Source organism: Pinus tabuliformis, chromosome 2_1, assembly GCF_031772625.1.
Source record: "Pinus tabuliformis cultivar Carrire ecotype Pingquan chromosome 2_1, CPIR1, whole genome shotgun sequence".
NCBI classification, from domain to species: Eukaryota; Viridiplantae; Streptophyta; class Pinopsida; order Pinales; family Pinaceae; genus Pinus; species Pinus tabuliformis.
Window position 1 is genome coordinate 457,812,863 of NC_142299.1, and position 72,089 is coordinate 457,884,951.

Genomic DNA, 72,089 nt, shown 5'->3' on the forward strand with positions numbered 1-72,089 from the left:
TTGGGATTGAGCTCAGAGGTTGCACAATGTGCAGTTGGGGCCAGTTTAGAGGGTTGAATTGCACAATTTTGGAGGCCAAGGCTCGGGCTTAAGCACTGAAACTTCCTAGTGCGCAATCTTGGAAGGCAGGAACTATGCATTGAATAATGTCAAGAGGTGGGGTTGTAGCTTGAGGGTTGGGGCTGCGCAATGTGCTGTTTAGGAAGGCCTGATGAGGCTAAGTTGCTTGGAATTTTCTTAAATTTATCTGTGTTGGATCACTGAAAATGATGTGAATAGTGATAGGACTTGACTGTGATCACACAATTAGAGTTCTTGATGAAACAACATAGATCATCCAAAACACATTCACAACATACTTCCCTCAGTGCGACAACCTTCACGACAACTTATGACAAGTGTGACACTAAGATACACTTTGCGACGACCGTGACAATGCTTGTGCAACAATGCTTAAAACTTTGGAAATGAGTGTGAAGGGGGTTTACATGGTAAGATCAAATCATTTACACAAGGATAACCTCTTGAAACCTTCCAAAGAAAGCTTATGTGCATTGTGCGACACTTAACATGCCAAGATAAGACAAGTGCTAAAGTGCGAATGACACTTGTGATATGTGAACGACAGTGAAAGAAACGAATGCCAAAGTGAAGATAACATGAAAAGAACACTAATTAGAGTGAAATAAAGCAAAATTAACAGCCAAAAACATGAAAATGACACTTACGAAAACAAAGGTGTGCGAAAGCGATAATTGCAAAACTCACCGAAATAGAAGTACAAACGTAGCTAGAAGTGAGAAACTGTTGATGTTAGTGTGCACTGGCTATTGACATAGATTGTACATCGCGCATACACTATTTTTATGGACCATGTTATTCTTGTTAAATCTTGCATGAAAGAATGTGCTCATGAACTTGTTGCAGACTGAGCATGTGTGATCAAGTAACCTCAACACTTCCAATCCAAGAAGGGATCTGAAAATCATCAACTAACCAAGAAGTGACTACGGAATGACCGACCGCAAGATCCGCAGTAGGCTCCAAAATTTGAGTGTAGTAAACTTTTGGAGGGTGTTTATCGCAACGATAGCATAAACTCTCTACTAAAATCCATTTCCATACATAGTCATGCATATGTACATACATTGAAATTCTTTGTTTCAAGAATTCTAAAGTAGAACCATTCAAGATTTTTTCCATTGGCTCAAAGAGAGGATACACCCTAAAAATGTAAGAACATATTTGGGAGTCTAACCCAAGTGGACATTGATGTTAAAATAACAATCAATGGATCAAAGGAGAGAATCCTTGACTTCATGCATAAAACATAATTGCCCCAAAACCAAAATATTCAAGCAAAGATCCAATCCTTGTTTTCTAAGAGATTAAACTTAGGGTAGTGATGCAAATTTATGAAATCCCAAGGACTTGATTAAATTAGTTCTTTTCAACACCAATTAAATGGTTTATGTATCAATATTGATGATAAAATCAAATATGTACTTGAAGAAAAGTCAATGTAGTGACACTTCAAAACATAAAAAATTAAATGAGGGATTTGACAATTAAAAAAATAAAAAAGAAATCGATTTAGTACAAAAAGAAAGTGATGTGGGAGTCAAAATGGGGAGAATTTGTTTACTTTCCCTTCATCGTCAAGAGGAAATGATTCAATTTTTTAACCTTGGAAAAGGATATGAGATATATTGAAAAATAGATTTTACTTTTGAAATAGTCCTCAAGAGCCTGTTTCCATGTTCGAGAGATCAATATTGTTGTCAAATCATTAAAAGAATTACCAAGATTAGGCAATAAGATATATGCTCAAGTAACACAACATTTATGACTCTTCTAAATAATTTCTTTGAAAATATCAATATGTCTATACTCCTTTGTTTGTTAAAGAGGAAATTCTACAATGGTGCCTCTTCTACTTGTGGCAATGATTATACCTAGAATATTTCCTAAGGTTTAACCTTTGTGGCTCACAATGGCCCTTCTAAGCCTACATCAATGTTTCCCCATTAACCCAATACTTAGATAGAAATGGTGGTCAGGCCTAAGGCCTATGTTGGGTCTATTGCCTCCTCTGGATATCCCTCATGCGATTAGTAGGTTCCCAACATTGTTAATTGTCTTTTAGATGGTGTTTACTTCAAGATTGCAATTCTTCAACAACCTTCAACTCATTCCTCCTCTCTTTTGTTGAATGATTCCCCCTCCATCTCCATCGCTATTGGTTCTTATGCATACGAGAAAGTTGATTTTATTTTGTTTGGCAATTTGGTTTACCATTTATTTGGGTTTTGGACGTGCCTTGTTGATATTCACACCTAGATAGTGAAATATTAGATTCCTATATTCACACCTAGACAGTGAAATACTATATCCCTATGATCAAGCAAGAAGTTTTCATCCACCTAGTGCAAAGGGATTTTTTGTTGTTGAATTTGACAATGCAAAAGACAGATATTTGATCCTGAACTTTGATCCATGGTTTTGGGGCAATGAGTGCTTATGCTTGAAGCCCTAATCTTCCTCTTTCAATATTTGATGAAGTTTTTAACTTCAACTCTTGTTTAGGTGTGGTTCTCAAATTTGTTGTGACATCTTTGGGGTTTATCCTCTTTTCAAGCCATTGGGTCCACTCTTGGAAAATTCTATTATGTTTCTCGTGAAACTCGAAGGTGATGTATTGCAACATATACATGAATCTGTCTAGAAATGTATTTTAGCTTAAGGTTCTTAGCTAAAATTATTTTGATTGGAAAATATTTTTTCTAGACTCATAAATTGGACTATATGTGATCCTCCCTACAGTGTAGGGTTTGTTTTGAAACAATTCATATAGTTTGTAAATGTCTAAAGGGGTTTAATAAAAATGGGAAGCAATAAAGTAAATCAACTTAGTGGATCAATTCTTCCAAGGATCACTAGCTAGTTCTCTGGGGTAAATCTTTGCTAGTCACTCCCCACTTCAAGAGACTTCAATTTCCCGGGAAAAGTAATGATAATAGGTTTCCCAAAGCCCAAATACATAATATATTATCCCACATGACTTTGGCCAAGAATGACATGGTAAGTTAGGTCCTTAGCCATTGGCAAGCTAGGTAGATCAAGCTAATGAAGCCAAATATTTAGCTCAAGAAGAATCCCTAGTTCAATATATTTCAGCCCTAGAAGAACATGCAAGTTCACCACTTACATCTAAAAGAGTTTAGACAAAGGTAGGGAAGAAAAAGACAACATCTCATCTTTAATCCTCGTCAATGGTGATAAGAAGTCATACTCAAAAACCAGTTTAATCATATATCTATTTTGTCTACTAATGTACTCATGTGAAAAATGTTGAAATGTAGTTTTTTTTAGTATTTGGTAAAATAAACCAATCACATTTTTCTTAGGTGTGTTAACAAAATCTGAACGAATTTCCTACCTTAAAACTTCGGAAAATTATCATGGAAAATTATTATTTTTTTACCTACTCAGCTATATGTTCGACTACAAATTTTGCTCCATATAAATTTCCCACTTACAGTTCGCAAAATCAAGCCAAATGAAAGTGGATCTTAGGGGGCAACCAATATTTCCAAGTTTATTGAGCCATAAATACATGGGGCTAGTATATGTCCACCGTAGGATAAAAACAGGGACATTATTCAACAATGGGCATATACTACCTCGTGTATTAATGGCTCAATAGATCGTGAATATGCCTTACCGTCTTAAGGTTCTTGGAAAGTCATAGAAGGTAACGTACACGTGTAGACAATTTTTTTATTTCCATTGTTTATTATTTCCTGCCACAGGCAGGTATATCACGCATTCGATTTGCATTGACAATCAAATAAATTGAGCGTTGACTAAAAATTAAATGTATATGATATAATGTTAATATTATAAAGGCAAAAAAAAATATTATTTTAATTTTTTTTTCAAGCTCCTCATTGGTTAATTTTCTTGAGGTCTTATTGTGTAATTATAATATCGTTGTTGATTGGACTGACACACCTGAACATTTCTACCAACAATTCTGCAGGATTTGTAATTCCCAAATTGAATGCGTGATTGTGAATGTTTGCTTGTTGTACTATTTAAGAAAGGACCCTTGACATTTTAAAGAGAACAAAAATCAATGTCCAAATCAAACATTCATTAACGTCCTTCCACCACTCTTAAATATTGTACACGTAAACAATGTGCAAGTATAATTTTAATGTGTTGTCTTCATAAATATTTTCCCACAACGAATGTCAAATTCCCACAACAAATTAGGACTAAAATATAGTTGGACTTATTTGTGTGATTGGATAGTTAAAAACAATGTAAACAATTGATTTTGTTAATGAGCATTTGAATGACACCCGTGCACAATCTATTAAAAATGCTCTATGCCTGATTGGATAATTAAAAGCAAGGTAAACAATTGATTAAATTTAAAATATGGAAGTATTATTTAAATTATATTTTAAACAATTTCACTAAATTGTCTAATTAAATGATACATTTTATTTTGAGAAATGTAAAAATTATTAACAATGTAATAGTTAACTAAAGTATTATTTTACAATACTTAGTTTACATAATTTTTGATTTATTGATTTTTGAAATATACATTTTTCATTTACAAAGATTTTAACATATTTTTTTCCAAAGTCATTGATATAATGGTTAGTTAAACTATAAATATATATTGTTTAAATGACATTTTTAATATCAATTTTGCCAAATACTTTATTCATTTTCAAAGGTTATGAGATAATTGATGCAAATGTTTTTGTTTTTGTTTTTGTTTGTTTGTTTGTTTGTTTTTGTTTTTGTTTTGTTTTGTTTTGTTTCGTTTTTATTTTTTATTTTTTATTTGACAATACATTGGAATCTAGTTATGTAAGTCATGGTTAAATTGTCACTAGCCAATTTTGCCTAAAATCAAATAAAAATTAATTGAAATATCTTTAAATTATTATGCATTCAAAAACACATTGTTAAAAAAGTATCATAATTTTGTTAAAAATTATATCACCTAAAAATAATAATGTAATTGTGCCTTTATTACATAAAACATTACAAGGTCAACATTTTCTTAATTTATTAGTTCGTTTATTTTAATGTTTGATAAAAATCTCTACTTAAGTGTTTGTTTCACTTGTGTAGAACATATACTTTTGTTCATGTTTAGTATATTCATATATATTTTTGATATTTATCTTGAACATATTCATATGTTTTGGTACAAATGTAATTTTGTGTAAAATAGAATTTGATGAGAGGTTATATATATATGTTTGCAGTTTTAGTTAGCACATTTTGTTTGAGGGTCTACGATCTGTTTAGCTCATGTAAGCATGGGAGCTCCCCAGGGATTACACAGGATTTGAACCCAAGACTTCGGTTCAGTGAGACTTCATTTTCCAGAGATTGAGAGGGAAGTTTTTTTTAGTACTTTTGGTAGAAACATTTTTTGGTTTGGAAATATGGTTCTAGAATTTTGGTTCCAAAATTCAGATATTATAAATCCGAAGTCATTCATAATATTTTATGGCTACTAAAAAACACTTTGTTCATTCATTCATGTATGTTTTTATTGTTTTTTACTCTAATTTAAAGATATTTAAACTAAACAAAAATATCTACAACATAACCTTTGTTCAAATACCAAATTTAATTCATACTTTCAAAGTTCAATAATTAAATTAAACTACGAAGAACGTTAACTATACAACCTTATTTTTATATACATATTAGAAATATAACGTATATGTTTTAAATCCTGAAATATAACGTATATCTTTTAAATCCTGTAAGAGTTTCCGTACACTGAATAAACTTAATATAAGAGAAGTGGAAAACGAATTTTCTACTATGGGTCTCTGTATCGGAAAAAAGTAGTAGATTCTTGATAATCTTTGTCGGCACTTTAATGTAGACTTTTTGCAATGTATCGAGGTATGGTTCATGAATCTTTTGAATGAATTATTAGAACGTTGTTTTCTTTGTCCAGCTAATCATGATAGTTTGGAATAAAGAGGAAAATGTGGTCTTCTTTGTCCAGGGAATCATTATAGTTTGGAATAAATAGACCAATGATCTTTTAATGAATGATTCAAACTATATTTTTTAAGTGTTTGCAAAAGGGTTTTATTGTATGATTTTAGGTTAAGAGGGTTTGGTTATGAGAAAAAAAATGTTAGGTTGTTTTAATAATTTTTGAAGGTGATAATTGATTGTGTAATTTATTTTATTAAATTTTTTAAAGAGGGATTTGAGTATGCCATGATGGTGTTTACTTTACTTTTTTGTGTTTTCATTTATAATTTTATTTTTAGGCGGTATTAAAACATATGTCAAAGTGATGATATCAAAGTATTTGTGAAGATTATATATATAAAATAAGGTAGTTTACAATAATCGTGAAAAGTTTGGCATTCATTTTCCATATTTAAAAAAATGTTAATTTCTAAATTATTTAAAATTATGTTTTATCATTTTAATATTTAGTGGTCAAAATTGTATTTTCTATTTTAATGTTTATTTTTCAAGATAGTTTTATTTAATAATTTATAATAATTATGAATATTGAGATTCCCCTTTGTCATCTTTTTACAGAACCTCATCATTACATTATATCTAGATTATTTGCAACATTGACATCCATCTTTCATTTTGTAAAAGGAAAAACATATATTTGTCTCAAATCCAATGATTTATTTGCAATAATATGCTTTTTATTTTATTTTTTTCCTATATTTAATATTTAATTAATTTTTTTTTTTATAAAATATAGGATTGTGATCTTGTAGTTTTTGTTTGGATTGTTTTTATTTTTGTGGTTATAGAGATATTGAAGCTTTTTTCTTCCTTATAAAGAAATATCCTTTAATAAATTTATGGAGGTTTTTAGTGTTATAAGTTTAAGCAAAATTATAAAAGAAAATTATCAATTCCTTCATTATTGGTAGCAAAGGTTGTAGATGAAAATTTTAATGGATTTTCACTATAATTAAGAATAATGAGTAGTCAAAAATTATAAATGAAGTTTGTTTAACAACAAACTTAAATCACTAAAATGCATGGATGCGACACTTATCTTTATAATGCATCAATGCTCTAAGTATTCATATGTAGTGGTGTCTCAAAATACCATAAAAAAAACACTTGTATGTACAACATATTTTAAACATCTCATTGCATATTTTAGATATTGAAAGCATTAGAGAACCTGTTAGGTTCCTATACCAATAGCAGTCATAATTTTTGAATGATTGAGATTAAACCTGTAATATGTACATACATTTGCTTTCTGCAAATGTTTTCCATATTCAAAAAATTAAAAAATGTAAAGAGGGTATGTCCTAAAAGAATAATAAAAGGAAAAAAAGAAAAAGAATAAAAAGGTCAAAAAAGATGAAAAAATATGAACCCCAAGAAAAAAAAGACCATGAAAGTGAGCTAGTAAAAATGCCACTACTATTTACTTTTTGTGCAAAATAAATGATTGTGTGCAGCTTGTAATCTTTTCCACAATTCATGATAGTCAAAATTTTTAAACTTGGCTATTTCATGTTTTCAATTTCATGTTGATAGTTAGAGAGTAAAATCTGACCAAACTGTTTAATCTTGGCAGATAAGTAGATTAGGTAGAGTAAATAAAATGAGATCAACTGTTTAATCTGAGCCCTTGGATGTAATAAGGTTATATTTAGTTAGTTTACTATTGTAAAGAAAAAGAAAAAGGTTTGATAAGGGTTTGCTAGCTCAACTGCACCTTAATAAAGAGAAGTAAAAATGGTAGGATGAGTAGATGGGTAAGTAGAAGAAAGGTTGCAGAATTTTGATGATTGATTAGACAAAGGCATGTGTATCATCTTTGATTAGGCACTCAAGCATGCAGATGGATATCAAAGTCAATTAGTTAACTCCCTTCATTCATTTTCACCTTTTACTTAATTAATTTCCCAAAATAAAAATCAAAGTACTTAAAAACCCTAAGTCAAAGAGGCTTAGAGCATTTCTCTGACTTTTGGAGGGACCAGACCCTCGGCTCAATGACTTATAGGCTATAAGTATTAAATCCCCTCATAAGCATTCATTCCCCCCCTCATATCATTCATCTTTCCTAAAGGTTAAATCAATTTTACCTAGGAAAAATATTAATTCCCCCCACATAACCCATTTTCACATCAAAAACCCAAAAAACATTATATCCTAAGTCTTTATGTGATTATCGGAAAGCAATAAAAAACATGAAAATCATATGCTTAGGGTATGGTCCCCCCGCTCATTTGACTAAGTTACTAATTTATTTATTAAATCCCTAATAAAACCCATTTCCCGTATATATATATATATATATATATATATATATATATATATATATATATATATATATATATATATATATATATATATAATCCCGCAATATTATTTAATCCAACCCCAGTTTAATTATATAAACTAAGGTTTTTACCCCGGACCCACTAATTAATTGATCCTCCATTAATTAGTTACTAAAACCAATTAAATCCCGCCCGATGCCTTAAGCCCTGCCTTAATCACGCATTTGATCCAGGTGGATATTGGTGGCCACCTGCCAAGTCCACCTGGACCCCCACCATTGTCTTTCTCAGCATTTTCAGTTTCCTTAATTGTAGCACCACTTACTATTTTTAGCAGTTTTTCGGGTCCTGAACTTCCGGAGCCGTTTTGAGGCCCTAAACGACGTTTTTTGGGGAATCCGGGGGCAAAATGGGTCCAATGTTGCCTGTTCCAACAATGATACTGCTCAGATAGATATTTCTAATGAGCTATTGTACGCGTCAAACGGAGATCATATGCCAAAGTTACGACCCCGGGAAGTTGATGTACCAATTTACCCCCAAACGGGGCCCACAGTTTGGCGTTTCATCTCCTAGGGTTAGGTTTTGGAATGTTAATGGTTTTCCATTATTTCTCAACAATAAATAGGCCTTCGAGCCTCATTGTAACATAGTTCAGAGGCATGTAGCCATCACATCTCTTCTCAGAGATAAGCTACCATCGCCCTAGCTGGTTTATTTCCATTTTTGGTTGTAAGCATATTTCAGTATTTTCCATTAATGAAATGAAGTATTATTTCCACTGAATCTTTTTGTATATGGTTATCTCTGTAATTTGTTGCGTTCCTGTTTAAATCCGGATCAGTGGTATCAGAGCGGTCTACTTTTTCTCTGTTTTTCTTTGCATGTCCCCAACAAGGTCGGGATATAAGGAGTTAGGGCTTGAACTGGTTGAACCTTTGCAAGACCAGCCTCGCAAATCCCGACGACCTCCCATGGCGGACGAGAAGAAAGACGAGGGGGCAGGAGATCCCATCAAAATCTTGCTCGAAGAAGCCCTCGAGCGACAACGGAACGCGATGATGGACAGCTTTGCCCAGATCCTTCAGCGGCTACCCAGAAGCAACGCATCGGCTTCCAGCAGCTACTCTGGAAACGCCACACCCTTTAAGGTACAAGTTAATTTTGAAATCCCCATATTCGAGGGTCAGATAGACGCAGATGCCGTAGATAAATGGTTAAATCTGCTAGAGGGTTATTTTTCTGTTCATGAATTTTCGAGTCGGGAAAAGATTGTTTTTGCTCTTTTCAAAGCAGCCCCCCACGTCAAGGACTGGTGGGAAACCTACTGCGAGTAGAAGGATGAAAGTACTGGCTCACTATTTTCAACCGCACCCACCTGGGATTCGTTCCGGGATGCCATCAAGGAGCAGTACTACCCTGTCGGAAGCTATGAGGATGAATACATAAAGTGGACCACGCTGCGGCAGGGAAGGGACCAAGACGTGCCGGAGTTCACCAATCTTTTCCATACCCTTCGCACAAAGTTGGGTATCAAGGATTCGGAGCAACATTTGATACTCAAATATCGTGGCTGTCTGCACAAGTACATCCAGGAAGAAATACAATTCCTAAACATCCCCTCGCTCGGCGCAGCATACCGATATGCCGTCAAGGTCGAGCAGAAGTTTAAACAAAAGAAGCGAGACTTTGGATCTACGAATCCAAAGCAGGGGAAAGGTGCCCCTAAACCACAGAACAAAGGACAAAGCCAAGGCGGGACAACCCAATACAACCAGCCGAAGTTGCAAGAAAAGAACAGCGTCGCGAAGCCGAGAAAGGACACTGGAAAATGGTGCGAGTTCCATAAGAGCTCCACTCACAACACAAGTGAGTGTCGGGCCAAGCAGTCACTGGTGGCTGAGCTAAAGGTTTCAGAATCAGATGCATGTTCCGACTCTGAGTCAGAACCTGATAAGGGGTATGAAAAAGGGAAGCAGATCATTGATGCGGATCCCAGCGCCACAGTTGCTACCGCAAAGATCCAGAAAAATGAACCCGAAGATCCAGAGGAGGAGGAGCGTCTCTTCCACTCCCAGATGTGGGTAAAGGGCTCCCCGATACAGTTCATTGTTGATAGCGGGAGTCAAAAGAATCTCATTTCGGCAGAGGTCGTGAAGCGGTTGGGCTTACCGACCACAGCACATCTGCAACCATACACCATTGGGTGGCTTCACCAAGGACGAGATCTTCGCGTGAACCAGCAGTGTCGCCTTCCATACAACATCAAGCCCTTCACGGATGAGGTATTGTGTGACATTGCTCCCCTTGAAGTTTGTGATGTATTACTAGGACAACCATACTTGTGGAAGCGACATGCTGTGTATGAATCAAGGCCCCGTGCTGTTATTATTACATTGGGAAATAAGTTGTTCAGGATACCAGAGGTAGCACCACCTGCCGCCGTCTCTTTGATTACTGCAAAACAATGTAGTAAGATCATTTTCAAAACCAGGAAATTTGTGTTCCTGATGATACGCCCTCAAGGAAAGAAGAAGACAGTGGTCGCGGCCTCCAAACGGGGTCCCTCTGCACGACAACTACAGATGGACAAGGTTGTGGAGGAGTACAAGGACATCTTCACCTCCCCGGCAGGGGTTCCTCTGCACTGTCAAGTCAAGCACTCCATCGATCTGACCCCAGGTGCACCGCTACCCAATGGACCAATTTATCGGCGCCCCGTTTTGGAGAACGATGAAATCAAGAGGCAGATTCAGGAGCTCCTGCAGAAAGGTCACATCCGTCCGAGTTCATCACCCTGTGGGAGCCCGATCGTGTTGGTACAGAAGAAGGATGGGACGTGGAGACTCTGTATTGACTATCGGGCGCTGAACAAGATCACTGTCCGTAATAGGTACCCGATCCCGCGGATTGATGACCTCCTAGACCAACTAAAGGGGGCGAAATATTTCAGCAAGATCGATCTGAAGTCAGGATATCACCAGGTACCAATCAAACCCTCCGATGTGTGGAAGACTGCCTTCAAATCCAAGGAGGGCCTCTTCGAATGGTTGGTCATGCCTTTCGGATTGACGAATGCTCCTGCAACCTTTATGAGGCTGATGGATGACATATTGCAGCCATTCACCAACTCCTTTGTAGTAGTATACTTGGATGACATTCTGATCTTCAGCCAGAGTTGGGAAGAGCACCTCCACCACATCCGACAGGTTCTCCAAACACTGCGGCAACACAAGCTATGTGCCAATTTGGAGAAATGCACTTTTGGCATGACCCAGGTTCAGTATCTGGGATACATCATTCATGAACAGGGGGTGCATGTTGATCCAGCCAAGATCCAAGTCATTCGAGATTGGCCCTCTCCAACCACTCTAACAGAGCTCCGCAGCTTTCTAGGTCTCGCCAACTTCTACCGCAGGTTAGTGTTGGGGTTTTCTCATATTTCTTGGCCCTTGAGTCAAGTCACCAAGGGCGGGGCGAAAGCAAAATTCTTTTGGTCTGAATCTCAACAGAAGGCATGCAGGGAGTTGAAGGATCGCCTCTGCATGGCACCAGTGCTCGCGTTACCAGATTTACAACAACCATTTGAGGTCGAGACAGATGCCTCTGACTATGCTATTGGGGCAGTCCTTACTCAACATGGACATCCAGTGGCATATCACAGTGAAACACTTTCAGACACAGTCCGGAAGTACCCCACTTATGATAAAGAGATGTATTCCATTGTACAGGCTTGCCGACAATGGAAGCATTACATTTTGGGGAAGGAAACGTTCATCCACACAGACCACCGACCTCTGCAGTTCATACAGACCCAAGGGAAATTGCAGAATGATCGCCATCAGAAGTGGTCTACATACCTGCAACAGTTTCACTTGAATATCAAGTATAAAAAGGGCAGCACCAATAATGTTGCAGATTGCCTCAGTCGGCCACCGATCATGGCGCTAACCACCGTGCTCAACTCTTGTGGGCACGAGACTTCTGATTGGCCACTTCTCTATAAAAGCGACCTAGAATTCGGCCACACATACCAGACACTCTTGGAGGGTTGGCATGTTGCAGATTTTCCCCTCCAGGACGCCCTATTATGCCACCTCGGTCACCTTTGTGTTCCTTCAAGCGAGCGTGCCAAGATGATTTGGGAAGCACACTACAGTCGGGCTGCTGGGCATTTCGGGGTCGAGAAAACAGTGGCAGTACTGCAAAATTACTTCTATTGGCCGAATCTTCGACAGGATGTTGGGAAGTACATCCGATCATGTACTGCCTGCGCCATTGCCAAACCGACCATTAAGAAGCACGGCCTCTATACCCCGTTGCCTACCCCTAGTCGACCTTGGGAATCCATCTCCATGGATTACATGTCAGGCCTTCCTTCCACTAAGCATGGAAATGACTGTGTTTTTGTGGTCGTCGACAGGTTCTCGAAGATGGCCATTATGATGGCCTGCAAGAAGAATATCACAGCAGAAGCCACTGCTAAACTCTTCTTTGAACGAGTGTGGGTGCACTTTGGGATCCCACAGTCTATCATCTCAGATCGGGACAGTCGGTTTCTCAGCACATTTTGGTCCAGTCTCTGGTCAATGCTGGACACCAAACTCACGAAGTCCACAACCTTCCATCCTCAAACTGATGGCCAGACAGAGGTTGTCAACAGGATGACTGTGCACATTCTGCGCATGTATAACTCAAATCATTCACGCACATGGGACGAGAGCCTCCCCTATGTTCAGCACAGCTACAACCGAGCTCTTCACAGCTCCACTGGCCATAGCCCTTTTCAGGTGGGTTTGGGATTCCAGCCACTATGCCCCATTGATGTGGCCATGCCCCTTGCAGCTACTCACATAAATTCAGGTCATGTCCAGTCCGAAACAAATAAGGCCACCAGCTTCATTGAGCGCATCCAACATATTCGCCAACAGGTCCATGAAATTCTTGAGAAATCAAATGCCAAGTACAAGCAGCGACATGATCAACACCGGGTGCCACAGAGGTTTCAGGTGGGAGACAAAGTCTGGTTGCATTTGCAAAAGGAATGCCTTACTGGAGCCTATCGGAAATTGAGACCACTCCGATATGGTCCTTACACCATTACTAAGGCTATGGGAGACAATGCATTTGAGCTCAGCATTCCCCATTCCTTGGCCTGCACCCAGTGTTCAATGTGGACCGCCTTCGGCCATACTTTCCACCATTGCTAGACACATCCGACATTGCAGAACAGCTCAAACCCACAGAATTAAATCCAGATTGCATGGAACAAGCTGCAACTGATCGGATCATGGACACACAGATCAAGAACACTCGCCAACAGAATATCCAACTGTATCGAGTTGTCAAAGCAGGCAAACTCCTTCAGCAGGGCAAGTGGCTCACCAGGGAACAAGTTCAACAGAAGTTTCCTCATCTCATGGAGGAGCTCAACGCAATGGGGACCATTGCTTCCTAAGGGGGGAGGAATGATCCAGGTGGATATTGGTGGCCACCTGCCAAGTCCACCTGGACCCCCACCATTGTCTTTCTCAGCATTTTCAGTTTCCTTAATTGTAGCACCACTTACTATTTTTAGCAGTTTTTCGGGTCCTGAACTTCCGGAGCCGTTTTGAGGCCCTAAACGACGTTTTTTGGGGAATCTGGGGGCAACATGGGTCCATATAATGGAACGACCGATGTTGCCTGTTCCAACAATGATAGTGCTCAGATAGATCTTTCTAATGAGCTATTGTACGCGTCAAACGGAGATCATATGCCAAAGTTACGACCCCGGGAAGTTGATGTACCAATTTACCCCCAAACGGGGCCCACAGTTTGGCGTTTCATCTCCTAGGGTTAGGTTTTGGAATGTTAAGGGTTTTCCATTGTTTCTCAACAATAAATAGGCCTTCGAGCCTCATTGTAACACAGTTCAGAGGCATGTAGCCATCACATCTCTTCTCAGAGATAAGCTACCATCGCCCTAGCTGGTTTATTTCCATTTCTGGTTGTAAGCATATTTCAGTATTTTCCATTAATGAAATGAAGTATTATTTCCGCTGCATCTTTGTGTATATGGTTATCTCTGTAATTTGTTGCGTTCCTGTTTAAATCCGGATCAGCATTAAAACTAAACCGCCACGCTTAATTGCCCGTCAGGCCCCCCCATTACCTTCTGTGTAACTCCCGCGCCCAACCACCACACCATATCTCCCCTCCCCATCTGATGGCCCATGTTGATTTCGGAAGGGCTCGAAATCCGAATGATACCTACCTGAAATGGGTTGTTTTCCGTTGGGCCCTCGAAGTGACGTGGCGCTCGATGAATGGAATCAGGCGGTCTCCCCCCAATACCACCAAGCGCCCAAAAGCTGTGCGAAGTAAACTACTTACCACCAGCCCGCTACACCAAAACAACCAATTTTCACCCTGCTATGTAACAAACGACTACTGTTCACCCATACCTGCCAAATTGACTTTTCGTACGTAAATCCAAAAAAGCCCCAAATCATTGTTTTTATCGTTTTTTATAATTGTAATCTTCCATGCACGCGCCTGTGAACATTGAAAGTCGTCAACCCACGTACAATTGCACTCTAAAGATGCCAAAAGCTCCCAGATTGCCTTCCAACCTGATTGAAGCCTTTTCAACCGTTCAAAATTGCCAATTACCTAGTTTACTCCAAATTCTAGGTATTTAAGTCGGAATCCATTGAAAACCCTGTAAATTTCCAAACCAGTCACTAAGTTTTCTTAATTGAAATTAAAGGGAAACTCTGGTAAAGTGAAAACCCACTTGGAATTGAACCACCATTACCTTAAAGACTGATAATTTACCTCCCCCATTCTCAAATCCACAAGAACTGAGAATGGCAGCCCCAATTGCCATGGATGTCAGACCAATTACCACTCCTCACCTGGACCTGGACTACCTTCCCCTTGCTGATAAAGATTTCCAAATAAAGGACACCTTTGTCCATGAATCCTCTCTCAAATTATACTGCCGATACAGAGACCAATACCTAAACCATGCTGGCAAAATAGGTCTTTGGGAGTCTAATTTGCCCAAGTATCAATTTCCTGAGGTACACATCTTCCCAGAAATTGTCCATTATTTCCATGCAAACTACATTCCCAGTCAAAGAGCAGTAATGTCCCCTGACCAAACCATACTTTTCACCATCACTGCCGAGTCAATCAATGAAATGTTGCAACTACAACCAGGGCAGAACTTAACCCCTACTTCAATTGGAGACCTACTAGACATATTCCCCAAGCTAACCACTGCAAAGCTTGCTAAAATGTTCCAATCTTTTATTGTAGAAGAAAAACATATCCCAAAATATCCTCCCCCATACATATATACCATATTTTCTCAATTTGGCCAGGACATTATAGCAATGATATCTAGTATTTTAGGTTATACCACCAGTGAGTACATAGATGAAATCATCTTAGCCTTCATGTCCATTTTCTCTCCAGGACAGCCTCCTGCTGTCATGTATATGCCAAGTTCATTGCTGATAAAATGAATGACCAATTCCTTAGAATGAGTAATGACAGAGTATTCAAGTATTCTTCAGTTTTCTACCACCTTTTCCTATATTACGAAGCCGACAAGTTCCCCTTTACTCTCCAAAAGATTGATACTAAAGGTCTTCCTAGGTCAGTGATTTTCTGGACTCCTTTGATCCATAAGTATGATTCCCCTTATCCATACATAGACTTCATAGATCTTTTTGTACATCCTGTAGTGACCATGCTACTAGGAAGTCCTCCTCCCAAAAGCAGTTTAGATATTAGGAGGATCTTGTAGCTGTTAAAACAACACAAAGTGGGAGATTGGTACTTGTACCAAAATCACACTGAAATTAGAATCTATGGCTGTGAGTTGGCCCCATTTAAACTGCCCAAATACCTCCCAATGAGGTTATTTGCTCTGGAATACTACAAGCAAATAATTAATTCAGATGAGGTGCATTTGTTAAATCCAAAAAGAAGCCCCAGGTCAGAATCAAAGATCAACTAGGCCCCTTTGTGTGTAATAGCCGAGAAGCTAGAAAAGAAGCAGAGGAAATCCTTCAGAGACTTAAACTAAAACAGAGATTCATGTGGAGATATGATCCCCTAGACTTCATCTGCAACAGAAGACAAAAAAACAAGATGGCTCCCTACATTTACCACCAAATCCCTGAAATAGAGAAATATGCAAATTAATTGGAATGTGTGGAAAATACTTTAGTGGACAGGGATAGCACTGAAGTTGCAATTGAAAATGCTCTAATTGATCTAGAGAAAAGGCTTGATGAGGGTTATTTCCTGCAGGTGCCAAGAGAATCTCAAATCCAAGGAGAATCACAAGTCCAAGGAGAATCTCAAATCCAAGAAGAATCACAAGCACAAAGTGAATCACATATAGAAGAAGAATCCCAGGTGCAAGAAGAGGCAAAACAACCAGGCCTATCAGAGGAATTAAATCAAACAGGTATACCAGAGCCCATAATGATTACTCCCCCTACCTTGCAAACTGCTCTAAATGAGGAGAAAAGCCTCAAAAGAAATAGGGAAGTGGCCATTACATAAGGAAAAGAAACCACACAGAGATATGCAAAGACTAGCTTGGTCAAAAGGCAAAGGTTAAATCCTGTCTCTGAATAGGAATTCACAGAAGAAATAGTTGGGGCCACTAGTACAGAAAGAGAAGGAAGTAGGCATGCCACTCCCTCTGGGGGCACACTAGAACCTTCCACATCTCACACTCATATGTTGATAAGGCAACAGAGTGTTGAAGTGTCCTCATTTAGGATGCCAGCTGACAGGGACCAAGACATCAGAGAAAGATACAAGGATATAAAGGCCAGGAATGAGAGGCTAAAAGCCCAAACTTATGCACAGTACTTAAATATGGCACCTACAAATCAAACAAGGCTTATGCCAGCCTATGATGTGAAAGAAGGCAAAATGAAAATGACATTTATGAAGCCTACTACTAAGCAACCAAGAACAACAACAGACTTCAAAAAGATATATTTTGAAGTACTAGCAAAGAACATACATCCTATTGACCAGATTGAGCTGCACAAGTAGAAAAGGGAGATGATTTACTCCACCTTGACAGGAAAGCCTTCGCAGCCCACCAATTGTAAAACTCCATGAATAACATATCAACTCAATTCCAATTGGAGAAGGCCTCTTCACAGGCCAAAGACACTAGAATCAAGTCCCTAGAGGACTTAATCATTGAGCTGGGACATGATCCCAAAGATGTAAAGGCCATAGAAAGACTGATAAAGAAGAAAAATGATGACATAGTTGCTTTGAAGAAGTAACTCAAGATTCCACCATTGCATCACCCACAGACAACAGAAGTCTTGGAGACACAAAAAGGACAAGAAGAGCTTATGGACTTGGTCCTAAAGCTAAATGACCAGCTGAAAGAAAGAGAGAAATAATTGGACACATTGATTCAATCCAAACAAAGTGAATTCGCCACCACTTCTACAACTACCATTCCCATTGTTTCTACCGCAGTTCCTTCAAAATTGGTAGCATCATTGGCACACACAGCTCCACCTACCACAACACTACCTATCACTACTGAATCTACAACAATAGGTACATCTACAAAGAAAATAAAAAAGTTGTTAAAATCCATGGAGGAAATGTCCATCTAAGCAATAGAGATCAAGAGGATAAAAGAGAAAGTGGCAGCTTAGAAACTAACTGTAAGCTTGCCCAAATCCATCAGAGGGGAGAAACATAAAAAGCCCTAAGGATGGGTGAGAAGATCAAGGTCATAGAAAAAGATTTAACTCTACAAAAGCCATTAGGACAGACCAAGGAGATGCTCTGGGCCAATATTATTGACTCTGTCGATGATGTTTGTCCATCAATTCAAGTTATATTTGAGCAGACGGAATTGGTGAAAGTGGCCACTAAGGCTATTAAGAAAGTAAGGGGAGATTTGGGAGATCAACCCGAGGATGCCAATCAACTCATACACTTTTTAAATAGCATGAACAAACATGAGCTAAATGAGCTCGGTATAGAGGATAGGAATGAAGCCATCCTAGAAGTAAAAAAGGTTCTTTCAAAAAGAAACCTCATGGTCAAGTTAGAGGAAAAATGCAATAACATATACGTGGGCATTGATAGATTCAAGGCCAAATTTCAAATTTTGAGGCACAAAGGCCTTCCTAGTCCTATGGTCATCCATGACAAACTTATGACCCAATTGGACTACACTGACAGATTAAGGAAGTTGGCCAAGGAATAAGAAAGCACTTCAGGTATCAAAGCCTTGCCAACTGGGAAAGTATTGTATGATACTTTAGAGAATCTGTTTTTTCTAGAGCATGAGGTGAAACATTTGTTTGTCACCAAGCCTAATTTTTCCAAATACACAGAGGCAGATGAAATCTACAGAAGAATGCTCAAAGTAAAGTTACCTGAGGATGAATGGTGGGAAAAGATGACAGATTTACTATAAGTTACCACAGTAAATCTGAAGGCAGGTAAGAGACAGATAAACAGGGTCAAAGAGTAGCAGGTTAAAGAGTATCAGTGAAAGATGAAAGATAAAGATGATTCCAGCGTACAAATATCAACCAGCTTAAAGGGCTCAAACTCAAATGTAATAGCCAATACTACCACAATAAAAGGGACAACATGATGCAATTTTCCATCTGTCTCTATCTTCATGCTTGAAGATATTTTTATTTCCTTAATTAAATCTCAAACTGTTATGAGATATTTTGTAATATTTTTTGTATAAATACTTCACATTTCGAAGTATTTGGGTGGATTCAAAGACATTTATGTAGACTTTTCGTTCAAATCAAAGTCTTATGATTGGCTTGCTGGATCATGGAATAAAGCTCAGACATTTTACAGGATTCTTGTGTAAAGAGAAATCAAATAAGTATTCTCTCATGTGTATTATTGTTTTTCCTTATGTTTCTTAATAATCATATGTGTTTCTATGAAATCTGAATGTTAAACTAGGAATGATATTTTAGAACTTGCTTCAATGCACTCTGCCTTGACTGTTCACATTCTTAATGTTTTCTGCTAAACTATCTTAGATAGGGAATTCTTAGCTGCTCCTTAGCTTCCGTAGTTTTCCTTGTGGTCTATGTAGCAAAGTATTCTTAATTTCCCTTTGTTGATGATCACCCTCTGTTCCTCATTTTGATCCTGGTCTAAGGATTCTTAAGTGCCCTTTCACCTTGGTTAGAATCATTCCATCCATCAGCCCTCGAATATTTTCCTTTTGCTTTGCTAGCCTGCCATGTAAACACTCCCTTTAATGATCTGATCCAGTTATGCTATCCTTTTATTGACTCCATAGCCCAATGGCTTGAAGAAACTAGCTCTACCCATCTGTTCCTAGAATTCCACCACCCAACCAAAATCAAAACCTTATGAACACTAAGAACTAGCCTAAAATCCCACCCAAACAAAGTTAAATTATAAAGAGAGAGCCCTCTTTGGACTTAGGTTGGCTAGAACTTGAGTCTGAAGATTGGTTTGTGGTTACCTCAGATTATTCCTTCTTTTGATAACTTCTAGGGAAGACTTCTCAGTGATAACAGAACCTACAATAGTATGTGTAGCTGTGCCACATTTACTATATGCATTGATGTGTATTATATCTATTATGAAGCCTTGTGCATATTTTATATAAGGAGAAATCAATGTGTACTTTAAATTTAAAAGTGATTGTGCATATACCAACTTGTGCATAATAAGTTATTGTACTGATGATAATAATATTAAAAACAACAATAATGGTATCATTTAAAAAAGGGTGTGTTTGTCATCATCAGGAGAACTTGTTATTTCAGTTTATTCCATTAGTGCATAAATATGTAAGATCACATCAGTAAGAAGAAGAAGAGGCAGACTAATAGACAACAAGGATGGAAATTGACAAAGTAGTATCTTTCTGGGGTTGAAGAAGAAGATATCAACGAAAGCTAACCAAAAAAATAAGAAATGAAAGACATCACAACAGGGAGACAAACCAAATGTAGTTGCATTAACTTGGCCAAGCACAATCTCCATGCATAAAAAGATATAGCCCTTGAGGTCTCATTGACTTTGGACGGAATTAGAGGCTCAAAGAGAGTGAATATATCTAAGAGATCGAACTCAAACAAAGAAGTCCTACATGCGGGACAAGAGTTGGCCTTAACTCTTGTGGAACCAAACCCCGTTGGCTGGTAAAAAGTGCAAAAAAGGAAACACAAAAAATAAAATATTAGCACTAGTTTCAATCTTAATTTTCTTTGCTCCCTTTATGTTTCTTTATGGATTTTTCTTTGTGGTCCTTAGTCATTATTAGAACCCTCATGTTTATATTTTTTCTCTTTCTAGTTTCATCTTGCATTTTCTTATCATATATGCATACATCCTATGTGTGTCTACAAATTGTAATTTTTATATCATTAATAAAAATTATGGGTTTTTTTCTCTCGAAAAAAATGTGTAGATTGCATTGGTGCATAAATATGTACAAACCACATGCTGGTTTGTTCAAATGAACATAGTGTTGTGATATGTTGTAGCACTTAATTTTTCCATGTTGTGGATATGCATATGTAATTTCTAATATTATATCTATATATATATATATATATATATATAGATATATATTTGATTTTTATATTTTTATCATTATATTTAGATATAAACATTGCAATTAAGTGATGTATAATGCAATATAATAAGAGTTTCATTTTATTATGTATGAATAATAGACTCCTTGTTATACAAAATGGAACAACATAAATGCGTATGGTATTCAAACTATTAATAAATAATGGTTACAATTATTGGTGACGTGTCTCTTTCCAATTAGGACCACATCACTACATGAAATAAGATGTTTGATTTCCTCAAACAAACATTCCAGAATAAACAACTTGTAACATTCAATTTCAATGGTCATCATTTATTGTTTGAACTATTGTTGTTATTCAAGATGCTTGCATGCCACAGAATGTTTTTTTTATTAGATTGAGTTTGATGTTGCGTCTCTTCATATTCCATTTGCAAATATATAAATATTTAGTGTAATGAGTGTATCTTCATTTGTAATATAATATTCATAGTTGCAAAAAATAATTAAAAAGTACCAATATTTGCTTCATGAACAATACACATTTTTTGAAGTCATTCCTCATATTGCCTTTCATGATATATTTGGTTGACTCTACTTCATTCTTTTTTTCCTACAAGTTATATATATAATAACAAAGTGTGTTTGTGTGTATATATGTTTGTTATTATTCTATTAATTATAAAATAAGGGAAATAAAACAACATAGCTACTTACAAATTGTTCAATTAATACTTCATAATCCAACATATAATTGCAACCCATATTAATCCAATATCAATCAAATGTTTTTATTGCTCTTGTTTGTATGTTAGCTCTTATTAAAAACATCCATGGATGATTTTAAATCAATTAAAACATATACATAACCATAAATATGTAATCTTAAGTAACACACATATTAACTAAAAAATTTTGTGCTCAACCCCTTTTTGCGTTGTTCTCCTGTCCTATGTGTTGTAATGGCTCAAACTACAACAAATCCACTTAAATTATACACACAAATTCATAACCATTGACTAATAAAAATAAAGATAGTTTCATTATTAATTACATATCCCATATGAGAGAGTGAGTGATAAGAGTATTGCCTGCAATTTGAAGAAAATTAATTACTTATAAATTTGACAAGGCAATGTTGCAACTAATTGTGGTGGATGACTCTCCACCTAACCAACCCTTTAGTCAAGACAATTGAGATCCCCCAACCCTATATCAACTATCTATTCTAGATTCCAAGCTTTTCCATCGATTTCCAAAGCAATAGGTGTCAAGTATCCTTCTCCACTTTCATTAAATAAAAATTATTTGTCCATCCATGTAAAGAAACTACATACATAGGTTCCACTTGTCATCATCTATTTTTTTTTTCTAAATATTCTCTTGATTTAACCTTTCCATAAATTTATATTTACTTATTTTTACCCTTTTTTAATTAATAAAATAGGTGCTTTGTTAAGATTGCTTGTTATTATCCTCATTTTATAATTTATTTTACATTTTTCAGTCTATGAGAATACCAAACCACCCTCTTCAAAGATATTCACTTTAGAATTTATGAGACATGTTACATTGGTAAATGATGAGTTTTAGTATGGTCACAAGGTCGAAATGCATACCCCTACAACACAAATTAGGGATATTTATTGGCTTTGATGTTTCTTTATAGAAATTAAACCATAGACCCTTCAAAGATTGGAAAATCTTCATGTGTTTTTCATGGTAGTGAAATTACAAACTATATACACAAAATTTCCTACCATGAAACTCTTTGAATATTAATAAACAACTAAATATATAAAGATTATGGAAGCTAAAATATCCTATTCTGCATTAAAAAAAACCCATACCTATGAGATACCCTAGATGGATATAATATACAAAACAATTTATAAGACAAAGAAATGAAAACTAATCAAATATGGCCAAATTAGGATCAATTGTACCAAATTAATGTTAAATAGGCTTAACTTTAAACTTAAAGTCAAATGCATGCACACAACAAATTTGAGATGCATAGATGCATGTACTATATATTTAAATGAAGTTTCATGTATGTGTGTCTGTATATATAATTGTTGTGTGCATGCATTATCAACTTAATGGAGGTTGATATAAAGAAGTATGATTCTTATTATTTATTATTATATATATATATATATATATATATATATATATATATATATATATATATTCCAAGCTCTTAATTAAAATTAGTATTTTTATTTATTATTATTATTATTATTATTTTTCATATATATATATATATATTTATTATTATTTATTTTTATTTTTTGGCAAGCTCTTTGATTCTTAAATTAAAATTAAAATTCTTTTTATTTTTATTTTTATTTTTTAAACTAATATACTAATTTTTACCCTTAATAAACTATTAAGTAAATATTTTTATCGGGTTATTATGTGACTATGAGTATGAAACTTATTTATTTATTTATATATATTTTAAAATAGAATTAACTATTCTATTTTCAACCTTTACAACTAACTAATATTTATATAACCTCGTTGATTTATAATTAATTTATTTTAAGATTTAAATCTCCCTTTATATGATATTTTATTTGAAATATAATTAACTTATATTTATTTAAAATATAGTCAACTATTATCCATTTTTAATTACTTGATTATTTTATGTTTATAGTATATTAACTCACTTATTTTAATATATATTTATAAAATTGTCTATTTACGTTAATAAGAAAATTAATAACCAGATTTAACTGATTTGAATAAAAATAAATAAATATTTTGGTCTAACTAGCCGTTTCCTGGTCAAATCTAGCCATTGCTTAGATATTCTGCCCGATCTATTTATAGTGCATAGCAAGATCTGCTCATTCAACTCGTCCTGACGATGAACCACATTGGTTGGTTCGAAACGCGTCGACAAAAAATTATCTCTATGTGATTTTCGCCAAAGATTCTTCTCTAAAATGATTCTTCCTGTGAAGGCCATGGTTGAATTCTCATTTCTCTTAATTTTTTTTTTCATTTATCATATAATACCACTTAAATCATCCTCTTTACCATAAATTTATTCAAGCCACGACAAAAGCATTTTAGGGCTATGATAGTTAAGATAAGATAAAGGTACTGGTAAGTGACTCTTATAGGAGAAAAGGTAACTCATAGGGATGGTTTGCAACATAGCAATTCCAGTACAGAAGGAATTGATTAAACATAAAGGTGAGGCATATCAATCTCGAGGAATAAAAAGGTTATAATGAAATTAGTTGAAAGTGATAAGCTAATATGTAAATGTATTATTTATCAACATGTTTTCTACCATTTCCTATATGGGGTGATTAGGGACACAATAAGAGGAAGGGAGGCGAGGCCACTACCACATCAGGATCCCTCCACCACATGAATTTACCACCACATCCCATGCAATAGATCCATTAGATGGTTTGAATTAACCTCCAAGGCTCCTCCCTCGTGTAGGGTAAATGTCATATCCATGCCTCAGCTTGTATCATAATGAGTCACAATGCATTACTAGTTTTCCTCTTTCATATCGCTTCTTCCTTACAGAGATGACACTCCATGTTATTATTTTAACATCTCTAGTTTATTTGGTGATGAAATCAGTTGTTTCTTTCTTTTATTCAATTTACTTGAATGTATCTTGGTTAATCCATTGGCATGTCCTTCTGGCCCACTCCTTGAGCTAACTAGCATGACACCTTTGTTTTTTCTTCGATGGATCCTCCACTTGCCTTCTACTAATCTATTTCCCTCTTGGTACCTATATAACTCTACTCACTCCTATCATCCCCCCCCCTCCCCACCAGCCCACCCATATTCCTTCTTGACTCGTCTCCATCACCTTGTCACTATAATGACTTTTCACCATGGTTAGAGTCACCAAGGCAACAGTAGCCAAGGAGGGCATGGAGGATTACATGCCTATTTCTAGGAAGAATATTCAACCCAACAATTCCACAATGTAATTCCTCGAGAATTCTAATAGAAGCTTCAGGAGGCAAAAATAGAAGCTACTTAGGAACAAAAATTAATTCTAGATTTAGATGTTTTAGCTAATGTTGTAGCATGAGTTCCTGATGTGGGACATGCTCGAGGATTCCAGGCCAAGTATCTCCACACCATTGACCTCTACTAGTAGATGAAAATAGTAATTGGTAAGGTTCTTCTAGAAAGGAACAACGTTAAGGAGGAAATGATCTTAATGTTGGATGAAACACTGATACAAGTGAGGAACATGGACATCCGATTGGAGTGCATGGAAGTACACTTGGCCCATTTTCTAGTTCTATGACCAAGAAAAAAATATGGTATAGATCGAATAGAGGTGAAACTCTCCAGTTTTATAAGTTTTTATCTTAATTCTAAATCCTATAACTCTATGGTTTTCTAAATCCTATAACTCTATGGTTTTCTAATCTTCATAAACGTTTTCTGTTCTGCCAGTCTTGGTATAATAGGTGACTAGTTTACTCCAAGTTTTGGTTAAAGAATGAAAATATGTCTAGTATTAATTTTTTTCTTTAAAAATATTATGATAAAAATTCTTCTACATTGTCATTGATTTTGTTTCCTGAGTGGTATACAAGTGGCTTGCTTTGAACTCTTTTTTATGTAGTCATTAAGTGATCTATTTGAAATTTATTAAAATTAACTAAAGAAAACAAAACAAAAAATGTTATCTCATCATCAATCCTAATTATCACATATATGGACTTCTTTGATAAAACATTATTTTGAATTTACACAACAAAATTATTGCTTTTGATATAATTACCTATTCTTATATTCTCTATTTTGTTATATTTTATATTCTTTACATTTATTTTCAAGAGATAAGGCTTCACTTTGAGAATAATACTGAGATTGTAGACAAAGTTTTAGTTGTAATTGAATTCATTTTATATCAACATTAACATAGCAAAAATCAATTTTAAAAATAGATGAGAAATATACACATTTTATGTTGGATATAATAATATATGTATTGACTCAAACTTCAATAAATCCACTTACATAAATTATACACATAATTCACAACCATTGACTAATAAAAGTAATGATAGTTTCATTATTAATTGCATAATCTACATGAGAGAGTGAGTAGTAAGAATAATGCATAAAAGTTCAATAAATCAACATATTTATAATGCTATGAAGGCCAAAAGCATATCACGACTAAATGTGGGGGACAACTTTCCACCCAACCAACCCTTGATCGAGACAACAAATAGCCCTTGATCCCTCAATCAACTATCTACGCTAACTTCCAAGTCTTCCCATAAGCTTCCCCAAGCACAAGATGTCATGTTTCCTTCTTCGCTTTCATTAAATAGAACTCTTTGTATATCCATGCAAACAAACTCCATACATAAGCTCCAATTGTTATCATTTAATTTCGTTTTTGCCTTAACTTTTTTTAGCTTTTCCATAACTTTTTCTTGATTTATCTTTTCTATACTTTTTCTTTATTTAGCTTTTCCACACATTTATATTTACTTATTTTTACCCATTTTCCTTTATTAATATTTAAGTAGCTGTTTTATTAAGACCATTGGTTATTAACCTCATGTTATTATGTATTTTCCATGTTTTTTTTTATTTTTCTGTGCCTTTTACTATTTGTATACCACTTATTTATTTTTATTAATTTTTTTATGTGGTATTTATTATTTTTATTAATTTAAATTTATAATAAGGGTCATTACATGTGATAAATGGGTTATGTTTTTTTTTTGCAACAATAAAACAATTGAAAACACTTATATAAAATGGAACAACATAAAGGTTTATGATATTCAAATTGTCAATAAAAAATAGTTACAGTTATTGGTGATATGTCTTCATCCATTTGAGACCATAATTTGTACATTAAATAACATGTCTGATTTCCACAAATAAACATTCCAAAATACACAACTTGTAACATTTAATTTCAATGGTCATCATTTATTACTTCAAGTATTGTTGTTATTCAAGATGCTTGCACTTGGGTTATTTGGAATGTTTTGTTGGTTGGATTGAGTTTGACATTGTACCTCTTCATATTCCATGTAAAAACATAGAAATAAAGTATACTGAATATATTTTCATTTGTAATATAATATACATGATTGCATAACTAATAAAAAGAATACCAATACTTGCTTCATAAATTATACATGCTCTTTTGTAACCATTTCTAATGTTGTCTTTAAAAATATATTTTGTTGTCTTTGCTCTATATGTTTTCCATGCAAGTTCTGTATAACATAACAAAGTATATATAGTTAAATGTTTCGTGTTGTTTCATTAACTATAAAAAAGGAAAGTAAACAACATAGCTAGTTAAAAATTGTTTGATTAACCCTTTATGGAGCTCCAACATATACTTATAACCCATATGTAATCCAATATCAATAAAATGTTCTAATGGCTCTTTTTTGTATGTTAGAATATATTATAACACATCTAAGAATGATTATAAATCAATTAAAACATATACATAACCACAAATATAAATGTTAAATAAGGAAAATACATTATCTACTCAGAAACTCCATGAGCAACCCTCTGTCATGTTGTCTTGTCTTATATGTTGTAATTGCTCAAAATTCAAGAAATCCACTCACATAAATTAGAACACAAAAATTGACAACCATTGATTGATAAAAGTGAAGATAGTTTCATTATAAATTAACTAATCCACATTACAGAGTGAGTGATAAGAATATTACCTAAAAGTTGAGGAAAACTAATAAAATTGTGAAGGCTAATTCATTACACTCCAATATTTGATCCAACACGTTGCAACCCAAGATGTTGGATGACTCTACACCTAGCCAATCCCTTTTTGACATGCATGGCAACTTCTGACTGCGGTTATGCAATATTTGAACATTGTTGGCCAGAAGTATCCTGCTCATAAAATAATTTGCGCCATAACGTAACTAGATTGATGCCCCCCACATGCGCATGAATGGCAATCATTCAGGGTTTTTTCGGCCTCCTTGTGGGTGAGGCACCTCCTCAGAATTGTATCGACACCACGACGGTAAAGTGTATCACCGACGATCATGTAGTCTTTTGCTTGGTATCGAATGCGTCGTTGTTCCGAGCGGGAGGTATTAGACCTATATGTTTGGGTTTGGAGATAGATTATTATGTCTCCATACCACAGATTGCTTGAAGATATCAGAAACAAAGATTCGTCCACGATCGCTTCTTCTGATGTGACATTGTTGGACGATGATGGGAGATCGCATAGTAACTCCGCGAAAACCAGGGATTTCTTCGATTTGGATTTTATAAATTCCATATCAAACTCTTGTAGAATTACTATTCATTTTGAATATTTACCCGCAAGCAACTGACGTGACAATATGTAAGTCATGGGGTTTCGATTTGACAGAATGGTAGTTTTTCGAAAGAGGATATAGTGTCGAAATCTCTGTATCACTTGAACAGCTGTGAGACCTAGCTTTTCAACGTAAGAGTACTTGATTTCTGTATCGTTTAATTTTCTACTTAAATAATATATAGGATGTTCAAGTCCATTGTCTTCTTGAACTAAAACCATTGCGATGGTCGTATCCGCTGCAGCCAGACACAGGGTAAAGTCTTTTTGATAATCAGGAGCGTACATTAATGATGCTTTTATTAGGGATTCCTTTAAAGCATCAAAGGAAGCTTGCGTGACCTGATCCCAGACGAAGGGTACTTCTTTTTTCAATAGACGAGTATAACCTTTAGCAAGTTCTGCGTAATTTGGAATGAGCCTCCTCAGAAAGTTTGCTTTCCCTTGGAGTTTCTAAATTTGAAGCAAATTTGAAGGTGGAGGCAAATTGATGATTGCCTGAACCTTACATGGATCGAGACGAATCTTGTCCTTTGAGACCACAAAGCCAAGTAAACGACCATAACTGACACAGAACACACATTTGTGTGGATTGAGCCGTATCTTGTAGTGTCGGCAACGTAGAAATATCACTCTTAAATGCTACGGATGATCGGTCCACTTTTGCGAATGAGTCGGAAGATCGTCGAGATATGGTTGAATGATGTTTTTGATGTCATGGAAGGCATAATTCATTGCCCTCTGAAATGTTTCCCCTGCGTTCTTTAAACCAAAGGGTAGCTTGCGATATGTAAATGTGCTCCACGGACAAATAAATGCAGTCTTTGACTGGTCTTGTAGGCGGATATTTATTTGATTATACTCGGAAAATCCATCCATAAATGAGAAGATTTCACATTCGGCGCATTCATCAATTATCTGCTCAATGAAGGGTGTAGGGTAGTTGTCCTTTGGACAACCTTGATTTACATCCCTATAATCGACGCACACTCTAATCGTTCCTTGTTTTTTCATTACAGGAACAATATTCGATACCCAATCGGTTAGAGGAACCAGGTAAATAAAACCAGCATGGAGAAGTTTTTCAACTTTTGCCTTGATGGCAGCGGCTTTCTTGGGGTGCACCTGCCATAGCCGTTGTCGTACCAGTTTGACATCTGGATACATCTTAATTTTGTGTTCAACTATGCTCGAGTCAATGCCTGGAATTTCATCATACGACCAAGCAAAGACATCTCTGAATTCATGAAAAAGAGCGTTATATATTTCCAATTCTGAAGGAGAACAAGATTTGCCGACATGAATATTCTCTACAACATCTGTTTTGGTCGAGATATTTATGGCGATAGTCTCTTCAATATTGGACAAGTTTCGCTTGGAATCCACCGTGTTTATAGTGTTTGATAGAAAATCAAAAACTGAGGGATGATGAAGGTCACTAGGAGTATCTTCTTTGTAATCCAGAAGATGGGAACGATGGTGGTAATCTTCCCATGGTGCCCCGTCAATCATCATTGACTGAACAATTCCTTCATCTGTATAATATACTTGCGACCAAGGATATGAAGGGGTACCATATTCCTTAGACCTATCTATCCAAACGCTTGATGAACGTTGATTTGGGTTTGCCTCCCATGCTGAAAACATTGATTGCTACAAGATTTCCATTGGGCTTGGAGGCAATACCTGCAGATGATCCATGTTAATATCGTTTTCAGAGATATTTTGTATAGAAGATATCATATTGTAGGTTCCCACCATTGCCACTTCCGCCAGATTGATTGGAGGTGGTAGGGCAAAAGTCCCCATAAATATAGGGTCTTTTAGTAGGCCTACTCTGATATTTTGAACCGAATGATGGCTTCCGTGGATCATAGGAATGCTTCCCATAACTTGTGAACTGTTGGGGAGAAATGTTTTTTGGTCGACGATTGTGATTCCTCCTTGAAATGGAAATGCAATATTCTTGAAATAGGTCGACACAACAGCAACCATAGCATATATCCAGGGCCTTCCCACTAGGATGTTGTAATCAAGGTTTTCGTCAATTACTTCAACATCTATTTCTACTGTTTTTCCCCCCAGTTCGACTTGCAAGTTACTTAAAATACCGTATGGGGTGTATGTTCATCCATCAAATCCTTTTAATGTCGTCGAAGATCGCAACAAGCGTGAAGATCCTAAAGTTTTCCAGCAACTCATCGACATAATACATGTAGATGCCCCCTCATCAATAATTGTTCGATGAACAATTTTGTTGAGGGCTTTCACTTGAATGAGGAAAGCTAGTTGAGCTGGTAACTGAGGGTCATATCCTTTGTGATTAAAGGACACAAGATTGGAATCTGTTGGGTCAATCCCACCTATCGCTGATAATAAAGCCTGCTTTTGAGAGGGGCAATTTTGCAGTACCTCAAGTGTCGACATAGCAGATGGCGATTGGGCCAGATCCTCCACTATATTATAATGCTGTGCTGCTCTGGCACGAGGATTAAATGTCGATTTGTGTACTACTCCCTTTGGCGGCTTTATCGTTAGTTCAGGAATGATGGGTGGCACAACTTCGGTCGAAGTTGTTGTCGAACTACTGGGTTGATCATTGGCCTTGTTGTCCGACAACTGTGGATTCCCGTAATCTTTATTCCTTGTCGATATCAAAGCATCGTTTTGCTGCTTCAAAACTGACAACATTAGCACTTGGGACGGGGAAGCATTGTCACTAGCAACTAGATTTGTTCCTGGATTTGGAAACGGATCAGTCAATACTGCCGAGGTTTTTGAATTCTTGAAGAATTTTCTAAGCTCAACTTTATACGGACACTCTCTTATCCAATGATCCTCATCACATATTAGGCATGGACGATTTGGTTTCCTATCTCCAGAAGGGTTTGCAGAAGATTTTTAAGGGGGCGAATCCTCCTGTTTTTTCTTCTTCCCTTTCTTTTTCTTCTTGCCTCCTGGTTGCTTGGTTTCTTTGCCTTTGTCAGTCGATACGGCATTTACTTCCGAGGTGAGAAGTTCTTCATTTGCATTTTGACCTGTAACCGTACGAGCCTTTTTCGACTTAGGCTTTATGGTTTTTGTGCTGGTCGTTCCTATCACGCCGTCTCCAGCATGATAGTCTTTGTTTGATTTAGGAGAGGGAGGAACGGAAAAATACGGTCTAGGAGCATCAAGGATTTTATCGTAGAGTGTGCCAGACTGAGTATAGATCAAGTCTAAATATTGCGCACAAGCAAATTACTTGATCTTCAGTGACGACTCCTCCCTTTGCCACATCTTCTGTAATAAAAGGCAACAATGACTTAATAAACCATTCAGCTAACAATTGATCAAGAATATATGTTTCTACCATTCTACGACGACGTCGCCACTCATGAATATGATCAGATATGTGAGTGGTCGTCGTTTGCTTAAAATTGGTAAGAAGCTCTGTTCCCCTTTCGTACTTTATGGGTAACTGAAAATGGGTTAAAAAGGTTGTGGCTAGGGCACTGAAGTTATCAAATGAAGCTCTAGGCAATTCAATATACCATTTTGCTGCCAGACCAGTTAACGTTCGCTGAAAAAGGCGAAGCCTGATCGAATCATCGTTTAGAGTGTTAGATGAACACCATAGATGAAAGGTCATCACATGATTCGACGGATCTTCACCCGGATTTCCATTAAATTTAGGAATATCTGATGGAAGTTTATGAGGAATCGCTGGCCACCGAGGGGCGTAAGCGATTGGATCGTTTGTTAGCTGGTATAGATATGGTAATTTTAAAGTTGCCATGAAGGGAAACTGTTGATTCAGGTTCGGCGAAGCACACCCAGGATAAGATGGGATTGCCTGAGCAGTGGGTATTTGCATATCATCATAGTGCATTTGATGCTGATAACTTTGGTAAGGTTGATGGGCATAACCATTATGAAATGGTTGATGTTGACCGTTTTGAATATATGGCTTCCCATTACTTGCAAAGACTTGGTGCTCAGATCCTTGGTAAACTTGTTGGAATTGTGGTTGTTGATATTGCACCAGCCATGGTTGTGAGACCATGTGTTGTTGTCCAATACTGGTTGTTTGACCAAGATGAGGGGTAATGGTACCCGTTTGAGCCTGGGTCACTCCAGTTAAGGAGCCACTAACCGATGATTATGGTGGCGTCGCAGGGACAAGGGGCTGTTGGATTGCAACCTCAGAGACTTGAGGTTGGCATACAATAGGTAACACTTGTACTTGCGACACCGTCACAATAGCCGGTGTAGTGGGGATGTTTGACATAGGCATACTTTGTTGCATTGAGTATACAACTCTTGGTTGTTGAGGCAGTATTGGTATCCAACCACTGGATGTAATTCCAGCATAACCTGAATTTTGTTGCGAACCCTCGTATGTTTGACCTCTCGGAGGAGACAATGAAAGGGCATATTGCTCCCATACGACGGTAGTCCGGTGCTTAATGGAATGATTTGCCTTTGAAGACCGGACTGCCCAAATTAACACTGTGAAGGATCAATTTGTTGGGACTCAACATAAGAGATTCTAGATATTATTCTGGACGAACAAACGAGAATAGACCATACTGTCGAAACAGCCTCTGGATGGATTCCATCCATCGATTGAGAGCTAGTCGCGACAGATGGTACACCGATGAACATTGTCGGAGTAGCAACAGGAAGTTCTGCCACTGTTGTGTCAGATGACACAGTCCTAGATGTTGACGGTTGTTCAGACATATCTAGTCTATCCAAAAGGTTTCCTAGTGATTCTACAGGAACTTCCAATAACGGTAGACTAATTTCTGATGAAGAGGGATATAGAGTGACCCCAACTCCAAATTGCGATGGAGTAGTATATGGTGGATCCTCCAGAATCTCTTCTATGGCAATCAAACCGCGTGGAAGAGGTAGAACGTACGGTCCGTAAAATATTTCGGTGCTGAAGAAGGTATAGATTTTGAAACAACTGATGTTTGGGGAACAACACCTTCTGAATCAGCTACAGATTGAGTCGGTTCAGGTGCACTAGGATCAGTTCTACTGTCCTCTAATGGCTGCGGAACTTCTTCTGTAAAGGTAGGGGTACCAGAAATGTTTGGAGTAACTGGAGTCTCCAAGGGTGTCGGAACACTTGTTCCAACCTGACCAGGGGACTTTGAGCCGGTTAAATGAGTTCACTTTGTCTGGAATAGTTTTGATTCTGGAGACAAAGACGGTTGACTCGTAAGCCTCTGCGAACGACAGGGTTTCAATTGAATTTCTTCCACGATTGCGGATTACTCGATCAACTAAAAATAAAGGGGAAAATGTTTCCGAATTAAATGAATTTTAGACGCTTTGACACAACTTGTTTTTTCAATTTTTAAGAGTCGAGAAAAAACAAAAGATGACTCTAGTCGCCTTTGATTTTTAATGAGACTAAAGTGACAAGTGCTCAGATGGACCTTTTCCTTTAAGGAGTCTGAAAAGGAACGAAAGAGACTACTCTGGAAATCTAGACAGAGGGATTACCAAACCAATCGAAAAACTGCAGAATACTTTTTATGGTACAACAGTCAATCTTCCCGAATGTTGTGTTCAGTGCATTGCGATCGATAGGGTGGCAGACATGGCTTCCTATGGATGAAGGATATAGCCTATTGTGGTCTCCCAATATATACTCGACGGTACGTGGGAGCACAAGTCCATACTGGCACTTGTCGTCTCAAAGAGGAGGAATCACCCAACCAACAATGAAAGCGATAGTTACCAGGCTTTACGACACCGGAATACATCTCTAGCCTAGACTTCTAGATGTTGTGCATTAGGTTCCAAAGCATTTTTATGCTCATTGAATTTATTTTACAGTTGATCTTTCTTAAGAAATTTTCCTTTCAGGTTCACCGCGTGATGTAGATATACAATTCGTAAAATGCAATCTAAGATGATAAATAATCGTTTAATCTTCTTTTTTCAATGAAAATCCTAGGTACTAAAGAAAGAGAGACGATGTTCTTTCAACATAGAGCAAAGAGCACACACTAGATGCACTGTCCTAAATCAAACCAATAAGCAGTATAAATGCAAATGCACATGCATGTATTTGTTTTCAGCTTTCTTAATGTGTGAATGACAAGAAGAATGTTAAATACAAATTTGAATTATCTTTTCAAAGCGAAAGTACTAACAAATTTCTCTTCAAAAACGGAAGGAAGATAACGACGACACTTTACTATTTTGAATTGAAAATTGCTTTTGACACTTGAAAAACTACTAATTCAAATCAAATACAAGAGTAACTGTATAATCGGCCATCAAGAACAATAGAATTCGTTTCTTTGACTGAAAACGACACTTGCGACACTTTCAAATCAAAAGACGACAGTTCGACTATGCTACTACTTTGTAAAAGAGAACTGAAAATGGTGCACAATACATAAAAACATTCACAGTTATTTGCACAATGGAGGTGGAAAGATGGAAAGGAAGGGGGTTTCGACAGTGGTATACTGATCATAGACAACAAAACTCCTGAATAGAGTTGAAGAGAGTGAACACAGAAACCAAAATCTGAGAGCAAAAGAGGTCTTGTTTGATCAGTGCACCTGTAACACAGGGAAAGTGAGATGCAGCACACCTACTGCACACGGGAGGTGTGATGCATCCAGATTCCCAAGAGTAGAAGGTGCGATGGTCCAGGGACGAGACTTCAACTGGGTTCCAGGTCACATTTTGCAGCTCAATTCAGGGATTTAGGCCGAGAAAATGATGTACAATAAATATAAATCACAGGGGTTGATCTAATGAGGTTACTAGAGCCACCACTAGGGCAATTAGAAAGTTTACAAATCGATTGTTCATTTTATAAACAAAACCCAGAGATAGACTGAAGCAACATTGATCTACTTTGCACTTGCATAGCAAATGCAGTTCGAAGGCTAGCTGGCTTGACTTCAGGCTCCATCTATAAGTTTATAAAACAAACAAATATAGACAAGCAAACAATCTATTCGGTCCCCAGTGGAGTCGCCATTTTGTTATCGGGAAATCTAGTGCCCACTCAGATCTGCTAGTCCCACTAAGACTGGTAGCTATCTTAGAAACAAACAAACTAAAACCACTTTCATTTTCCTTTATGAGGAGTAGATAAGAGAGGAATGAAGGACACCAACCTCAGTCTTGCGCTTGGTTCCTTGCTTGGTTCCTATCCCTTCTGACAGATCCTTGTTGCTTCTCCTTTGTCTACCTAGCTTCAAAGAGTACTTGTGGAATCAAAGCAGCATAATACTATCGAAGAACAGAGATCTAAAATCATAAACAATATAGGACCAGGTATATATCGACCACACAAATGCATATATCATCAAACATACAAGAATGTGGAGGAAAACTCGAATAGCTTTATTAATTTCAAGAATAGAAAAGAGGATTACAACCAATTGTTCTGACCCAACGTCATCCTCCAACATGAAAGCCCTTCTTTCAACTCATGAAAAGCTTAGATCACCCAACACTATGATATTCCAACAAGAAACCAACAACACTTCCTTACAAGATACAAAATTCCAGCCTCTGGATCTCTAGGATGAGGGATCCATATATAGATGATTACAGGGGGTGAGTCAGCTTCTGGGATTTTGATTAGTGTCCTCTCTCTGATAGTTCTTGATTCCACTTGGAGATTGATGATCTCTTACTCATCCCTGGGCGAATTCAAAGAGGCAAGTGTCATAGGAGAAGTTTCTGGAAGATTCTATTATCATCCACCTTGCAAACTGTCTCAGCCATTTGTCCACTCTCGCCCATCGTACCCTACAGAAGGGCTTTTCAGTATGCATCGCACCATTTTCACTGGACAGGTGGGATGCATCGTACCCTTAGCACTGAGCAACCTATATGGTCTAGTTTTGACCAGTTCTGAGCAGTTTCCTGTGGAGAACTTCTGGGAGATGATGTAATCAGTTGACCTTGTTCCTTTAGGGTATGAAACAACACCTTTAGGGACTTAGGAGCCCTTGGTTTATGGACATGTTTGATTGGGGTTGTAGTGCCCAAAAATGTCTATAACACACCTGTTATGCCTTGATACCAAAGGTACATAGAAACAAACTTGGTTCTAGAAGTCGTAACTGTATCTTCCTGGGGTATTCAAACACCTCCAAAGCATACCATCTCTATGATGAAGTAAATAAAAAGTTTGTTGTATCTAGAGATGTAATTTTTCTTGAATCATCCAAAACTGAGAATGTTGTTGAGCGGCAACTTGATCGCTTGGATAGATTTTCAAAAGCAAAATCATTTCAAGAATTTGATACTCAAATTCCACATCTTGAAGGGGGGATTCCTAGACTAGATCAACATGTGGAATCTTCTTCTGAAGAACACTCTCCCTCGCATGAAACTCCAACAACAGATGATGCTTTAAGTGATGTGATTGATAGAATTGGGAGACTCAATCCTGATTCAGTCCCAACTCAATCAACGGAGTAGCCTGGACCATTTGAGAAAGGTCCCCCAAAGTGGCTGACAAAGAGACTTGAAAGTGTTCATCATGATGAGGTTGGAAAGACAGGAACTAGAAATTCAAACTGGCATAATGGAGGTGATGTGGATGACTCTAATTCACCTGTTGATATGGATGCTTCTTATGATTGTGAATTGGACTTGTCTACAGATTTTGAACCAAATTCCTTCAAAGAAGTTGCTTCTCATGATGAATGGAAAGAAGCAATGCAAAAGGAGTATGATTCCCTCATAAAGAACGACACTTGGAAGCTGGTTGATCCTCCATTAGGAACCAAACCAATTGGCTGCAAGTGGGTCTACAAGAACAACTATAAAGTTGATGGCTCACTTGACAAGCACAAAGCTAGGCTTGTGGCAAAATGTTTTGCACAGAAGGAAGGGGTCGATTATGAGGAGACTTTTGCCCCCACAACAAAATGTGCTACCATCTGGACACTTTTTGCACTAGTAGCTCAGAACGGTTGGAAAGTCCATCAAATGGATGTAAAAACTAATTTCTTAAATGGAGATCTAAAAGAGAATGTTTTTATGTCTCAACCTGAAGGATTTGCTGTGAAAGGACATGAACATAAAGTATGAAAACTTGTGAAATCCTTGTATGCCCTCAAACAAGCACCGTGAGCCTAGTATGAAAAACTAACTGAGCATCTTCTGAAACTCAATTTCAAACATTATGATCTTGATGATGCAACTTTATTTGTCAAGAAAGTTGGCAAAACAGTTGTATATTTTGTGGTATATGTAGATGATCTTTTGATGACAGGGAACAATGAAAGCTACATTGCATCTATAAAGAAGGAATTGGGGAAAAGTTTTGAAATGACTGATTTGGGCTATGTTCATTACTATCTTGGCATTGAAGTAATCCAACATCCGAAGTCCATATTTCTTTCTCAAAAAGAAATACATTGGAGATCTGTTAAACAGGTTTGGCATGACAGAATGCAATCCTCTTACTACTCCAATGGAACAAAACTTAAAGCTCACATCTATTGAAGAAAAAGAATTTGAGGATGCAACAAAGTATAGACAGCTTGTAGGAAGTCTCAACTACCTAACTACTACCAGACCAGACATTTCATTTGTTGTTGGAATCCTCTCCAGGTTTATGCAAAAGCCTTGTGAGGGACATTGGTTTGCTGCAAAAAGAGTTCTAAGGTACTTGAAGGGAACTCAAGACTTTGGAATCAAGTATACACAGGTGGACGAATTCAACTTGATTGGATACTCTAATTAAGACTTTGATGGAGACAAAGAAACTGGGGTATCTACTTCAAGATATGCTATGAGTCTTGGATTAAGAGTTGTCTCCTGGAGATCATGCAAACAATCAATTCCAACAGATTCCACAACATAAGCAAAATACGTGGCAGCAGCTGAAGCAACAAAATAAATTATGTGGCTCAGAAAAATCCTTGAAGATTTGCAGGTAAAACAAGTACAATCAACTCCACTCATGATTGACAATACCTCTGCAATAAAGTTGGCCAAGAACCCAAAGGTCCATGATCGAACGAAGCACATCAATACTAAATATCATCTGATTCGACATCATGTTGAGGCCAAAATAATCCATCTCTGTCATTGTTCCACAAATGAGCAAATTGCAGACATCTTCACCAAAGCGCTTGGAAGAGAAAAGCTTGAACGATTCAAAATGATGCTTGGACTCACCAACATCCCTTCAGATTAAGGGGGGGAAATGTGACACCTAATCCTCATGATTGGGTGAATATAATGTAAATAGATAAATAAGTGATATGAAAAGTCATCGGGAGATGAACTGAAAAATCTCTCCCTCATGTATTTAATGAAGACCCACCTGAAGGAATAAGCACGAATCAATTTTGGTTGAGGAGTTACTGCCCGGTCTGACAGAAGTCATATTCAAAAAGCAATTTAATCATGTATCTATTTTGTCGACTATTATGTAACCAATTCGTGAGAATGTACTCGTGTAAAAAATGTTGAAATATAGGTTTTTTAGTATTTGGTAAAATAAACCAATCACACTCTTCTTAGGCATGTTAACAAAATCTGAACGAATTTCCTACCTTAAAACTTCAGAAAATTATTATTTTTTACCTACTCAGCTATATGTCTGACTACAATTTTTTCTCCATATAAATTTCCCACTTACACTTCGCAAAATCAAGCCAAATGAAAGCGGATCTTAGGGGGCAACCAATATTTCCAAGTTTATTGAGCCATAAATACGTGGGGCCAGTATATGTCCATCGTTGGATCAAAACAGGGACATTATCGAACAATGGGCATATACTATCTCACGTATTAATGGCTCAATAGACCGGTGAATATGCCTTGCCGTCTTAAGGTTCTTGGAAAGTCAGAGAAGGTAACGTATGCATGTAGACAATTTTTTTATTTCCATTGTTGCAGGAAAAAAAAAATATTATTTTAATTTTTTTTTTCAAGCTTCTCATTGGTTAATTTTCTTGAGGCCTTATTGTGTAATTATAATATCGTCACCGATTGGACTGACACACATGAACGTTTGTACCAACAATTCTGCAGGATTTGTAATTCCCAAATCAAATGTGTGATTGTCAACGTTTGCTTGTTGTACTATTTAAGAAAAGACCCTTGAAATTTTAAAGAGAACAAAAATCAATGTCCAAATCAAACATTCATTAACTTTCTTCCACCACTCTTAAATATTGTACAAGTAAATGATGTGCAAGTATAATTTTAATGTGTTATTTTCGTAAATATTTTCCCACAACGAATGTCAAATTCCGACAACGAATTATGACTAAAATATAGTTTGACTTATTTGTGTGATTGGATAGCTAAAAACAATGTAAATAATTGATTTTGTTAATAAGCATTTGAATGACACTCGGGCACAATCTAATTAAAAATGATTTATGTGTAATTGGATAGTTAAAAGCAAGGTAAACAATTGATTAAATTTAAAATATGGAAGTATTATTTAAATTATATTTTAAACAATTTCACTAAATTGTCTAACTAAATGATACATTTTATTTTGAGAAATATAAAAATTATTAAAAATGTAATAGTTAGCTAAATTATTATTCTACAATACTTACTTTACATAATTTTTAATTTATTGGCTTTTGAAATATACATTTTTCATCTGCAAAGACTTTAACATATTTTTTTCCAATGTCGTTGATATAATGGTTAGTTAAATTATAATTATATATTGTTTAAATGACATTTTTAATATCAATTTTGCCAAATACTTTATTCATTTTCAAAGGCTATAAGATAATTATTGCAAATGTAATTTTTTTTTTTTTTTTTTTATATATTTTTGACAATATATTGGAATCTAGTTATGTAAATCATGGTCAAATTGTCACTAGCCAATTTTTCCTAAAATCAAATAAAAATTAATTGAAATATCTTTAAATTATTATGCATTTAAAAACACATTATTAAAAAAATATTATAATTTTGTTAAAAATTATATCACCTAAAAATAATAATGTAATTGTGCCTCTATTACATAAAACATTACAACGTCAACATTTTCTTAATTTATTAGTTCGTTTATTTTATGGTGTTTGATAAAATCTATACTTAAGAGTTTGTTTCACTTGTGTAGAACATACACTTTTTGTTCATGTTTAGTATATTCATATATATTTTTGATATTTATCTTGAGCATATTCAACTGTATTGGTACAAATGTAATTTTGTGTAAAAATAGAATTTGATGAGAGGTTATATATGTGTGTGTCTATCAAATAAAAATTAATTGAAATATCTTTAAATTATTATGCATTTAAAAACACATTATTAAAAAAAATATCATAATTTTGTTAAATTATATCACCTAAAAATAATAATGTAATTGTGTCTTAATTACATAAAACATTACATCATCAACATTTTCTTAATTTATTAGTTGGTTTATTTTATTGTGTTTGATAAAAATCTCTACTTAAGTGTTTGTTTGACTTGTGTAGAACATATACTTTTTGTTCATGTTTTGTATATTCATATATATTTTTGATATTTATCTTGAGCATATTCATATGTATTGGTAGAAATGTAATTTTGTGTAAAAATATAATTTGATAAGAGGTTATATATGTGTGTGTATCAAATAAAAATTAATTGAAATATCTTTAAATTATTATGCATTTTAAAACACATTATTAAAAAAAATATCATAATTTTGTTAAAAATAATACTGTAATTGTGTCTTTATTACATAAAGCATTACAACATCAACATTTTCTTAATTTAATAGTTGGTTTATTTTATTGTGTTTGATAAAAATCTCTACGTAAGTGTTTGTTTCACTTGTGTAGAACATATACTTTTTGTTCATGTTTAGTATATTTATATATATTTTTGTGTAGAACATATACTTTTTGTTCATGTTTAGTATATTTATATATATTTTTGATATTTATCTTGAGCATATTCATATGTATTGGTAGAAACGTACTTTTGTGTAAAAATAGAATTTGATGAGAGGTTATATATGTCTGTGTGTTTGTAGTTTTAGTTAGCACATTTCCAATGCAAAATAACAATATTCTTTTTACTACTTTTGGTAGAAACATTTTTTTGATTTGGAAGTATGATTCATTTGCAGTGTTTTATGGCTACTAAAAAAATACTTTGTTCATTCTTTCATGTATGTCTTTATTGTTTTTTACTCTAATTTAATGATACTTAAACTAAACAAAAATATTTACAATGCAATCTTTGTTCAAATATCATAGTTAATTCATATTTTCAAAATTCACTAATTAAACTAAGACAAAAAAAACATTAATTATGAGAACATATTTTTATATATATACTAAAAATATATCTAACATCTTTTAAATTCCGTAAGAGTTTTCACTAAACTGAATAAACTTAATATAGCAAAAGAAGTGAAACGAATTTTCTACTATGGGTCTCTCTGTCGGAAAAAAGTAGTAGATTCTTGATAATCTTTGTCGGCATTTAATGTAGACTTTTTGCAATGTATCGAGGTATGGTTGATGAATCCTTTGAATGAATTATTAGAATGTTGTTTTCTTTGTCCAGCGACTCATGATAGTTTGGAATAAAGAGGAAAATGTGGTCTTCTTTGTCCAGGGAATAAATAGACAAATGATATTTTAATGAACAATTCAAACTATATTTTGTAAGGGTTGGCAAAAGGGCTTTATGGTATGATTTTAGGTCAGCGGATTTGGTTATGAGAAAAAAAATGTTTGAATTAACAGTTTTGAAATAACCACTAAAAGTTTGGCATTTATTTTCGCCATATTTAAAAAAATGTTAGTTTTTATATTTTATTTAAATTATTGAAAACTATGTTTCTCATTTTAATTTTTAGTTTTCAAAATTGTATTTTTTATTTTAGTGTTTATTTTTCAAGAAAATTTTATTTAATAACTTACAATAATTATGAATCTTGAAATTCCCTTTTGGTCATCTTTGTAAAGAACCTCATTATTACATTATATCTAGATTATTTGTAATATTGGTATTTTTCTTTCATTTTGTAAAAGAAAAACATATATTTGTTTCAGAGTTTAGACTTCTGTGATCCATATAAATCTTAAAAGCTTTCTTTCAGAATAATTACATAGAAGCAATTTCGTCGACGCGTTTCGAACCCACTAGTGAGGTTCATCTTCAGGACTAGGTGATGAATAAGATCCAGGCTATGAAATAAATAGAGGTAGGAAGCTACTAACTAGCTACTAATCTAGGCTAGTTAGTAGCTTCCTACCTCTATTTATTTCATAGCCTGGATCTAATTCATCACCTAGTCCTGAAGATGAACCCCACTAGTGGGTTCGAAACGCGTCGACAAAATTGCTTCTATGTGATTATTCTGAAAGAAAACTTTTAAGGCATATATTTGTCTCAAATCCAATGATTTATTTGCAATAATTCATAGCCATCCTAAATGAGGGTAAATGCTTTCTATTTTTTTTCTTTCTATATTTAATATTTAATTAATTTTTTTTATAAGATATAGGAGTGCGATCTTATGGTTTTTGTTTGGATTTTTGTACTTTTGTGGTTATACAGACATTGAAGTTCTTTTCTTCCTTACAAAGAAACATTTTTTAATAAAAAGGTTGTGGAGGTTTTTAGTGTTATAAATTTAAGCAAAATTATAAAAAAAAAAAATTGTTAATTCCTTCATTATTCGTAGCAAAGGTTATAGATGAAAATTTTAATGGATTTTCACTATAATTAAAAATAATGAGTAGTCAAAAATTATAACTAAAGTTTGTTTAACAACAAACTTAAATCACTAAAATGTATGGATGCGACACTTATCTTTATAATGCATCAATGCTCTAAGTATTGATATGCAGTGGTGTCTCAAAATACCATAAAAAAACACTTGTACATACAACATATTTTAAACACCTCATTGCATATTTTAGATATTGAAAGCATTAGAGAACCTACAATAGTATGTGTAGGCGTGCCACATTTACTATATGCATTGATGTGTATTATATCTATTATGAAGCCTTGTGCATATTTTATATAAGGAGAAATCAATGTGTACTTTAAATTTAAAAGTGATTGTGCGTATACCAACTTGCACATAATAAGTTATTGTACTAAAGATAATAATATTAACATCAACAATAATGGTATCATTGAAAAAAGGGCGTGTTTGTTGCCGTTAGGAGCACTTGTTATCTCAGTTTATTCCATAGTGCATAAATATGTAAGATCACATTGGTAAGAAGAAGAAGAGGCAGACTAATAGACAAAAAGGATGGCAATTGAAAAAGCAATATCCTTTTGGGGTTGAAGAAGAAGATATCAAGGAAATCTAACCAAAAAAAGAAGAAATGAAAGACATGGCACAATAGGGAGACAAACCAAATGTGGTCGCATTGACTTAGCTAAGCACAATCTCCATGCATAAGAAGACATAGCCCTTCAGGTCTCATTGACTTTGGATGGAATTGGAGGCTCAAAGAGAGTGCATATATCTAAGAGCTCAGACTTAGACAAAGAAGTCCTACATGCGGGAGAAGATTTGGCCTTAGCTCTTGTGGAACCAAAACTCGATGGTTGGTAAAAATTTGAAAAAAGGAAACACAAAAAATAAAATATTAGCACTAGTTTCAATCTTAATTTTCTTTGCTCCCTTTATGTTTCTTTACTTATTTTTCTTTGTGGTACTTAGTCATTATTAAAACCCTCATGTTTATATTTTTGCTCTTTCTAGCTTCATATTGTATTTTCTTATCATATATGCATACACCCTCTGTGTGTCTACAAAATGTAATTTTTATATCATTAATAAAAATTACAGGTTTTTTTCTCTGCAAAAAATGTGTAGATTGCATTGGTGCATAAATATGTACAAACCACATGTTGGTTTGTTCAAATGAACATAGTGTCGTCATATGTTATAGCACTTAATTTTTCCATGTTGTAGATATGCATATGTAATTTCTAGTTTTTTTTTAATAAAAAACTGTTAATTAAACATATTTTATATATATATATATATATATATATATATATATATTGATTTTTATATTTTTATTACTATATTTAGATATAAACATTGCAATTAAGTATAATGCAATATAATAAGAAATTCATTTTATTATGTATGAATAATAGGCTCTTTGTTATACAAAATGGAATAACATAAATGCTTATGATATTAAAATTATTAATAAATAATGGTTGCAATTATTGGTGACGTGTCTCTTTCCAATTAGGACCACATCACTACATGAAATAAGATGTCTGATTTTCACTAACAAACATTCCAAAATAAACAAATTGTAACATTCAATTTCAATGGCCATCATTTATTGTTTGAACTATTGTTGTTATTCAAGATGCTTGCACGCCACATATAATCATCAATAACGTATTATACTTGGGTTGTTTGGAATGTTTGGTTGATTAGATTGAATTTGATATTACATCTCTTCATATTCCATTTGCAAATATATAAATATTTAGTGTAATGAGTGTATCTTCATTTGTAATATCATATTCATAATTGCAAAAATAATAATAAAAAAGCGCCAATATTTACTTCATGAACAATGCACATTTTGTTGAAGTCATTCCTCATATTGCCTTTCATGATATATTTGGTTGACTCTACTTCATTATTTTTTTCCTACAAGTCCTATATACAGTAACAATGTGTGTGTGTGTGTGTGTGTGTGTGTGTGTGTGTGTGTTTGTTATTATTCTGTTAATTATAAATAAGGGAAATAAAACAACATAGCTACTTACAAATTGTTCAATTAATACTTCATAATCCAACATATACTTGCAACCCATATTAATCCAATATCAATCAAATCTTTTTATGGCTCTTGTTTGTATGTTAGCTCTTATTTTTTTTCTTCTGAATTTGACTAATTCTATTATCATACAAAACAAGATTACAAAATAGAGTACAAAGGCAAGGCTTAAGGATATGTGCTTTTCAGCCCTGGCCTTGCCCACTTATCAGCGCCAAAATTGAAGGGATTCAAAATTGGGCATATCGCTGAATCACTGCTGACACTGTTACATGACATAGATGGATGGAACATAGACAGACATGAAGACACTAGGGCCATAGAGTAGCCCAGACAAAGACACATAGACAACTGGACCAAGACAATTGACATTTGGACAATTACAAATGACACTGGAACAATATAGCCGACATAATGACCGAGCACAGGCTGCCATATAGCCGAATTACATAACAAGATCCCAACAGAAACAGAAATTACCAGAACGAGTTCAGTCTTCATCAGTGTTTTGGCGTGCCTCAACAATCCTGTACCCGTAATGAAGCGAAGTCTCAGAATCAGAAAGTTGGATGATCGGATCTGGGTTGTTTTTACGGGCCCGTATGCTCGGACCAGGCGGTGAAGCAGCAGCATGCATCGACGGGCCGGCATTCAGGTCAAGATTAGTATCGGGGCAGCCCAAGCCTTTTCCATGTGCGCGCTGAGGCTCCACCCTTTCCTGCACAGGATCACGCTCAGGCAGAGGCAATCCTATTTCTGCACCGACCGGAGGGCAGGCAATTGGAGAGTCTTCTTTGCTGGAGCGCGGCCTCTCTGGCAGAGGGTCGACTTCTCTATTTTCATTATCACCAGGTTCAACAGTAATAGACACAATTAAAGTGGAATTGATTTGAGGGCAGGGGAGCCGATACCGTATCGTGGGGAACTCCCTCTGCCTTTCATCCGCTATTGGGCTGCTTGCCATGTACCTCCCCTCCTCATCGTTGCTGTCCTGAAACCACCGAGGTCGCGAGGAAACTTCAATGGAGGAGGCGGGGGAATAATAGTCATCTCTCGGAGGAGCTCTACCCTGAATCCCACCCCTTCGGCTGCCCATTCTCGGCCTGTCCCTTGGCATTGTAACTTTCCTGCTAATTCCAGGCCTCCAAGCTTCAGCAGAGGTCAGAGCACCCACCGGCTTCCAGAACGAACTCCCGCACCAGGTCTTGACGCCGCCCTCGAGAAACAAATTCGTTAACACGAACCAGCACCGAGAATCCACCCCAACATCACACAACAGCACCCAGAAACAATCCCAACAGCACGAGACAGCCAATCCCAGCAGCCTCCAGGCCTTGGTTCCTCCCAGGAACAAACACCAGCGCCAGGCTTTGACTCCCCCACCGAGAATCAACCTCGGCAACACGAACCAGCTCCGAGACCCCTTCTCTGCTACACGAACCAGCACCCAGAAACAATTCCAACAGCAAGAACCCACATTTGGAGACAAACCCAACAGCAAAAGCCAGTCCAAACTCCAGAGACTACCTCCAGTCTCCCATACCCAGCGCCGAGAATTCGCTTCCGTTTCGCTGTCACAGCTCCAAGAGCTACCCTCCGTCAGCTCTGCATTCTCCTTGCCATGCTCACAGACTTTCCTCCGACGTGCCATCCTTCGCAGTTTAAACTTCCTCACCACCCCGTCGTTCAACTGCCTCCCTCGAGCCGAGTAGACAGGCTTTAATGCCTTCTGCCCTGCGCAATTAACCTTGTTAATATCCCTCCACGCGTGGTACATCCAGGGTCCGTGGGCGTACCATCTGCCCACGTGATGGCACATGCCATCCCTTTGCTCTTTATACACCCGCATCCGGGAGTATGTTAGCTCTTATTAGAAAGCATCCATGGATTATTTTAAATCAATTAAAACATATACATAACCACAAATATGTAATCTTAAGTAAGAAACACAGATTAACTACTCGAAAATTTTGTGATCAACCCCTTTTTGCGTTTTTCTCCCGTCCTATGTGTTGTAATGGCTCGAACTTCAATAAATCCACTTAAATTATACACACAAATTCATAGCCATTGGCTAATAAAAATAAATATAGTTTCATTATTAATTACATATCCCTATGAGAGAGTGAGTGATAAGAGTATTGCCTGAAATTGGAAGAAAATTAATTACTTATAAAATTGAGAAGGCAATGTTGCAACCAATTGTGGTGGATGAATCTCCACCTAACCAACCCTTTAGTCAAGACAACTAAGATCCCCCAACCCTCTATCAACTATCTATTCTAGATTCCAAGCTTTTCCATCGATTACATAAGAAATAGGTGTCAAGTTTCCTTCTCCACTTTCATTAAATAAAAATTCTTTGTCCATCCATGTAAAGAAACTACATGCATACGTTCCACTTGTCATCATGTATTTTTTTTTGTCTAAATATTTTCTTGATTTAACCTTTACATAAATTTATATTTACTTATTTTTACCCTTTTTTTAATTAATAAAGTGGTTTCTTTGTTAAGAATGCTTCTCATTATCCTCATTTTATAATTTATTTTACAATTTTTCATACCAATATGCAATCTATGAGAATACCAAACCACCCTCTTCAAAGATATTCACTTTAGAATTTATGAGACATGTTACATTGGTAGATGATGAGTTTTATTAAGGTCACAAGGTCGAAATGCAAACCCCTACAACACAAATTGGGGATATTTCTTGGCTTTGATGTTTCATTATAGAAATTAAACCATAGAACCTTCAAAGATTGGAAAATATTCATGTGTTTTTCATGGTAGTGAAATTACAAATCATATACACAAAATTTCCTACCATGAAACTCTTTGAATATTAATAAACAACTAAACATATAAAGATTATGGAAGCTAAAATATCCTATTCTGCATCAAAAAAAGACCCATACCTGTGAGATACCCTAAATGGATATAATATGCAAAACAATTTATAAGACAAAGAAATGAAAAATAATCAAATATGGCCAAATTATGATCAATTGTACCAAATTAATGTTAAATAGGCTTAACTTTAAACTTAAAGTCAAATGCACACACACAACAAATGTGAGATGCATAAATGTATGCACAATATATTTAAATGAATATTCATGTATGTGTGTCTATATATAATTGTTGTGTGCATGCATTATCAACTTAATGGAGATTGATATAAAGAAGTATGATTCTTCCTATGAAGACCATGGTTCAATTCTCATTTCTCTTAAAAACATTGTTTTCAATTATCATATAATACCACTTAAATCATCCTCTTTACCACAAATTTATTCAAGCCATGAAAAAAGGATATTTAGGGCTCTGATATTTAAGATAAGATAAAGGTAATGGTAGGTGACTCTGATGGGAGAAAAGGTAACTCATAGGGATGGTTTGCAACATAACAATTCCAGTACAGAAGAAATTGATTAAACATAAAGGTGAGGCATATCAATCTCGAGGACCAAAAAGGTTGTAATGAAATTAGTTGAAAGTGATAAGCTAATATGTAAATGTATTATTTATCAACATGTTTTCTACCATTCCCTATCTGGGGTGATTAGGGACACAATAAGAGGAATGGAGGCAAGGCCACTGCCACATCAGGAGATCAATGGTGGGGATGTGCCACACCATCCCTCCACCACATGAATTGACCACCACACCCCATGCAACAGATCCATTAGATGGTTTGAATTAACCTCCAAGGCTCCTCCCTTGTGTAGGGTAAATTTCATATCCATGCCTAAGCTTATATCATAATTAGTCTCGGTGCATTACTAGTTTTCCTCTTTCATCTTGCTTCTTCCTTACAGAGATGACACTCCATGTTATTATTTACCCTCTCTAGTTTATTTGGTGATGAAATCAGTTGTTTCTTTCTTTTATTAATTTTACTTGAATGGATCTTGGTTAATTCATTGGCATGTCCTTCTGGCCCACTCCTTGAGCTAACTAGCATGAAACCTTTGCTTTTTCTTCGATGGATCCTCCACTTTCCTTCTTATAATCTATTTCCCTCTTGGTCCCTCTATAACTCTACTCACTCTTATCATCCCACCCCCTACCCCACCCAAATTCCTTCTTGACTGATATCCATCACCTTGTCACTATAATGACTTGTCATCATGGTTAGAGTCACCAAGGCAGTAGTGGCCAAGGAGGGCATAGAGGATTACATGCCTCTTTCTAGGAAGAATATTCAACCCAACAATTCCACAATCTAATTCCTCGAGAATTCTAATAGAAGCTTCAGAAGGCAAAAATTAGAAGCTACTTAGGAACACAAATTCCTTCTCGGTTTAGATGTTTTAACTAATGTTGTAGCATGAGTCCCTGAAGTGGGACATGCTCGAGGATTCCATGCCACATATCTCCACACCACCAACCTCTACTAGTAGATGAAAATGGTAATAGGTAAGGTTCTCTTGGACAGGAATGATGTTGAGGAAATTATCTTAATGTTGGATGAAATGCTGATACAAGTGAGGAAGATGGACATCTGATTGGAGTACATGGAAGTACACTTGGCCCATATTCTAGTTCTATGACCAAGCAACAAATATGGTATAGATTGAATAGAGGTGAAACTCTCTAGTTTTATAAGTTTTTATCTTAATTCTAAAGCCTATAACTCTATGGTTTTCTAGTCTTCATAAATGTTTTATGTTCTTCCAATCTTGGTATAATAAGTAACTGGTTTACTCCAAGTTTTGGTTAAAGAGTGAAAATATGTGATGCCATATTTATATTGTGTCATCCAACCCGCCAGCCAATAGACTTTGTAATATCTGTCGCGCCTATGTTATTTAAACTTTTCCATTGCATTCGACGAGGGACGATCACGAAGGGAAGAACGAGGAGGTCTACATAATGAGGACAAGGCCAAGTGGAATTCTATGTGCAGAACCTTGCAAGCACATTTTCTGAGGGAATACTCCTAGGGTATATTCCTTGGAATATTAGTAGGAATAATCCTAGAATATTCAACTATAAAATCTTAGAGACTCTCAAGGGGTCAAGAGTTAATTGTGTTAGAATCTAGTCCAATTTATACTCATTTTACTCTGAATTTCGCAAGGATTTCACTGGTGCAATCAAATTTGGGATTTAAGTAACCCATTTTCAATTCACTCCTAGAAGTGAGGTGTAATGATGTATTCTTCCATGTACGTATATTTCATTTTGCTGAGATAATATAGAGGCCTCTCCACTTTGAAGTTGGAACCAAAGATGTAGCTCACACATTGTGAGTGAACTTCATTATCAAATATTGGTGCATTGTCTTTATGGTCTCCTTTATGTGTTGTTTCTTCTTAAAGTGTTGCATTTATGGTTTTACATGCTCTTTTTTTCAATTTTGCTAACATCATCAAAGAAAAGGTCATGGATCATGTTGGTATCAAAGCAATCTTATTTTTTATGTGAATTGCAAGTGTGGATGATAATCAGGGCCAAACTCAAAGAGGGTGAAGGAAAACTCAAGTATTTTAACCTCGAGATTGGATGTGTGACATGAAGAAAGAAAATGGAGAATGAAAATGTTCACATTGAGAATGAAAGAGCCTTCTATAAATATTTCTATAGGATGGAAGACATGGTAGATAAATTGTCTGCATATTATGAGAAGAGAGTGGAAAGCAAGGAAAAGAAGAAGAGAGATAAAGCAGAGTACAATTCTTCGAGTAAATCAAGGAAATGGAGGAGACCCTCCTGAACCTACATCTCCATCTTCAAGTGAATGTTCTTCTTCATCATCATCTCATTATCATCAGTCAAATAGTCCTCATAGATATGCTTATAAAAACCATTTTTTAAGTTAAATATGAAACTCAATTTTCCCATGTTTAATGGAGAAGTTAATGCAGCAAAGTTAGATAGTTTGATTAGATATATCGAAGTTTATTTTGATATACAACATATTGAAGAGGATGAAGCAAAGATGCAGTTGACATCTCTAAGACTGGGAGGCACAACTCTTGTATGATGGGAGAGCAAAGTTCAGAATAATGGTAAACTCCTTTCTTCATGGTTTGAGTTTGTTTTTTGCATTAAGAGGGAAATTTTATCCATTGGGTTACGAAAAAAAATCCATGACGGAATGGAAAAACTTGAGACAAGGCAAAGGTCAAAATTTTCAAACTTTCAAAGAATATTTTAGGAAGAAAGCATTGGCATTGAATTTTCCTTTAGACTCACTAGATAATTTGGTGAAATATATTGGCTCTTTACATACTTATCTTCGACATACATTGTTGTTTTTTTATCCCACTACTCTTGATGAAGCTAGTGTGAAATCAATTCATCTAAAAAATATGGGAAAGCATGGACAATAAGATAATCCAAAGAAGCCATCATCCAAGCCATAGAACAAAAAATTCAGAGGGAAAGTAAAGGGCAAGAAGACAATGACAACAACGAAATAAGAAGGGAATCCATCTTGCACTCATTGCAAGAAAGATGGCACATGGAGAATGTATGTGGATTATCGGGCTCTCTATAAGATCACAGTGAAAAAATGACATCCTCTCCCTTGCATAGATTATTTTCTTGATCAATTGAAGAATTTTTTTTATACTAAGTTGGATTTGCGCAGTGGTTATCATCAAATCATAATTGTAGATAATGATGTATGAAAACTACTTTCAAAACCAAGCAAGGGTTGTTCGAGTGGTTGGTAATTACATTTGGGCTTTGCAATGCCCCAACTATATTCATGAGGGTAATAAATGAAGTTTTTCAACCATTTTTAGTTGAGTTTGTACTTATATACCTAGATGATATATTTGTCTTTATTAAAACATGGTATGATCATGTAAAACATGTCAAACAAGTATTAGATACTTTGCAAAAGGATAAATAGACTTTCTCTCAAGTAGTTGTAAACTATCCCACGTACGAAAAGGAGTTGTATGCCTCGGTTCAAAGCATCAAGAAATGGAAGCATTACTTGATTTAGAAGGAGACTGTCATATATATAAACCACCAAAATTTATAGTATCTCCAGTCATAGACCAAGTTGAAGCAATCCCGTCACTTCAGGTGGTTGGGATTCCTTCAACAGTTCCATTTGGTAATCAAGTACAAGAAGGATACAAGTAACAAAGTGGCATATATGCTTTCTAGACCTCTTGTTTCTGCATCTATTGTTTTAAAGAATGTTTCTTTATCTCATGATAGTTATGTTGAAAAATATCCTACTAATGATGATTTTAAATAAGTTTATGAGAAGCTAACCCATGGACCACAAGTGGAGAACTACCATTTGTAGGATAAGTTACTCTACCACCTTGGCAAGCTATGTATTCCTACAAGTGAAAGAGTCCATGTAATTTGAGAAGCTCACACTTCTCTTGTGTCTAGTCACTTTGGGGTAGGAAAAACTATGTCTCATTTGTAGAGGTTTTGTTATTGGCCTCGGATGGAAGAAATTGTAACCAAATATGTAAAGGGGTGTGTGATGTTCTCTATTTGTAAGCCCACTAATAAAAAAAATTGGGGTTGTACACACCATTCCCTGTTCCTTCTAATCCTTGGGAGAGTATTTCAATGGATTTTATAGGGGGGTTTCCTTTTTCAAGAAATGGCCACGACTACTTGTATGTAGTGGTGGATAGGTTTAGCAAGATGTGTGTCTTGATGCCATGTAAGAAGAAAATTACTACCGAGCACACGGCTCAACTTTTCTTTCAACATATAAGGGTCCATTTTAGGCTACCCACATCCGTTATTTTCAATCAAGATTCTTGATTCCTTAAATAATTTTGTACAAGTGGGTGGAAAACGATGGACACCAAGCTAAAGAGGGGTACCGAATTCCATCCACAAATTGATGGATAGTCAAAGGTCGTCAACAGAACAATGGTTCAGTTTCTCCGAGGGTATTGCAACAAGTATCCTGAGTTGTGGGATGAATAGATACATTATGTTCGACGTGCATACAATAGGGCTTTGCACTCTTCTACTCAAATTTCACCTTTTGAGACATGATTTGGGTACCTTTTGAAAGCTCCCTTAGTTTTGATCTTTGGGAAAGATGAAGATTCCAATGAACGAAGTGATGAAGACAGAGCTTGAAAGTTCATTCAAATATTCCAAATGATTCATTAAGTAGTGCAGGAAAATTTTGAAAAGAGTCAAGCATGATACACATCCCGACATGACAAACACAGAGCTTGTAGATAGGGTATGACTTCATATAAACAAGGATAGATTTTAGGGAGAAGGCAAGAAGTTGAAACTAGTCATATATGATCCATTCACCACCCTAGAAAAGATTAGAGAAAATGCTTATCATGCAGGTTTTAACCTTGTACATAAATTACATGCAAATGAATTTGTAAAAATAGAAAATACACAATGGTGAGAAACACAAAACAAATACACATAGATTCTTCCCTAGATCCCAAAACTAGGACTACCAAATTGATTTTTTCATTATAGTCCTTTCAATTTTACAACACATATATATACATGTTGAAGCATTAATAAACCTTAATCCATTAACCCTAGATTAGACATAACCATAGTTCCCTTGATCGAACCTACAAAATACCATGGGCAGAAAACCATTATGCCTAAAACCATGTGTGAAACCCATGCACAAAACCATAGGTAGGTACACTCACCTAACACGCACCGAAGATAACACCTTGATATTCCAACATATATGTAGTTGCATTTCATAGTCAACGTTGAGAACTTGAAATTTTACAAACCACCCATGATCATGTATCCAAAGGAGAGTGGTCAAGTTCCATCAGTGGATGATTTTGCTCTAGAATACTTGGACAAGTTTCCTGAAGACATCATCCTATACAAAAGAACTAGGAATTCATGATGGGGAGATGTTGAGTACCTTTGAGTGGGTTTTAAAGGAATGCATCCTTGCAAGGTATGATGGATTGAAAAAACAAAAAGTGGGGGGGTGGGGAATTCCCTCACCTACCTATTAATTGATCAGGCTTTTGGAGGCCCAAAATATCTCGGTGGAGAGGAATGAGCTAGGAGGATCCCAAAATGATCTAAATGTGTAAATTTGGATTTCTATGCTAAGATCCTCATCAAAATACAAAAATGTGCTTGAGGTTTTTTGTTGGGTCCCTATAATACTAGTGATTACCCCATTACTATTGTAGTTATACCCCTTATTTATATTGTTGTGCCCCCATTTCCCCATATTGTTATTAATGTTCCCATAGAATCCCTCTATTGTTATTTTTGTGGCTTTATATTATTATTGTTAGGTCAGCTCGATTATATTGTGACTCCTTAGACTCCTATATATAGAAAGGAGGTTTTGTCATTTGTATCATCCAAGAATTGTTCATTTATGTAATGTAAAGGAGGTTTCCCCCTCGAAGAGGCTGAATTCTAAGGCGTTGATCTATCTTTTCTATCTTTTCTTGAGCTGGTTTCATAACATTTGGTATCAGAGCTTTGGATTCTAGGGTTTCGCTGCTCCAAACAGGTCATCGTGGCATTTTCGCTATAACTTTTTTTTCTGTGATGTTTCAGAAGTCGCAAAAAAAACCCATTTGAGAAGAAATCGCGCTAAATCTTGCATCCGAATTTCAGAGCTTTTCGCGTGATATTTTCGGAGATATGATCTGAGGAAGTTGGTCTTTTGGCAGACTCCTGAATTACACTCAAAACAGGTGACCTGGGGAAAATCGTCATAACTTTCATTTTGAGAATCGGATTGAAATTTTGTAAGAAGGTACAGAAAGAGGACGGACTGTAGTTTGCTTTTATATATTTTTCAAAGTCAAAGGTTGAAACAGTGACACGTGCCACTTCATACAAGTCCGCTCTACTGAACTAGTCTATAATCAGGTCACTGCGGGAGATTGTGCATAACTATTTCTTGGAGAATCCAATTTGGATCAGACTAGTGGCATTGGAAAGAGGACATAGAAGGCTACTACAGGTCACAATTTCAGAACTGGATGATTCGATATTACAGAGATACATTAGATTCAATATCAGGCTTCTACAAAGTAAAAAAAAGGTGTGTAGTTTTTTTTTTTAATTTTTGCATAAGCTTGGTTTGAAGGAATTCAAAGGGAATAGTAAAGCATTATTATCAGTAACTGATGCCCCGAGGAAAGAAAATGCAAACACCTAGTAAGGAACCTAAAAGCTCTAGCATGACTCATGAAGAAGAGGAAGAAATGCTACATGATATATCAAAATTACAAGAACAAGTGCAACAAATGTCACGCTCACAAAAGCTAACAGATGCTAAGATAAATGGCGTGGAATCTAAGATAAAGGGCATGGAAGCTAAGATGGATGATCTGAAGACAGATTTGAGGACAGATTTGAAGACAGACATGGCAGATTTGAAGACAGATTTGACAAATTTTCTACAAGAAATACTTACTAATGGTGAAAAGGTTGTAAAGGAAACTCATGATGTGAACAAAAGAAATGTTAATCATGATTCCATAGACTCTAATGTTGGATCGAAGACCCACCATATTCCAAAAATCGATATGAGGAATTTTGATGGCAAGGATCCCGCCACATGGATATTACAGATGGAGCAGTTCTTCGATCTCAATAATGTGCAAAACACACAAAAGGTACGTATGGCAACTTTATATTTGGAACCAAATCAGTTTGTATGGTATCAATGGCTTTGCTCTCATAAACAATTTATCACTTGGGCAATTTTTACGGAAGAATTGATAGCACATTATGAGGATACAAAAAGCAACACTTTTTTTAGCCAATTGATAAGTCTCAAACAAAAGGGTTCAATAATGGAGCACATTGAGGAGTTCCAAAAATTGAACATAAGGGTAAAAGATATTCCAGAGCAACATAGGATTGATGTGTTCATAGGGTCTTTAAAAGATAATATCCATCATGATGTTCGACTTTGGGAACCTGATTCATTAGAGAAGGCATTCAGGTTAGCAAGAAAAATGGAAAGCAAAATTATGGCAACCAGGAAGCATACCACTCACAACTATAAAGACGGAAGTGTACTTGCCCCTAGTCTTCCATAACTTATAAGGTTGACACCACAACAATTGGAAGAAAAAATAGCAAAAGGGCTTTGTTATAGTTTTGATAGCAAATACACTAAAGGTCATAAGTGTGCTGAGAAGAAATTATTCTACATAGATTGTGAAGAGGAAGAAGAAAAGGAGCAAGAAAGGTCAAAAGAACAGGATATGCCCCAGGAACAAAGCCTAGATGAAGAACAAATAAATCCGACCATATCTTGTAATGCATTGGCAGGAATTACCACTCCTCAAACCATCAAGATAGAAGGACAAATCAAGAAGAAAAAGGTGATAGTGTTGATTGATTCAGGAAGCACCCACAATTTTATTCATTGTAGGGTAGCAAAAGAATTGAATTGCTTCCTATATCCAGCACCAGAGTGTCAAGTGATGATTGAAAATGGAGGAACAATAAATTGCTCTGGAAAGTGCCATAATATCAAGCTATCCATGGGAGAATATGTATTGACTAGCCCAATGCTTTCCATTCCAATGGGAGGTGCTGATGTTGTACTAGGAGTCCAATGGCTACAATCCTTGGGTACAATAGCTTTTAATTTTCAAGAACTTTTCATCAAATTTTCTACGGAAGGAAAGGAAGTTGAATTAAGGGGTATTGCAGGGAAACTAGGAGAGATAATCAGCTCTAATGGTATGACAAAGCTTCTAAAAAAGGAGCAAAGGGGTGTAATTGCACAATTATGTTCGCTAGATGTTTCCACATTAGAATCATCTATTTCTCCAGATCTCCAAAAAGTCCTGGACAATCATTATAAGGTATTTGAGATTCCCAAAGGTCTCCCACCTATGCGTGATCATGATCATGCTATTCATCTAATTCCAGGAAGTGTTCCTCCAAACATCAGGCCGTACAGATATCCCTATGTCCAAAAAAGTGAAATTGAACGTATGGTTGCAGAAATGCTAGAGGCTGGTATAATTCAACCAAGTCAAAGTTCTTTCTATGCTCCAGTAGTATTGGTGCACAAGAAGGATGGATCATGGCGCATGTGTCCGGATTATAGGGAGCTAAAAAAACTCACTATTAAAGATAAGTTCCCCATTCCTGTCATTGATGAATTACTGGATGAATTGCGTGGATCAATTTACTTCACCAAGTTGGATCTTCGTTCAGGATATCATCAAATCAGAATGAAGATTGAAGACATTCTGAAAATGGAATTTAGAACTCATGAGGGTCATTATGAATTTTTGGTCATGCCTTTTGGCCTTACCAATGCACCTTCAACATTTCAAGGTTTGATGAATTCAATTTTCAAACCATTCCTTAGAAAATTTGTGTTAGTATTTTTTGATGATATACTTATCTACAGCAAGTCTTGGAAGGATCATGTTGAACATGTTGACAGGGTGCTACAACTATTGGAGGAGAAACAATTATATGCCAAAAGATCTAAATGTTTCTTTGGAGTCCAGGAGGTGAAATATTTGGGTCATATTGTATCTCATGAAGGAGTTAAGGTAGACCCTACCAAAATTAAAGCCATTAAGGAATGGAAAATCCCCACATCCATAAAGCATTTGCGCGGATTTCTTGGGTTGACAGGGTATTATCGCAAGTTTGTTAAGAATTATGGGAGAATAGCAGCACCTCTAACGACATTATTGAAGAAAGATGCATTTTCATGGACTCCGGAAGCAACAAAGACCTTTGAACATCTTAAAGAGGCAATGTGCCAAGCACCGGTCTTAGCTACACCGGACTTCACAAAAACCTTTATTGTGGAATGTGATGCTTCAGGAAATGGAATTGGTGCTGTTCTAATGCAAGATGAAAGACCCATTTCTTTTGAAAGTCGTCCAATCAAGGGAATGTTTCTAAGCAAAGCTATTTATGAGAAGGAAATGTTGGCAATACTCCATGCACTTAAGAAATGGCGACCCTACCTAATGGGAAGACACTTCAAGGCAAAAACGGATCATGATAGCCTTAAATACTTTTTAGAACAAAGATTATCCTCTGAAGAGCAACAAAAGTGGGTCATAAAGATGTTGGCTTATGACTTTGAAATCATCTACAAAAAAGGGAAGCAAAATGTGGTGGCAGACGCACTCTCAAGGAAGGATGAGGATGTGGAAGCATTGTTGTGCGCTATTTCTATCATCCAACCAGATTGGATAAATGAAGCAAGGGAGGAATGGAAGAATGACGAAGAAGTGTGGGCACTTATTCGAAAGCTACATGGAAACCCAAAGATTATTGTAAGTGACAGAGATCCCATTTTCACTCGAAATTTTTGGACAAAATTATTTTCTTGTCTTGGTACTCAGTTAGCTCATAGCTCATCTTATCATCCTCAATCTGATGAGAAAACTGAGATAGTAAACAAATGTTTGGAAGGATATCTTCGTTTCTTTGTATATGATAAACAGACACAATGGGTCAAATGCTTGCCTCTGGCTGAATGGTGGTATAACACTTCCTTTCATACAACAACAAAAATGACCCCATTTATGGCACTTTATGGGTATCAACCACCATCCATCACATCATATTTAAGAGAAAATTCTAAGGTTCAGGCAGTGGAACATCACATCGAACATCAACAACAAGTCCTCCAACTCTTAAAGGATAACCTCATGTTGGCACAGAATAGAATGAAACAACAGGCAGATCAACATCGCAGTGAAAGAAGTTTTGATGTAAGTGATTGGGTATTCCTACGGCTACAACCATATAAGCAAATGTCCCTCAAGCAAGCTAAGAAGGATAATAAATTATCACCAAAGTATTATGGTTCGTACAAGGTGTTGCAAAATATTGGTACTATGGCATACAAATTGGATCGTCCTGCAGCTTCTCGATTGCACCCAGTTTTCCATGTTTCATGCTTAAATAAGGTTATAGGCGACAAGCTCCCAGTTCAAACAATATTGCCAGAACTTGACGAGGAAGGAAAAATTATATTGGAACCGGAAGCAGTTATAGAAACAAGAACTCGACAGCTACGAAATCGATCAATTTCAGAGTACCTTATCAAGTGGAAGAACTGCTGAAGATTCCACATGGGAGGATGAGAATTTTATGCAGAAGTATCCAGAACTACTCAAGCGTTGAGGACAACACTTTTTTGAAGGAGAGGGGCATGTTGGGTCCCTATAATACTAGTGATTACCCCATTACTATTGTAGTTATACCCCTTATTTATATTGTTGTGCCCCCATTGCCCCCATATTGTTATTAATGTGCCCATAGAATCCCTCTATTGTTATTTTTGTGGCTTTATATTATTATTGTTAGGTCGGTTGGATTATATTGTGACTCCTTAGACTCCTATATATAAAAAGGAGGTTTTGTCATTTGTATCATCCAAGAATTGTTCATTTATGTAATGTAAAGGAGGTTGCCCCCTCGAAGAGGCTGAATTCTAAGGCGTTGATCTATCTTTTCTATCTTTTCTTGAGCTGGTTTCATAACATTTGTATCCAAAATAGTAAGTAAAAACATGAGTTTTTATGTGTATTTTCTTATGTTAATTTCATGAAAAACTTTAAAGATGGAATCAAAACATTGAATGGAAGCATGCATCAATTAGTAATACACCAACCATTACTAAAGGAGTTCACCCCTTCTGGGCTACATCTCCTTGGATCATCTCTAATGGCATGGCCCCTTTTGATTATGCTCAATGTATAGAAAAGAAGAGTACATAAAGTGTTGAGAAATGCAATGACTAGTTTCTCCTTCAAAGAAACAAGCTTATGTAAGAGATATCACTCCATTTACATGTTAACCTATAGTCAAACATGTAAACTTTCAACAAACAAAGGCATCTTACACCAAGACCCCATACTCCAACTTCAAAGAGCGTCAACAATACCACAATCCACTTGAAGTACATAAACAAGTCTCTTCTCCAAAACACATAGAGAAAAGAGGAATGAAAGCTCCAACACTAATGTAATAGTTGTTTTAGAAAGCACACGGAGGCCAGAAAACTCTTGTAAGGTTATCTCCATCTTCAAACTCCTCCATAAACTTATTCAACTCTCTAGTTGACCATGATACCCATAGACTTCAACCTACAAAAATCTTATCTAGAAGTGCTCCTTTGATTCTGAAACCTTCTCCAATGAGTCCATAATTCGAAAAATGGCTATCTAACCTCTTTTTTCACCCCATTTGGTTGAAAACTGGAGAAGTTATTACCTCTCCTAGTTTCTCCACTATTCTCTCTACAAATTGCACAAAATCCGGCATCATCCTACAATTTCGCCTGCCAAGCGCTCTAACTGAGCGACATTTTAGCTGTATATCGGGCAGATTTGTAGGACCGTTAATTTAGTTGCCAAGGCCTGAAATCAAAAATATTGGTCATATGGGGGGCCATGCGCCCAGGGGCTAGCCCCCGACGCTGCCCCCTCCCTCCGGTGGTTACATAACATGCTAGCGGTTTACAAAGGTGTGTTCACATGTGGGGCCGTTGGAGGTGGCTGTTAGCACTCTATGTTGGCAATGACCGATGACAATTACATTAAATGGTAGTCGAGCATTCACATGGGGGGTAGTTAAGTCCACCCAACCCCCTAACCATTGTGGAAATAAACTTTATTATGAACCTGCCTCCCCATATGGTTAAGTAACAACAATGCAGTGTATTGGTAAGCCATTCCATTGGTGAATGAGGGGTCGTAGGGTTGAGCCTGGCCTCCACCCTGTCTGCCATAACAACTTTTAATATTCCATTAGGAGGACATGTGGTGGCCTCAGGCTTATCCACACGTCACCTCCTCGTTGGTCCAAACAAAAACACGTGAATCGATAAAACAATGCCACCGATCCTGTGAATATTCCAAAGAATATACCGAGGGAATGTACCATAGGAATATACCAAGAATATTACTTTTTCTAAGTGGGTTGTACGGATGCCTAGCCAGTATCCCTGTCAACATCTGCAAAAATTTTGTCTATTTGACAAAATGAACAAATCGCGTTTCTGGCATCATACAATGTTCATTACGCATAAAATGAGTTGCGCCAGATTCAAGAAGACAAGATCTACGTGGTCGTTCAGGCTCCAAACCATTCTGACAACTTTGAATTTTTGGAAAATTTTGAGCTCTTGATCACTCTTCTCCACTGAAAACTTTTGGTCTCAAAAAGTTCACTTTAAATTGTTCAACATTTGAAGGTACAGTTCCTTCAATTTTTTAAACTCGATCCAATCGATGATTGTAGTGCCGTGACTTGTACTTGTCTTGGCTCTTTCTCAAACTAAACTTGAAATATAACCTGACCAAATAATTCCAGTTCAATGTTCTTCTTGGCTTGTCCATGTCACTATGGCCATCCAAAAATACATCCTTCCCAAGAAGGAATCCCATAGCGCTCCTCTGCAAAATCATTATCAATGATAACATCCCAAAAAGACTTTGACAAATGAACCAAAACAAGTTTCACATAGTGAATACTTGTATAACTTGAGTGCTTAACACATTTGTAATATACTGAATGTGTTGCAACTACTCATACAACAGTTTTAAAATTCTTTCTTAAACTACAAATAGAAATGAATTTTACAATATGGAATTAACCTGACTCCCAAATTTTCCATTCAAATTGACTATCAACAAGCCAAACTAGCATAACAATGCCCAAAGAAAACATTGTTGCATATAAGTGATTTGTTTATGAACATCACTTTTACAAATTGCCCAACTATGGGGATATGAAACTAGTGCAAAACAAAGATTTGTAGACTTTGGTTGGACAAATAGTCTATCCATTTCTTACCCAACCCTGTAAATGAACCCTTTATTTGAACTTTTTCTTCTTCTATAGCTGCTTCAAGGATGGTCGCATCTTGCGCCACTTTTTCTTTTGTCACTTCCTCTTCTAGTGCTTGCATAATTTGCTTGCCCTTGCTAGGATGAAGTTGTGGAAATACTTTCCAACACTTCTTGACTCAATTCCCATTGATATTGCGGTGAGTGCAAAAGTTCCTTTGAGCTTCTCTTTGCTCACATGTCTTTAACCTTGGATGAGATTTTCCCTTTTCAGTCTCAATTCCATTAGACATAAACATATTCTTAATGATTGCTTTCCTTTTATAGAACTTATCTACATAATGGTTAGATGAAGGGAAAAAGGTGCATGGAAACACATTCCTGAACATGTTTTTCAAATCAGCTTGTTATTTTCCATTATGAAAAACATTTGAATTAACATGATTATTATACCTCTTTTTGTTTCCTTTTGGCTTACGCTTCTTGCATGAGGAACTTGCATGGCAAGAAGAAATTAGCTTTGTTTCTTCTTCAAATTTTTCATCTCTCTTTGGAGATGTTTTACACTTCAACTCCTCCTTATTCTTGAGGAACCAAGCAGGTACCAATTCTGGATGCAAATACCAACATCTTGCCTCCTCATGTCCTCTCTTATGGAAAAAGGAACATGATACCCATGAGTTGTTGCTAGAGGACCATTCTTCTTTTGAAACATAGCCTAAGCCTTCATATTTAGGCCTCTTCTTTGCCTCAATTGGATTTTTAATGCCTTGATGGTTCACTCCAAGGTCTCCTCCCTTGTAACCCATCTTGGTCAAGAACTTGGATCTAATGCCTTTACTATGTTTTTCAAAGGCTGCAAATGAATTTACATCAACACTTTCATGTAAATAAGATGCATGTAAATGCTTACCATTTTCCCCATATTTTGATTGACATATAAAGATGTTTTCAAACTCTCTTTTAATTCTGGATGTGTCCTCTTGGACTCTTTGGCTCTCTTCTTTCATCTCCTTGAATTTGGGTGTTGATAGAACCTCATTCTCCACATCAATCGGACAAAAGGTACAAACTTATCCATCTACTTTCTCTAAGGGAATTTATACACTAGCATCTTGAATAAGAGTTGTAGAAAAACATAAGGATTGTGGAGAATATGGTGGTTTATCACCATTAATATTACCTTCTTCCTTTAGAGAACATTCTCCTCTAAGAGATTTAGAGCTTTCACCTTGTAATTTGGTATTCCTCTCTTCATAGAGGACTTTCATCATTTCTACAATGTCCAAGAAACTCTTTCTAAAATCCTTATCATCCTCTGACATTCTTACAAGATCTCCTCCTTGGGACATGCTTTTCTTGAAGCTTCTATTGGAACTTGAGGTAGAACTGGTGGTAGAGATTGTAACAATCTTGCTCTCCTTTAAAAAACCTCCTCCTCACTTGAGCTTCAAAACAAATTCACTTGCAAAAAAATAGTCAATTCCTCCTTGCACAAAGAAAACCAGTGCTCTTTTACCAACTTGATATGAATGTGGAATATTATATTTCTATGCTAAGGTCCTCATCAGAACACAAAAATGTGCTTGAGGTTTGTACTCCAAAATAGCAAGTAAAAACATGAGTTTTTATGTGTATTTTCTTATGTTAATTTCATGAAAAACATTAAACATGAAATCAAAACACTGAATGGAAGCATGCATCAATTAGTAATACACTAGCCATTGTTAAAGGAGTTCACCCCTCCTGGGTTAAATTTCCTTGGATCAGCTCTAATGGCATGACCCCTTCTAATTATGCTCAATTTTTAGAAAAGAGGAGTACATAAAGTGTTGAGAAATGGAATTGTTAGTTTCTCCTTTGAAGAAAAAAACTTCTACAAAATTTATCACTCCATATACATATTAACCTATAGTCAAACATGTAAATTTTCAGCAAACAAAGGCATCTTACACCAAGACCCCATACTCCAACTTCAAACAACATCAACAGTGCCACAGTCCACTTGAAGTACATAAACAAGTCTCTTCTCCAAAACACATAGAGAAAATAGGAATGAAAGTTACAATGTTGATGTAATAGTTTTTGTAGAAAGAACATGGAGGCTGGAAAACCCCTGCAAGGTCATCTCCATCTTCAAACTCCTCCATAAACTTATTCAACTCTCTGGTTGACCATGACACACATATAATTCAACTTGTAAAAAGCATATCTAGAAGTGCTCCTTTGATTATGAAGCCTACTCCAATGAGTCCAAAATGTCCAAAAATGTCTATTTAGCCTCTTTTTGCACCACATTTGGTAGAAAACTAGAGAAGTTATGACCTCTCCTAGTTTCTCCACTATTCGCTTTACAAATTGCACAAAATTCAGCATCATCCTACAATTTTTCCCACCAAGCGCTCTAACTAATCGACATTTTAGTTGAAAATTAGGTGGATTTGTAGTACTGTTAATTTAGTTGTTGATGCCTAAAATCTAAAATATTTGTCATATGGGGGACCATGCGCCCAAGGACTAGCCCCCAGCGCTAGCCCCCTCCCTCCTGCAGTTACACAACATGCTAGTGGTTTACGAAGGCGTGTTCACATGTGGAGCCGTTGGTAGTGACTGTTGGTGATTAAATTAAATGATAGCCGAGCATTCACATGGGGGGCGGTTAAGTCGGCCCGACCCCCCAACCATTGCTGCAATAAACTTTATTATGAACCTACCTCCCCATATGGTTAAGTAACAACCATGCAGTGTATTGGTAAGCCATTGCATTGGTGAATGGGAGGTCGTTGGGTTTAGCCCGACCTCCACATTGTCTGCCATAACAAATTTTAATATGTCATTAGGTGGACATGTGGTGGCCTCGGGCTTAGCCACGTGTTACCTCCTCATTGGCCCAAACAAAAGCACGTGGACCAATAGAGCAATGCCACTGAGCTTGTGAATATTTCAAAGAATATGCCAAGGGAATATACTATAGGAATATACCAAGAATATTCCTTTTGTTGATTGGCTTGTATGGATGCCTAGTCAGCATCCCTGTTAGCATTTGCAAAAAAAATTCCTACTTGACAAAGTGAACAGATCGTGTTTTTGGGAGCATACAGTGTCCATTTTGTGCAAACAAGTTGCGCCAGATTCAAGATGACAAGATCTACTTATTCATTCGGGTTCCAAACCATTCTAACAACTTTGAATTTTTGGAAAATTTTGAGCTCCTGATAAAAAATGCCTAAAATTTTAAGTCATTAAAACTCAGAAAAACCATTGTCAAGTTAAAGATTTTGTCGCAAGGAATCTAATGCTGCAAACAACACCTCAATTCAAGTTCACATGCAAAATTTATAGCCAGACAAAGTTCTAGTCAAACTTGGCATTATGTAAATTTAGTTATGCTCTAGAAAAAATTTGACCATCACCAAATTCGACAGTCTAGTAAAAATTTGGTGATTAGAGGCTAAATTTAGTGGAATCTCGGATGAATTTGGTGACATGGTTAGTTGTGTTTAAATTTAGTGTAACCGCTAAAATTGGCGTTACCTACACCAAATTCGACAACGGTTCTAAACAAATGGTTTAAAAGTATATAATGTATATTATCTTAATACAAAACAAGGGTCCAAGGGGTTTGAACCCGTGAGCCCACCAACCACAAAGACATATTTATATTATACCATCCAGCCTGCCAACCAATGGGCTTTGTAATATCTATCGCACCTTTTTTATTTTAACTCTACCATTGCATTCGATGAGGGATGGTCGTGGAGGGTGGAAAGAGGAGGCCAACAAAAATAGGACAAGGTCGAGAAGAATCCTACGCGCGGAACCCTACAGGTGTGATTTTTGATGGAATATTCATAGGGTATTGTTAACACTAGAAAATCATACACATGTTGGCACAATCTAGAAGACACTAAAAGGTGTCGATCAGAATGCACAAGTGAACATTTTCCAGTTAAATACATCATGAAGTTTAAAAAATAAAATTTCTTTTAAGGTCCAATGTTTATAAAGTAAGAACAATTGATTTCGTACGACTATTTCTTCGATAAACAGGCATGCATCGAATATCCTTTGAAATCCGTGTGATTGCAAAATAGGATGACTCAATGATTCGGGACCACTCTACACACTTGGGGTCGATTCTCTAACATGAGATCAATCCAATCCAACCAAATTCAAGGCATCTTGAAGATATGTAGCCGTCAATGGAATCATCTTGTCCTACTCATGTGTCATTATCATGCATTAACCAAGCGAGGGAATATGGATTCTTTTTTTTTTATATATAGACAAGTCATGGGAGAGCCAAAATATGAGACATTGTTATGTTGGCCAAATTTCTATAAGAGGAAACCACCATTACATTGTTGAAGCCAAAGAAGGGAAGAGCACTAGAATGTTAGCCATATTACTTCTAAGTAAGCCATCATCCTAGTGAGAAAAGAGGAATCCACCAGTGGAGAGTCTTCATACTTCTTTGAGAGAGAGGAGAAACTTGTAATGATAAGTAAAAAAAAATTTGTTCTTTCTCGCCCACACAACATTTTCTCTTATAGACGCGTGTGCACGTCTATGTGTGGCTAAATTCACGTGGTCACCCAAAAGCAAAAAGAAGCCTTGTCTTTTTCTCTTTTCTTAGGTGATTGGTAGCCTTTAGTGAATTACCTTCACCTCTTCATTTTGTATTTTTGGGTTAATGCCCCTGGTTGCTTTACTAACCTTAATTGGTCGAGCAATTAGAGTATTTTTTATTTTTCATTTACAATACGCACATAGCTTAGTTAGGGATAAAAGTAGGTGGCCAAATTCCACATATGTTTTTCAAACTATTTTGCTAAATTTTTTTGCAAATTACATAGCTTAATTAGTCAAGAAGAAAGTGGCCCATCATCCACAAATCTTACTATTAACCAAAGCATTTAATTCATCTTTCTTTTTTTTTGGACTAGGAGAAAATGTTAATAGATAAAATAAGTAATCTATGCTTCCCTTGCATCTCGTAGATGAACTTGGGCTTGCATATGAAAACTTTCTCGAAAGAATTTTAATTTCCATCTCCCTTGTTAAACTCCAAATAGTTTAATATGAAAAGAGTAAGTGGCCCATAATCCACAATATATTTCTTTTTTCCATGTAAGGAATAATAAACACTTAGTGTAATTAGAAGGAAGGATCATCGCATATCTGCATCTCATCACACTTTGTATGCTCACTTGCGTCACACACTAAGCTTCCATATGCTTTGTACTCAAGGGCATCTAGGTTTTAGAGCTTTGGGTACTTATTGTATTTTGGCTTACCAATCACTCCATAAGTGAATTAAGACTCCTTAAAAAACAACCATAACTTGAACCAACTAAGTTTCCCCGCAAGGGCCACCAAAAAATTTATAGTTTAGGTTAGGACAATTGGGGGTAGGCTTCCCATAAGCCACCATGGTCATGTTACACATTTGAAACCTAGTTGTTGACTTTTTAGGGAGCTTAAAATCCTTCAATCATCCTATGGAAAAGAATACCTGAGCATGGAAGACACTCGATTCAAAGGGGGTTTGGCTTAGGTCCAGTACGTGCGGTACTCTTTGGGGCTACCTAAGCCATCTAGTGCTTGGTACTGGTAATTGACTACCAAGAAGCTAAAGAATCAAATTCTCACGTGGGACGAAGGTGCTTTAGTGGCAAAAATCTAGGGCATCATTTCCCTATAGGTGATGGTGCATGCAACACTTGAGTCTCATTACCATTACCTTGGTGGATTCTTTGGTTGCTAGAAGGCATCGTCAGTTCTTTCAGGATCCATCAGAAGATATCTTCGCAAGGCCTAGTTACTTTGAGAGTGGAAAAGATGATTAGATATACATAAGATCTTTTATCATACACAATAAACAAAAACATTTTTCTTGTTTTCTTGATCACATAGCTTAATTATAAAAGGAAAATAAACCATTTATATTTTCCCTTTTCTTTATGTATGTGATCATAGTGCATTGATACTTATCTTCCCCCCTCACCATACATAATGTAGAACACACTCTAATCGACACCATAGGGGACCCCATGGCTCCCCGTCTATCTAGACATTTTCCAAACCTCCCCCCCATTACCAAGAGATGTGTTAGGACTCTCGCCATTTAGGCATAGGACATCACACAGCCACCATTATTGGATATTCCTTTATTGGTGCATCTTTGCTCGGAACCCCTCTGTAGAAAAGTACACCTTTCACCACTCCAGAATGGTCCACATGTGCTACTCCCTTTGGGAGCCCACACACCACTCCTCCAGACATTCTCCGAGACACCCATCAAGGTAGTTCTCTTGAGACTTCCCCGCAGATTACCCCTTGGCATATAGTTGTCCAAAATCATTTTACGATGGCAAGTAATGCACAAAACTCATTTTTAGCTTTGCTAAACCTATCGGATTTAGGAAAGCTAACCAATGACCCAATCACCCATGGTTAGAATTGGCCATCTATGTCCACCAAACTCCCTTCGTATATTCCAAAGTTCGAAGGAAAAAATGGTGAAGACCTAGGAAACCATGTCATGACTTTTCACCTGTGGTGTTTGTCTAATAGTATCACCAATGATACTATTAGATTGCGACTTTTTCAACGCCTAACTTGGTCTACAACGAAATGGTATGTTGACCAACCTTCTGCATCACACGGAAACTTTAGCTCATTAGCTACATCTTTCCTCACCTTTTTCCATTTCCGAGTCCGCCATGATTCGGATCTGGAGCTCGTCACCCACTTCAAACAAACACCTGCTACCCACATCTTGGATCATATCCATTAATGGCGAAAACGTTGTAGCCTATGTAAAGCCCAGTTTGAAGATAATGTCCTCTTGGACTTATTCCTGAGATCCCTCAAATCTGAAATCTCTAAGGACGTGGAAAATTCATCCATGAATACCGAAGAAGAATCCATTAGTAAAGCTCAATAGATAGATCTTATTTACACCTAGTCCAGGTACATTTATCATGTTCTTCTAGATGCCCTGCGCCTGCAAACTTATAAAGTGATCCCAGGTGCATCCAATGTTGTTGATGTATTAATTGTGTCCATAACGCAAAATCACCACAACAATAACTACCAATACCTTGGATATTCATTCAATGGCCAAGCATTTGATGCTACACAAAACACACCACCATTGCAACATACAGGATATTATCATGGTCAACCCACATCTATGTAGAATACGGTCAACAGGGTTAACCAATATCATCCCCCTTAGGGGGGCTCATATCCTCCCCCACAGGGAAACCAATACTCCTCTAGGAATATGGACATGATGTCCTCTTCCCATAATCCATACATTAATTAGGGACAAGGAAACCAGTAATATCCTTTCCTATCACAACAACTGAATAACCCACCAACACAAAATAATGCAAGGGTGAATCTAGTGAGACCTTCTCTCACTTCATATAAATAGTCAGAGGAACAACTGAATTTAGCTAATCCTTCGAATATTGCTAAGAAAGAACCAAATTGTAAGCCAAAGGGAAAACCCGAACAAGGGGGCAACAACCAATAGCAACCCCCCTGGGTACCAAGAAGGGGGAACCCTAACCAGAATCAAAACTAGGGATCAACCAACAATAACCCATAGAAACAAGGCAAGAACACAAGTCTATAAACAAATCATTCATGTGTATTTGTGGGGAATAGGGTCATTATACCCACCACTATCCTCAACTTCCTGATTTAAAAAGGATACACAACAGTAAGGAGCAAGGAGGTCAGCAAACGTAATTAATGCAAGACCCCTTCCCACGCCAGGGAGTGGTTAACACTCAGTAACAAGCACCCCACTCTCATCCAAATGGAGGCAATAATCCTAATCATGATATTTTCATGATAGGAGAGAATATCCTCTTGCAAAAATGGAATAAAAGTTATGAATCTCCCCTAGATCCCAATCCATCCACCTCGACCACAAAAATACCTACAAGGTCATTGACCATTCCTCGGCCTTCTATGGAATCTTGCCCAAAATGGTCAAAGGACCTTTACAGCATGCAAGACGCAACTCGAAAGATGCTCATAGCTATAGCATAAACGATGACTTAGCACAATCACTGTCATCCATGTTATCATTAGAAGTCCTGAAAACGTTACCAACCCAACGGAAAGCCTTACTTTCTTCTCTAGGTGCAATGGACCCATCCAATTCTTGCCTAATGGTATTCGACTTAGATAAAGCTACTTCACATCTACCATCAATCGTTGCTTTCCAAATTCCTACCTCGGTCCAAAACATTAACATTCATCGTTGCACCGTCGACAAAGGGGCCTCCACATGTATCATGTCCAAATCTGTTTGGCAAAAAACTGGGATCCCCCGAACTCAATCCTTCTGACATTACTTTGCTCTTCTTCTCCCATTGGCCTATACCCTAGTGTACCCATTAAGTTGGCTAGAAAAGATTTGTTAACAGAAATCAGAGTACTGAAAACCGATTTGGATTACAACATCGTACTAGGTCGAAGCTATATGTACGAGATGCTTAGAGTCACCTCATCGGCATTTAGAATAATGGTGTTCCCCTACGATGGAAAAATCATTACTATCGATCAACTCACATATTATGAGAAGGAAAACTTACCCACACTTGATGGGATGTTACCCTTAGCCTTGTCTTCTCACAAGTTGATCACCACTTACACTGAGCCCAGCGCTATCCAGTTTAACCCATGAACACTCTTAGGGAATTCCCATGAGACCCTCTGGTGCTATAGGACCTTTTTCCACACACTAGAGCACCAGTGTGCATGATAAACTCAAAAAATACCACCCAAACTCAGGAACCAATTCAAGACAACGCACACCCTGCAACTGTTTATTCCAGGTCCCTACCTCACACCATTATGCAAACTCCCTTTTTATACCCCCCACCTAGTTTTGTCTCGCACCAAGTCATCACAATACTCTCATTTCCTGATATAGCTCTCGCAATAACGACCTAGTATTTAGACCCATGGGCCACACCAGAAATCACATGTGTGACTGCAATAGGGGTAATTCCTATTCCTCCTCGGGACAATGTGACACCCCAAACAACACCTAACAAGGTAGCACCCACATCACAAGTAGTGTTTGCATCAATACTGGTCAGTGCAAAGACAAGGGATAGTAAAAAAGGTAAAAAAGTGGAAGCTTCAAACACTCCCTCCTCTAGGGCCCTACAACCCTATGCATCATGTGAATAGTTTGGCCACCCAAACCACATATGCCCTGAGTTAGATGAGTTGAAAACCCTGATGCATGCCTCTCAGTAATCTCAACTCCACCAAAAGGAGAAAAAGTTGTGCCTATACATAATAAATAGTATGCATCAATCATGCATGCACTATATGCGAAAAACATGGGCACTACACTTATTATTGTCCTAATATCCCTCAATACCGAGAGACATTAAGCACACTCATTCAAGCCAAAATTAATGAGCCAATAGAACCAGCCAATCCTCAAGTGGATGATGGATGAAAGAACATCTTCTACATTCAAGAAGAACTAGCTTCATGGCCTAAAAAACCTTCCCCCAACACATGAAGGCGACACGAACAACCGACCCCATCCTCTTCATTACCATGTGCTCTATGCGATGACCCTACTCATCTAGTAAATCTCTGCTTAGAACTATGGACATTTTACGAAAACTACCCAGTCACCCAGGTTCCTCAAAGAAGAAAACCTAGACACTGGCACCATACATGCACTATCTACATAGGAAACCATCATAACAGAAGGTGCTTCCACCTTGCCAGATTATGCAAATCATTGAGTTTTGTACATTGATTCATGAACGAAAATTCTTATCTACTGGACTCAGATATCGACTCCACATAACCCATCCCCCCACCAAGGGAAGATGGAGCCCTAGGTGTCTTATGTGTGTTTGAGGAGAAATGGTAACCATCAACAAAGAAAATGCCCCGTCATTACACCTCCCATCACCACCATTGATCAGGTGATCATGTCCTAAGTGGAAAAAATGCTCAAATTTTGAATTGCTTAGAATTGGTTGAAACTAGAACAACAAGATATGCCTCGTCGAAATGATCATGTAGCCATGAACGGTACTCAAATATGACACTGTATGTGAAAGATATTCAAGTTTGAAATTCACAATTTCATGTAAAAGTCCAGTTTGGCTTGGGTTGACTTTGAATAAAAAATATTAAAAAAAAGAATATTTTGGAAATATTCCTCGAAATATTTTGTGGAATATTCCTTGGAATATTCCACAAAATATTCCCTAGAATATTC